The 72,089-nt window shown below is 39.3% G+C and overlaps 2 protein-coding genes across 13 annotated transcripts in view; one reads left to right on the top strand and one right to left on the bottom strand.

Annotated features, from left to right (window-relative positions):
- The first annotated feature begins 4,573 nt into the window (after nt 1–4,573).
- Nucleotides 4,574–57,950, top strand: dcbld1.S (discoidin, CUB and LCCL domain containing 1 S homeolog). 9 transcript variants are annotated; one of them, XM_018264427.2, is made up of 15 exons: nt 4,574–4,915; nt 23,847–24,068; nt 38,543–38,680; nt 39,089–39,140; nt 39,556–39,628; nt 42,198–42,331; nt 44,998–45,038; nt 49,236–49,442; nt 51,583–51,707; nt 52,444–52,591; nt 53,302–53,418; nt 53,757–53,841; nt 54,973–55,022; nt 55,546–55,665; nt 56,928–57,950. In XM_018264427.2, the coding sequence occupies exons 1-15, from the start codon at nt 4,810–4,812 to the stop codon at nt 57,452–57,454; spliced, it is 2,145 nt and encodes a 714-aa protein (XP_018119916.1). In that variant the 5' UTR covers nt 4,574–4,809; the 3' UTR covers nt 57,455–57,950.
- An 11,897-nt stretch (nt 57,951–69,847) lies between these two features.
- The window catches only part of gopc.S (golgi-associated PDZ and coiled-coil motif containing S homeolog), a 16,540-nt gene continuing 14,298 nt past the window's right edge, over nt 69,848–72,089 (bottom strand). For all 4 annotated transcript variants that reach the window (XM_041564607.1, XM_041564606.1, XM_018265374.2 and 1 more), the window contains one exon: nt 69,848–70,682. In XM_041564607.1, the coding sequence (XP_041420541.1) occupies nt 70,561–70,682 (122 nt within the window). In that variant the 3' untranslated portion in view covers nt 69,848–70,560. The remainder of the gene's footprint in view (nt 70,683–72,089) is intronic.

The raw sequence follows: 72,089 nt of genomic DNA on the forward strand, positions 1-72,089 counted from the left end.
TACTTACAATAAATTAATGAAAATGACTAAATTTAAATATTTTCCATAAGAATGCTTATAATTTTCATATAAACAATATATTGCACATAAAGGGTTGTTGTATGCTGTTCTCCTTACATTGCCCCTCCCCCACCCCACCCCTTGCAGTCCCCTGTCTTGGACAACATATTTCCCCATTTTTGCATGAAAACACATTTACTTTTAAATCAACATACACACTTCTTTAGGGTGGAGTGGGCAGATTTTCACACTCACATCATACACATATTCGCAACACCAATGTTGGAAAAAAAACTAATCTGCCATTAACCTAAAAGTACTGTAAATGTAATCCCTACATTACATGGGAGGCATCAAACACACTTCCATGTTCAGCAAGGAATAATGTCTACTGTACAAGGATAACCATTGTGCTCCTAATCACATCTGTTTTGCAGTGACAATCAAGCACACAAGACAAGTTATCAGTATTTCAAGAGTATACAAACATACAAAGAACACAGGTCCTGTGGGTGGGTGTGTCCGAGATGGTAAAATTCATTTGCATACAATACAAGGAGGTCAGTTGTAAACACAGCAATTCATATAGCCTTCCTGCTTTTCTGAAAAAGTACTATTCTCCAGACTAGTCTTTTATTTGTTCAGTGGCTCCTCTCTCAAAGTTATTTCATTTGTAAGATATAAGTGCTCACATTATGAAGTCAGTGTCAACTTGCTCCTTCATGATACACTATAAATCCAAGTATTGTGCATGCTCTGAATACTAATAGGATCAGCAAGATTTACCGAGGGCAGTTTCTACTGAAACTAGGGAGTAGTTGTAATCAGCATTTCAATTATATCCACCAACAGATAGCCTAATTAAATAACAGTTTACTAGGTAATGGTGGAAATGTTTGAAAGGAATGTTTCTACTGTTTTATACACTGATGAATAGGTAAGATTTTGTGAAAGGCATCATCATTTTTTGTTTTCTAAGACACTCGGAGTGCTTAGTTTCCAAAGTCGCCCGAAGTTTCCCCGTGAGGCAACTCGGAAAATGAAGCTCTCTGAGTACCGTCCCGGTGGTGATTTAGATTCTAGCCGGCAGGAAGGCAGTTCGGGGAGATTAGTTGCCCGAAGAATAGGCGATTTGTCGGCGGGCTACTAAATCTCCCAAATTTCCACGTGTGTCTCTGCCCTTAAGGCAATGGCACACCAGGAGATTAATCGGCAGTGATAAATCTTTGCTTCTGTGGCCGACTAATCTCCTGTAAAAGCTTTCCCACAGGCAATAATGTGAATCGCTGGTGGTAAAACCCATGTGTTGCTTCAGTCTTCCAAAAAAAAGTTTTCTTATGCCCTAAGACTAGTGGCACACGGGAAGATTAGTCACCAAGTGATAAATTTTTGCTACTGCGGGCGACTAATCTTGCCAAAATGCCTTCCCACTGGCAAGAATGTGAACCGCCGGTGGAATGGTATTTGCGTCAATTCGTTTTCCAAAGTCACCCAAAGTTTCCCTGCGAGGCAACTTCAGGTGACTTCGGAAAATTAAGCAAATCGAATGCCATCTCACAGAGAAGACAGCAACCCAAAAGGGATAAAATTCGTTCCTGGTTTTACCAAATTCAAACCCTGTGCACTATGTAGTTTTTAAAGTCCTGCTGAGTTAACTCTACTGCACAGCAGGAAGTAATCAGTACAAATAAAATTTTAATCCCACAAAATCATTTCTAATGAGCAGGGCCCTTTTTTCCTCCTGTATTACTCAGTATATGTTTGTAGTTTTTATGTTTTTGTATATTTCTTGCTATTTTCCAGCACTAATATGCGTCTGTTTGATAAATATGCAAGCAGAAGCAGAAACTACTATTTAAAATATATTGTCTTCTGTATACAAACACACTCATACTCTGATTATTATTATTTCAAAATTAGCTTTATTTTTAAATATCCTTTCAGTAGTTTTGTAACTGCTAATACATTTTGTCAAATAAATGTGTGCTGTCTGACCTGCATAAGAGACCCTAACATGCTGACATGCTAAAAAGTGAATTTATGTTGCGATGCATCTGATCACAGATATTGCACCCAGATTTGTTTGGGGGTAATATTTCAGCTATTGCTGAAATCTGAACAAAGCATTTGTGTTTGAAAATAATGCTGGTCAGCTATAAGTATAAATAAGTGAGAAACATGCTAGCATATTTATAGAGCAAACTGTAAATTTCAGATAAAGGTTTTTACAATATATTAATCCCAAACCAATTTGACGATTACAACTAACCAAGTATGTACTAATATAGATTAAGGGGGATATAATTATTCAATACAAAAGTTTAACCTATTTAAACTTAAATAAATGCTTCTACCAATGTTCAAATTACTTGTAAAATCTCACAATTACTGTAAAGATTACTCCTCTGTACCCCTGTGATTGTTAATCTGACTAGTTCCAAATATCTGCGAATATCCATCATTTATATAATTAGTACTTCAATTAAATTGAAACCAAGTAAGAAATGGCTTTTGCAATAGTGATTCTCACAAGAGGCTATTACTACAAGGGCTGCAGTGGAAACTACAGAAAAAAGACCCTCCATGAGATTTCAATTGCCTCAGCATGCTCAAGATCTTCGCAGACCTCACTGTATGATATCAACATTTTATAATAATCTGGCCCCCAAAATATGTGAAATAGTGGCTATTTGGACCATGGAATAGAAATTCTTGTTCAGTCCAGCTTTATGTAAAGGTCAACAGTAGATTAGATTTTACATGGTTATCAAAAATGAACCATTTCCAGAAAAAAAACAATGTTTTCACTCTATGGCACCATGAACAAGTATAACAGTATAACAGACTGAGGGACCGTAGGTAATGTATTTTAATTAATGATTTTCCTGTATTTTACACCAAACTTTTGTTCTGAATTTCCCAAGAATTGCTGTTTGTCCTCTGGGAATATTACAAGTGACATAAAGATATTTAAATACTATCCAGATTAATATTTTGCACTGGATCTGTTTGTAAATAAAAATTCCAATTAGTCTTCCACTCATACAGCAATGCCCAAATCACTTTAGGTTGTGCATGTGACTGTCACAGAGGCCTTGCACATGTCTCCCCCATAGTGTAATATTAATGCTGTAATTAGGGTTGCCACCTTTTCTGGAAAAAAATACTAGCCTTCCTATATATTTATCTTTTTTCCCTATTAATAACATTGGGATCAACCATTTTACCGGCCAGGTGGCAACCCTAGCTGCAATGCTTACCCCTTGTCATTAAAACACGCTGATATCCTTCAATAACTTGAATAAGTTGCTTTTAAAAAATCCCTAATGTTAAATTTAAAAAATACATTTTGTTCCCCTTAAACAATGTAAAGTAAGGTTGTAAAGGTTCTGATACCCTTGTGCCTCTGGGTACTCCTTAGTCTTCACACACAAGCTTGGCTTGTTCCAGAAGATGCCAACCTGCTGTTTACCATGTCAGGTAGATTTTGGTCAGAAAATGGGCATTTGAGAATTTTGAGGTCAAAATCTTTCTGCTACTGTTGATGATAAGCGGTTTACTTTAAAAACCAACCCTCTGCAGTAGAGTTTGATTACTTCCAGGTCCGGACTGAGAATTAAAATAGGCCCTGGCATTTCAGGTACACAGAGGCCCAATCAGCCCACACAGAGGCCCAAACAGCCCCCACCAGCCCAATAAATACTGACTTTCTATGGGACCTTATAGCAGCCCCTCTGGCATTTGCCAGAACCCACAGATTGCCAGTCCGGGCCTGATTACTTCTCTTCCAGGTCATGGTGTGAGCCTTATTCTGAGGAACTGGCAGTAACATAAGGTAACAGCACACAGGGGCAATCTGCAGGCATTATTTATGGGTGTTTATTAAAAAAAAATTGCAAACTGTATTTGGGAATGTGGTTGTTTTTTCACCACAGGCATAGTTCAGTCAACCATGACCACATTTTTGTCATCCCTACTCCTGTTAGGCTAGATTTTACACAAATGTCACAATATTTAAGATTTGAATGCATTCTGTTGCAGAACATATTCGCAAAATACTGTTGATTTTCCGCTTCCCAAACGTTCTACTATATAATACACAAAAGCCATGAATATCCTGTAAATTATATCCTTATAAACGGTGAGTTCTGATGTCATCAGTTATACACGGTGAAATTTGATATAATTTCTGTCACATTACTCACTGAAATTTGTGTATTATAATAAATAATGTACCCCCGGTTGGAAAATATGAGGATATTAGAAGTTACCTCGGAGTTTCATTACCTGTATAAAAACACTCGGCCTTGTGTTTTTATATGGTCATGAAACTCCTCTGTAACTTATAATATCCTTATATTTTACAAGAGGGGGCACTTTATTCACTATATATCTAATAAAAGTATTAAAAGAAGAAAAAAGAATTACATGCAACACCACAGCTGGGCTGAAGATAAGTTTTTGAAGAGCCTACAATATGAGAAGTTTCGCCTAATGGGCACTAGATGTCAGTATGATTCAATAGCCTTCCTCTCCCTCCCACACATCCCTCCCCCAGGTTCAGGGAAAGCGCTGGGTGTCAGGCAGTACAGAGTACAATGTGGAAGAGTTCGGAGAGAGTGCTGCTGGGTGTATGTCGGGAGTTGTGATCTCCTAACATTAGGCGCAACAGAGGGGTCATATTCCAATCTGAGGTTGTGAGAGGCTGACATAAAACCAGTTCAATGCACTTCTGAGGAGGAGACGTACCATTTATTTTATTTAAAAAAGAAACTTTGTGGGAAGTGGAAGGGAAGGTCGTAGCAAGTCATGGCTCTGGGCAGGGGAGTCTGCTGGGTGCAGCCTGTGACTGGAATACTTGCCCTGCTCGGGATCTCCGTGACCATCCCACCCTTACTAGTGGCAGAGACCCCGGGTGAGTACTGTACTTTCTCTTCATATTGCTCAAGCGTGCGTCTAACTGCGAGCATGGGCTACTCATAGGAGCAGGGCTTGCTGTCTATGGTTGTACTAGTGGTGTGGGAGAGCCCTGTGGGACTTATTCGCTTTTGTCACTTTCGGGAACTCAAGCAACTAACCAGGAACTCACTTTAGTAACTACCGCAGGTAATTATAATAAGTGCAAATCTCTAATTGGTTATTATGTGTTACTGCACTGGGCAAATGTACCCCTTGTAGTAAATGAGTCCAGGGTGGCATTGTGACTGGTGTATATAAACTGTGTCCTGGTTACTTACTTGGGGGTTTTATATAGTGTGCGTGTGACAGTACTATAACCTAGTGGGGGATACGGTGTGTGTTATGGTGTGTGCTGTAACCTAGTGGGGGGAAACAGTGTGTGTGACAGTGCTGTAACCTAATGGGGAGTTGCAGTGGTATAACTAGAGATCACAGGGCACTGCAGCAAATTATTTTTCAGTTTCCCTAGATGCAGGGCCATATTCATATTATATAGGCACTTTTTTTGGGCAGCCCTCAGGCCTTTATAGTTGAAAAATGTTTTCAAAATAAAGTTTTAAAAATCTGCCGCAGAGACTCTGCAGCTGGGGAGGGTGATGGGTACCGGGTCCAATTCAGAGCACTGGAAGTGACGTCATGTACACCATGTGTGTGACCTCATTCCTCACATCAGGGGGCTCTATACATCTTTTTCTAGAGGTTGACCTGTTTTACCAATACAGCGTGTGACAGTGCTATAACCTAGTTGGGGGGTACAGTGTGTGTGTGACAGTGCTGTAATCTAGAGGTGGAGACAATGTGTGTGACATTTATAAAGTTCGCGCAGTGCATATTTATTTGCAAATGGTTGTACTGCACATGCTTTTTCCTCATCGCTAATACATTGCACTGTCTTTCCGGGTTTCGCAAATTCACATTGTGAATACATTTTCGCAAATGAGGTGGGTGTTTGCGTGAGTGCGCCCACTGTGCGAGGTTGTTGTGCATGAAAATAGCATTGACAGTAACTTATGTGATTTTGTGATTTTGACATATTTAAAAAAGCTCTTATAGACATTCACATTGCAAAAAAGAATTCACAATTCTGTTTGCACACTCATTCAGCTTTATAAATGTAACCATGTACAGGGCAAATGTATTCACTGCGTGAACCAATGTGCCCTGTGTGAAGTTTATAAATGAGCTCCAGTGTGTGTTAATTGAGAAAATAATTGCTTTAAAAAAAATCACAAACCACAAATGCCTCCTGAGTTGTATGTGCATGCTAGATGTGTTTTAATTTAAGATGGTCTGTATACAGACTGATGCGATTGGTCAGTATGCTCATAGATTGCAGTGAATAAGCCTATGCTAACACTTAGGGGCACATTTACTAAGGGTCGAAGATCGAGGGTTAATTAACCCTCGATATGCGGCTGTCGAAGTAAAATCCTTCGACTTCGAAGTCGAAGGATTTACTGCAATTCGTTCGTTCGTTCGATCGTAGGAAAAATCGTTCGATCGAACTATTAAATCCTTTGAATCGAACGATTCAAAAGATTTTAATCCATCGAACGAACGATTTTCCTTTGATCAGAAATTGCCTTGAAAGCCTATGGGGACCTTTCCCATAGGCTAACATTGATGCTGGGTAGGTTTTAGGTGGCGAAGTAGGTGGTCGAAGTTTTTTTTAAAGAGACAGTACTTCGACTATCAAATGGTCGAATAGTCGAATGATTTGTAGTTCGAATCATTCGATTCAAAGCCGTAGTTGAAGGTCGAAGTAGCCAATTCGATGGTCGAAGTAGCCAAAAAAGACATTCGAAATTCTAAGGTTTTTTCCTTCTAATCCTTCACTCGAGCTAAGTAAATGTGCCCCATAGCATTCTATTCGGAATGCTTCTGATGAAGTGACCTTGTCGTCACGAAACGCGTCAAGCAATCTTCCCCTGCCCTCTATTTTTAAATATTACACAATAAAGATGGATTTATTTTAATATTTTGGTTCGCACGTGGATTTAACTTTATCTGGTGGAGTCCGCGATTATTATTTTGGACTGTAGAATTGAGATGCCAGTTTTGATAAGTCCGGAGTGTATATAACATGTCTTTCAGCCTTCTAGGGGTCATGTCATTATATGTATTTCCATATTGGGTCTTTAAAGCATGTCGGATCTGGATATATCGGAAGAACATCTTGTTTGGCAGATTGTATTTGGCTTTGAGATCGTCAAAGGAAAGTAATGCACCATTATCAGTCATGTATCCCAGGTATTTGATATGATATTGTGCCCATATATTAGTGTTGGATGGTAAATGGGGTAGCTGTGGGTTACACCATAGGGGAGTATATATATAGTCATGATGGTAATTTCTGGGAAATTGTGTAAATGCTGCTTCCAAACTTGTACCATTGCTTTGGTTAGTTGTGATATGCTCTGTTTCCCATTGGTTCCTCGATATAGTACGGATTTTAGTGCTTTGTATGAGCCTACCATTTGTGCTTCTATTGTAGTGGCACAGTTTAGGGATGATGTGGTGGCCCACCAGCAAGCTGTTACCAGTTTCGTAGCTAGGTAGTAATGAAACAGATTAGATGCTGCAAGTCTTATCTGTGGAATATTGTAGGGTTGTGAGAGAAGTACAGGGGGTTGATGAAGCCCAGGATAATGTAGTGAGAGGGGTTGTTGCAGAAAGTCCTTTCAGCTTTAACGGCTTATAGTTATAAAGTGTCTATTTCCCCTTTAGTTATAGCATTCAATTTTTTAATCTGTTGTATATAAATACCTTTAGCATAGGCCTTTTGGGAGTCCCATACCATTTGGGGGGGGGGGAGCTGTCTCTGTGTTGATGTCAATATATGCTTTCAACTTATTCTCTACGGCCTTTGTTATCGAGTCTTGTTGAAGCCAAAATCTATGGAGCCTCCATATTTTTTTTATAGGAGAGGAGTTTGTCTCAATTTGTAACAAAAGAGGGGAGTGATCAGAGATTCCCCCTTGTAATATTTCAATCGAGATTGTTTGAGTCTCTGATTCTACTGTCCCAAGGGCAAGGTCTATACAGGACTTGGTATTATGAGTTGCAGAGTAGCAGGTGTATCTTTTTTAGTCTTGTGTTTCCTTCTCCAGAGGTCATATAGGTTAAAGGTAGAGGCCCATGTCAAAAGAGTATTATTTGGCTTTGCACTGGGGTATAATCTGTCTGTCTTTTCAGATAGGACTGCATTAAAATCCCCCATAAAAATAAGGGGCACATGTGTTAAGGACAGTACCTTATCCATAATGAGGGACAGCAGTGTTTCACTGACAAGGGAGGCATATATACATTCATAATAATATACGGTTTACCATGTAAGTTAAAAGACATAATGATTAAACGACCATCAGCATCAGATATTACCCTATTAAGTTCCTTGTTACCAGTATAGAAACTCCTCTGACATATGAGGAGTAGGAAGAGTGGTAAGAAACACCTATCCCAGGTTTCCTCATGGTGAGGATCTTATCAGATGAGTTTCTTAAAGTAGTATCAGATGGGGTTTGGTTCTGCGTATGGTCTTAAAGACCAGGCCTCTCTTTATTGGGTTGCCTCGACCTCTGACATTCCAGGAGAGAATTTTGATTTCCATCATTTTTGAGTCTGTAATAATAGGGCAGGGTGCTGGATCTCTGTGGAATCAAGGTTTAGATATTGCATCACATCCTCCAAAGAATAGTCTGGGGGGGCGGTTGTTCCTCAAATGTTACTGAAAAAGGTTGGGGGATGAAGAGATGACAGTAGAGCTGTATATTGCATGGGGGCATTTGTGCCATGTGCCCACCTACACTTTCCCAACGTGAGCAGGTTTTGTTCACAAAAACTGAAACATAACTGAATTGTATTGGGGGGGGGGACCTAAGGTATTTGAATAGTTCATTGGTTTAAAGGCTTAATGTAATTTCAAAATTTCCCAGTGTAATAGGTACATTTACCATAACTCATAGCTCATCTAGCTTGTGCTGGACTGGTTCCGGGGGTTGTGCTGGGGTTAATATAGCTTGTTGGGTTACCTCCTGCCTTTGCTCTTTAGTGCAGGGTAATGGATGATTAGGGGGATCTGAGTCCCTAGTGAATTTGCTAAGTGTCTGCATGGTCATCAGGCTTATCCGAGGTCTGTGCGGTTGCTCCGTTGGATTATCAGAATTTTGGGGTCAAAATCTTTCTATTACTGTTGTTTACTTCAAAATTTAACCCTCTGCAGAATTTGGGTACTTCTGTTTCAGATGAGAATATATGGTGTGAACCCTATTCTGGCACTTACCAACATGTGGCTATATGGGTGATGCAAGGTTTTTTTGACAAACCAAACCTGTTGTTATATGTTCTTTGAACGAAAAGTGTAACCAGTGAATGATATATTCTAGGATTTTTATTATGTTTATTACAAAACTCAAGGATAGTAAGAGTAATGTTCAGGTACTGTGCAAACCAAACCTGCACTTTATCCTACTTAAAAAATAAGGATGTGATGCAAAGCACAGTACAATGCTACTCGGCTGAGAAAACAGAGGAACACCAGCATTCCAGAATATACCTAGATATTATAAATATGGTATAGCCATGTTATATCTATAATATTACTGTGTATTTTATATCTATAGTATCTATCAGACACAGGGAGGCACATTTATCAAGGTTTGAATTTCGAATTCATGTGAGTTTTTTAAAACACATGAACTTGAAATCGACTAATCTAAATGTATTAATAAAATCAAATTATTTTCCGCTCGGACGAATTGAGTGGACTCAAAAACTAGAAAAACTCGACTCAAATCTAAAAAAATTAGAATGTCAGGAAAGCTGCAAACATCACCAAATTGATCCCTGGACCTCCCTCATTGACTTATACAGTAATTTGGCAGGTTTTAGTTGGCGAATAGTTAAATTTGAGTTCGTAAAGGGCCAGAGTATGATAAATCTCGAAATTCGAATTAAAACTCAAATTGAGTTTGGATTATTCACAATTCGATATTTGAGATTTTTAATCCAAAAAAAATTTGAATTTTCACTTTGACACTTAATAAATCTGCTCCTTAGTGTATACTCTTTTGCAGTTGGTGAAGAAACGCAAAATCCACCACTGACACTTCGAATTCACTTGAATGGGAAACACATGACAGGACTTGAATTGGGGACATTAAAGAGGTTGTTACCATTAAGTTATCTCTCAGTATGCTATAGAATGGTAAATTCTAAGCAACTTTTCAATCAGTCTTTATTATTTATTTTTTATTTTATAGTTGTTTAATTATTTGATTTAAGATGGCCATAGATGTGCAAATTTTATTCTTTGTGCACCAAACATTTGTTTCAGTGTAACGATCTGCCATTAACCATTCAGATTAAAATAAGTAGGAAAAAAAAATCAGACTATGTTCTGGCCATTAATTGACAGACAGCAATTGTATAAAAGTTATGTCCCACAAAAGTAGTGACAGTCACCCATGGATGTCATCAGATCCAGATGCTAAAGCAAATTCTCTGTGTAAGGCTACAAATGTATTGTTATTGTCACTTTTTATTAACAATATTTCTATTCAAATTCTTGCCAATTCATATTCCAGTCTTATTAAAATAGCAATCAGATCCATCCTCCTACAAAGATGGTGCATTTGTTCCTGTGACTAAGGTTTGTACATTTTTGGATGGATCTGCTTTCTCTATTGTTGCACTTCTGCTGGATGCCAGACATATAGCATATATTTTGAACATCATACATAGTTTTGTATATCAGTAACACGGCTATGCAGGAATCCATATTACACATTGCAATTGTGTTCGTTTTTGCTTTGGTAGCAGTGTAATCTGTTTTTTAGTGCAAGCACTTTTATAAAACAGCATTTCCTGCCTGGCAGAAATGGGCAGGTTGCTAGTGTAAAGAGTGCTACTGCACTAAAAGAGATGAACATCCTGTTGGAAAAACAGGAAGCTCTGTTCTTACTTTCCCTGGAGAGAAATGATTTTAGCCATCCCTGGATACTAACAGCGTGTGGTTCAGCTCAGTGGCATAACTAGATGTTACTGGGCCCCACAGCAAATTAATTTTAGAGCCCCCAACATATCCAGAGATTGTCCTTTTTTATCAATAAATCTTGAAATTGCTCATCAATTAGGGCCTATACCCCCTGGGCCCCCCTGCAATCGCAGGGTCTGCTTCCTCTGTAGTTACGCCCCTGGTTCAGCTCGAAACCTATAAGAACCACCTGTCCCAACCCTCTCAGGTGATTAAGTCCATTGTTATCCCTGCCAACGATTCTCAACCTTGGACTGGGTCAGGCTTGGATTGAGAAGGGGTAGGTTATGGCCAGGAACTAGTAGTAAAATTCCCAAAAAGTGCATCACTAGTGGATTCAGAGCCTGAAGCAGGGGATTTAACTTGTCTCGTGAAAGAAATGTCCTTGTTTATTAATGATATGCTTGGTTAAGTGTGGGGCTGTTTAGCTTGGTCCAGGTTTGCTTATAGTCATTGTAATGTGGTAATTTAATTACTATATCCCATCCCTGTCAATAATTAGGGATGCACTGAATCCAGGATTCAGTTTGGGATTCGGTCAGGATTCGCCCTTTTTCAGCAGGATTCGGATTTGGCCGAATCCTTCTGGCCGGCCGAACCGAATCTGAATCCTAATTTGCATATGCAAATTAGGGATGGGGAGGGAAATTGCGTGACTTTTTGTCACAAAACATGGAAGTAAAATTTACCCCTTCCCACCCCTAATTTGCATATGCAAATTAGGGTCCGGATTCGGTTCAGTATTCTGCCGAATCTTTCACAAAGGATTCGGGGGTTCGGCCGAATCCAAAATAGTGGATTCGGTGCATCCCTATCAATAATACATTCTGATGATGATATATTATTGTTTTCATGATTCCATTTTGGCTGTAAATGGTGGTGCTATAACAGCAGCCGAGATTTTGATTACCCATATTCCATGGCTGAGGGACCCATACTTTAAAAAAAGAGTAAAAGCAACATGGCAAGAGTGACTAATTTTGAGCTTCAGGCATTACTTATGGGTGTTTATTAAAAAATGTACAAATTGTATTCCGGAATGTGGTTGTTTTTTCACCACAGGCATAGTTCAGTCATCCATAACCACATTTTTGTCATCCTTACTCTCGTTTTTCCAGTTAGGCTGGTTTTAACACAAATGTCACAATATAAAAGGTTTGAATGCATTCTGTAGCAGAACTAGTGTAAAATACTTTTGATTTTCTACTATATATCTAATAAAAGTATTAAAAGAAGATAAAAGAATTACATGCAACACCACAGCTGGGCTGAAGGTTAGTTTCTGAAGAACCTACAAAATGAGAAGTTTTGCCTAATGGACACTAGATGTCAGTATGATTCAACAGCCTTCCTCTCCCTCCGACACATCCCTCCCCCAGGTTCAGCGAAAGCGCTGGGTGTCAGGCAGTACAGAGTACAATGTGGAAGAGTTCGGAGAGAGTGCTGCTGGGTGTATGTCGGGAGTTGTGATCTCCTAACATTAGGCGGAATAGAGGGGTCATATTCCAATCTGAGGTTGTGAGAGGCTGACATAAAACTAGTTTAATGCATGTCTGAGGAGGAGACGTACCATTTCTCTTGTTTTAAGCCCATTGCAAACTTTGTGGGAAGTGGAAGGGAAGGTCGTAAGCAAGTCATGGCTCTGGGCAGGGGAGTCTGCTGGGTGCAGCCTGTGACTGGAATACTTGCCCTGCTCGGGATCTCAGTGACCATCCCACCCTTACTAGTGGCAGAGACCCTGGGTGAGTACTGTACTTTCTCTTCATATTGCTCAAGCGTGCTTCTAACTGCGAGCATGGGCCACTCATAGGAGCAGGGCTTGCTGTCTATGGTTGTACTAGTGGTGTGGGAGAGCCCTGTCGGACTTATTCAATTTCGTCACTTTTGGGAACTCGAGCAACTAACCAGGAACTCACTTTAGTAACTACCGCAGGTAATTATAATAAGTGCAAATCTCTAATTGGTTATTATGTGTTACTGCACTGTAAAGGAGCCCAGTGTGGCATTGTGACTGGTATATATACACTGTGTCCTGGTTACTTACTTGGGGGTTTTATATAGTGTGTGACAGTACTATAACCTAGTGGGGGGAGCAGTGGTGTAACTAGAGATCACTGGGCCCGCAGCAAATAATTTTTCAGGCCTACTAGATGCAGGCCCATATTCATATATATACACATTTTTGGGAGCAGCCCTTGAGTGCCTTTATATTTGAAAAAAATTTCAAAATAAAGTTTTTAAAAAATCATCGCAGAGACTTACTACTGAAATCTGGTGGTGCAGCTGGGAAGGGTGATGGGTACAGGGACCAATTCAGAGCAGTGGAAGTGACATCATGTGCACCATGTGCGTGACATCATTCTGAACATCAGGGGGCGTTGAGGTTGGGAGGGTGAGGTTGACCTGTTTTACCAATATTTATTGAAATTGTATATGAATTAAGGCCTCATGTGGCCCTATACCTTCTGCCCCCCTGCAGCTTCAGGGTCTGCTTCCTCTGTAGTTACCCCCCTCCGAGGGGACACAGTGTGTGACAGTGCTATAATCTAGTGGGGGATACAGTGTGTGTGACAGGGCTATAACCTAGGGGGGAGACAATGTATGTGACAGTGCTGTAACCTAGTGGGGGATACAGTGTGTGTAAATTCAGAAAATAATTGCTTTAAAAAGCAATTGAGTTTTATGTGCATGGTAGATGTGTGTTAATGTAAGATGGTTTGTATACTGACTATGTGATATGTGATTGGTCAGTATGCTTATAAATTGCAATGCACGAACATGGAGAGCTCAACCTAATCCCAACACACTAGTTGTAAGTGTAGGGTGCTTATCCGGAAGACCCTTCCCTCGCATAAGGGTCAATGGGTAAATGACAATAGAAATTCAGATGCACACCTGTTAGTTGCAATTGTGTCCAAACAGTGATTTATTTGAAGCCCAAAGTATGCATCAGGTTGCCCCTTTGTGATGTATACTTTGGGCTTCAAATAAATCATCGTTTGGACACAATTGCAACTAACAGGTGTGCATCCGAATTTCTTTTTCTTATAAATTGCAGTGAACAAGCCTATGATAACACTTAGCATTCTATTCTGTATACTTTGTATGAAAAAAAAAGTTCATGGTTACCTAATGGCAGGAACTGTAATTAATCTTTTCTGATTATAATTAAGGAAATAATAGCATACAGTTTTTGTTTGAGTGATTGTTACCTGAAAATGCAGACACACATTTTTTTTTAAATTTAAACATGTGCCATATTCTAAAGAATTCCCCTCAGTTACGTCAGTGATCCCAGGTACCAGGAAAGGAATCCGCCTGTCACAGCTGATAGTGTCCAAAAATGCATCATACCATATCAGCGGTGACAGGTAGTTCCATGATATGCGGCATAGGAGGTTTCATACATTTCTGAACTGGTACAGCAAGGTGTGACATTAGTATTAAAGCATTATTCTCCATATTACAGAAATACTCCTTAACCAGAAAATTCCAGATATATATTTTTAGTTTTTTTAAAACCTTTTGCCCCTTTCCTAAGTCATCATGATAGATTCAGTTCAGTTACATCCTGCTAATTGAGATTCATAGCTGAGCCGGACTGGAATCACCCTTATTTATTTATTTATTTTTTAGTTGGTTGGCCAGCTCTACTCTTTGAGTGCTGTTAGATTGCCATTGTGTCTGGAAAATTACACTTCTATTTACATTCACTAGCTCAAATGGCACTCAAATAAGTGAGCATATGAAGAAGTGGTATTATAGTTTGGTTGCCCTATTTTTGACCTATGGTGGACTTTGCCTCATGTGGATCCCTTACAAGGTGCAGAGAAGAAATCTCCACTTGCTAACGGCAGTCACCAAATTGGAAAAGATTACTTTCTGTTTTCTATTTATGACAGTTTTTCTAATATTGAAGTTTAGTTTAATTTTTCACCTTGCCCACTCTTTAGGGTGGTGGCACACGCTGCTACTTGGGGAGATTATTCGGCCAGCGTCAAATCGTCTCTTCTTCTGGCGACTAATCTCCCCGAAATGCCTTCCTGCCGGCTAGAATGTGAATCGCCGACGGGATGGCACTCGGATCAATTCGGCTTTCCCAAGTGCAACTTTGGTCGACTTAAAAACAAAGCGATCTGAGTGCCATCCTGCCGGCGATTTACATTCTAGCCAATGGAAGGCATTTCGGGGGGGGCAGTCGACCGAAAAAGAGGCAATTTGTCACTGGCCGACTAATCTCCCCAAGTGGCAGAGTGTGCCACCACCCTTAACTGTTTAAATTGATACATTTAGTCAATTCATTTGTTATCTTTGTTCCTGCTGAAAAGAATCCCTGAGCTTCATTAAAGGCAGCTGTTAAAATTGATACTATACAGTAGTTGCTAATATTCTACAGATACTGCTGAGAAATGTATCAACTAATTGCATCAAATAAATGTACCAAACAGTTTAGAATGCTCCTGGATCACTGAGCTGCCAGACTGAAACTCTGAGACAGGAACATTAAACTTTAAACTTGAATTGCGGGAAAGCGATAAAAAATGGAAAGCAGTTGAAAAAAGTCTTTGTTTATGGCGAACAATTTGAAAAAACTTAACTGAAAAGAGTGTTGTTAGGTGTGAACAACCCCTTTAAAGCAACCAAAGTGACCTCATGTGACACTACTTAGAGACTGATAATACTGTGCAGAATTCTTGTGTGAGACTATGCCTTGAATTACAGTATATTCCGGTGAAGTGAATGGGCTGAGACTTACTCTGTCGGCACTATTTCGGTGGCACCAAATATTCACGAGTCACTTTTTTTAATCTTGATACCGTTCTGTGGGCCAAAAGGTTCATGTCCCAAACAGCTGATTTCAGGTTTTGAGCTTTTGTTTGTCCTCCCATTTCTGTATTGTAAAAGCATGGAAATGTCTTCTACTGTTTTGTATACTTTTTGTACTACACATATAAAAGTATGCATTCATGTACTAAATAAATCCATTTACAGTATTTGGTAAACTGGGCTTTAAAATATAAAACTATTATATTTTGACATGAGAAAGTATGCTGAAGGAATGTAGTGTTCTCTTTCTTTAGGTCTGGTGTGTGAATCAAAAGACTTTATACAGCACTGTAGGGACTGGTTTGCTATGGAACTAGTAAATTATTATCCTGTTAACTCTAAAGAATTTGCAACTAACATGTGTAAATGTAATTTCTGTCTTTATCTTGATGGTATAGAATAAACAGGAACTTTGTTTTTAAAGTCCCAGACATGTATTGTCATATTTTCCATGGTGTCTGTGCCTGTTGCTTTATCCTGTTATTAGCACGTGTTAATCAAATTTTTGACTTTCTCTAATGGTATAGAATACACAGGAATTTGAGTCCCCGGACATTGATTTTCATATTTTGCTCTTGTTTCGGTTCCTGTTGCTGTAGCTGCTTTGTATCTGCTGAACCTATTATTGTTTGAGAGATAACATTCCACTGCTCACATCATACCGACTGCTAAATATATCCATAGGATTTCCTGTCTGTTGTCCTACTATATGTTACACTAACAGTATCTTATGCTTCAAATGGCAACAACAATGTACAATGTACTGTTGTTCTTTATGGAAATAATTCTATAGTTTACTATAGTTTTATTTTTCCCCTTACTAAAACAGCATTTTTTCCCCTTTGTCAAGTAAAGTTTTGTTTGATTAAGTGTAATTAAGAATGGAAGCTATATAACCTAACAGAATTATTACTCTGAAAATGCTAGTGCTTTTTGTGAGAACTGAGAACATAGAAAGCTGAGTTACCACTTTGCAAAATGCCTTCCTGTTGCACCTACAACATTGCGTAATGATATTATGAACTCATTTAAATTGGTGTCTTGCTGGAGGGTGGCCAGCTGGCACACACAAAGCTGACTTTAGCATTTTCTGGGTTTTGAATGGCATTTAAGCTTTCTGATCCTCAGAAAACGAAACACAACATGCTCCACTGGTTTTACACTGATCTTGTTTCTTTCTAAATTCTTCCTTACTTGGCTTGACTGATTCCCTTATTGGGAGGCGCTCTTCTGTCACATGTTGGCTCTTAACCACAATGTATATGTGCTGCAGGGTGCCAAAGGCATTTGCACTTGTACTAAGCAGCAATACATGCTTTGACAGTAGCAGCAGGTTTTTTTTTACTGTTGGACTGGTGTTTGACCAGACTAACTGACTTAAAATAATTTTATATTATAGCCAGAGCTATAAAAAACAGACACATACATTATCATGAAACACCACTGCAGGAAAGTTATATGCTTCCCAAAGTATTGTTCTTTTTAAAATTGCCTTTTCTTTAGTGACAATGGCAATAACAACTTTTTATACAGCAGCAAATGTCATCCTTCTGCATATGCATTTTCTGTACATATAATATGACAGCCATGATTATTACTCAAATTTAGGGAAATAATTGTAGCACAAAAAGAAACAAGAAATATTTTATTGTTCAGATTCCTATGAGAAAAAAATATTTATAGTTAGGGGCCGATTCACTAACTTCGAGTGAAGGATTCGAAGTAAAAAAACTTCGAATTTCGAAGTGTTTTTTGGGCTACTTCGACCATCGAATGGGCTACATCGACTACGACTTCGAATCGAAGGATTCGAACTAAAAATCGTTCAACTATTCGACCATTCGATTGTCGAAGTACTGTCTCTTTAAGAAAAAACTTCGACCCCCTAGTTCGCCATCTAAAAGCTACCGAACTCAATGTTAGCCTATGGGGAAGGTCTCCATAGGCTTTCCTAAATTTTTGTGATCGAAGGATATTCCTTCGATCGTTGGATTAAAATCCTTCGAATCGTTCGATTCGAAGGATTTTATTGTTCGATCGAAGGAATTATCCTTCGATCGTTTGATCGCACTATTTGCGCTAAAATCCTTCGACTTCGATATTCGAAGTCGAAGGATTTCAATTCCCAGTCGAATATCGAGGGTTAATTAACCCTCGATATTCGACCCTTTGTGAATCGGCCCCTTTGCTTGCCAACCAACTATTTCCTCTGAGACAGAGCAGGTTTCATTATACTGTAATCATCATGCTTATAATCAAATAGTCTGGGATAGACAGCACTGACTCACCTGTTATTAGTCAGCGGGCAGCTGTAGGCCATTGTGCTTTATTCTTATTTTAGACTTAGAATTAGTAGAGCAGACAATCTTCCCACTATATGCATAAAGTTACATAGTATACTAGCCTAAAGTAGATTTAGTAAAGGGCGAAGTGACTAACGTTAGCGAAAATTCGCCAGCGTGACACCATTTTGTTATTTTGCTGATGTACTAATGGTCGCTGGCATAACTTCGCTAGCGAAGGAGATAGACTCTAGCGCTAATTCGCTCCCTTATGCCTGGTGAAGTTGCGCTTTGGTGAATGGACGTAACTACGCAAATTCACTAAGATGTGGATTTTACTGAACGTTACCTCTTGTGCCAGACTTGCCTTCGCCACCTCAGACCAGGCGAAGTGCAATAGAGTAGATAGGAGTTGAAAATTTTTCTAAGTCCCAAAAAACGCTGGCGACTTTTCATTTTTCAGGGTGATAGGCTTCAAAAGATCATAATTTTTTTTCTGGGGTAACCGGCTTTCCCCCTACATTTCCTAACATATGGCACATAAACTATACACTGAGCTCATATGTAGGACAATATACCAACTCTATTTTATTTCATTAAGATTTCCTGGGCTTGTGTAGTGTAGTGTAATGTATTGGCTGCAACATATATGTCCATTCAACTGTAACTTCCCGCCGTATGCAAATTATGCAACGCTAGCGCAACTTCGGATTTTAGTGAATTAGCATTGTCCTGGCGAATCTACGCCTGGCGAAGTGTTGCAACTGAGGTTAGTGAATTTGCCCCTTAGTGTCCCAAACACCTACTCATTCAAACATTTCAGTGGGAGCATCCACACTAGGTCAATTATTAGGCCAAGCCTTTTAGATCAGAGATTAAACATCAATGAAAAACCCCTGTTGATAGCACCCAGATATTTCAGACTGTTAACACACAAAACAATTTCACTCCTAGGGAAGAGCAAGGTGAGGGGAGGGGCTGTGATATAGTGCCTCATGAAAAGCTACACTGGGTAGTGAAACCGCTTTTGAGAAGTGAAAACCCCTGTGGAAGAGGGGCCCCTCTGTGATCCTGTGCACAGAAGTCTCCCAGGAATTGTCTCTCCCCAGGTGCATAATGAGGGAATCTGAGAGATATGCTGCTCGTTGGATGTAATTAGACGGAGGTCTTAATGGAAGTTACATTGGTGTATGGAACAGTTGACATTTAAAATCAAGTTGATCTCTATCACATCTGCGATGGCAGATAAGTATTGGCACTACATAACATGATCTTATTTAATATGCTGTGAAGCACTGAACTCATACGGATACGAGCAACACACTGATCTTATACTGAAGTATTTCGGATATCAATATAAGTGCCATAATGGGAGTTATTTTAAAAATAAAAGACCAATTTTGGTATGCAAGACATTATTTGTGACTTATACTAACACTCACTCTTGAGGAAGCAATTTCAATTGCAATGGTGCATACATAATTAGTCTGCAGCTAATGCATCTCTCCTTGAAATCTTTTCATTATATCAAGCATACAAGTGTGTTTTAATAACTATGTGTTGGCATGGTTAACTAATAAAATTGTTATTTTAATTATATTCAATATTAGCAATCATCAAGTATCTTATTATCTGGCTTTTGGCTGTTGTGTTTTTTTGTTTTACAAAACAATTTTACTCCATAGAAAAGAGCGAGATGGGGGGCTGTGATATAGTGCATTGATTACTATAAACTCTAGATTCACTGTGGTGATCCAAAATAGACTAAGGAACAAATTACGTGCTACAAAATTAAGATAGGGTACTAGATACTGTATATGATACAGAAGTATGTCAAGTATTACAATATTATTCTGCAAATCTCGCTGCCGCTACCATTAACTGGGCTAGTGGTATAAAGTAGTGCATATATTGGACACACATTTACTATATTATTGCATGTAAAGGTTTAATGCATGTATGTTTTGTTATTTATTTTGCATATAAAAAGTTTTATTTTGTTTTGGCCTGCTATTTAAATCACAAGTGTAAATACTGTATAGTTTGGGCTGGGTGAAATATTAACATGTGCATGCTGTTGGTTCACCTTAAAATTAGCTTGTAGTATGAGTGACCCCAGATAGCATTTTCGGTCCCTTGCCAGAAAGTAGAAAAGTAGAAAAGCTATTTATTTGGAAAAAAACACATTTTCTTAAAATAAGTCCATTTATAACATCCTAAATGTATTTAAAGGTGAACTTCTCCTTGGGTATATTAGTGTGTGCTACAGCACTGAAGCAGTTTAGCTTGGAGTGCCTGAACAACTGTGACTCACCTTGGTCACATTCAGACCACCGGCAGTCATTCCATCAGTGCTGATGGTGGGTTGTTTGATAACTTCAGAAGTGGAGGCAATTTGGCTGCTGTCAGACCATGGGGGAAAGTATAAAAAGGCTTTGTGTGTCTGAGGTGATGCTGTGTAAACTACAAGGGGGGGTAGTCTTGGGATGATCAGCTTCTTTCCTTTTTATAACGTAATCTGAAAAGGATTTCCTGAGGTTTTGTTTTTGCTCTAAGAATCAGCCACAGGAATTTGTTCACAGTTGGCTATTTAATTCATGTTGAGTAAAGAAGGTGAGCAGTATAAAAGGATTTATGAGGCCTTTTAATGACCCAATCAACATATTTTGTCTGAAATAAATTTGTGTAACTAAGTTATACAAGATTATGAAGAAACTTAAATTTGCCTTTTGGTTGAAATTTTGTAGTGGCAGGATATCTAGGACTTTTAAAGAGATAGTCATATTAACAAGCAGCATTTATACTTGTTTAGAATCTACTAATCTTGCCCAAATATCAACATTTCCTGGTGTGCTTTTTTCTGGAGGACACTGATTTAATTGTTTGAGAAAGCCATGTCACAGTACACTTCCATGTACTGTATTTCTTATGACTTGTGCCCCCCCCCGACCAAGTTAGGTTTTTAAACCCCGTAAGACATACTGTACTTGACTGATGAAAAGCTTCATGCTTTGTGGCTGCATCCTTATTAATACCTCTGTCTGAAATATACCAGCTCTGTTATTTTCTGTTATCTTTCCTTTGCCTGCCACTGTTTCTTTTTCCCTGATTACTTATAGTCTTTCCGTCATTTTCTTTCATCACACCCATTTACATTTTCACAAACACACTTACACATACAGACCACCTCCTTGGGCAGAGTGCTATGGTACATTTAGAGAGGAGTCAGTAACTATGGAGTGGGCAGATTTGTTTGTATGGGCTCATCCTGTGTATCCATGTGTATTGTGTTAAATAAGGGATCTATATCCCCTTTTGTTCAAGAGCCAAAAACCCTGGTCCTATTGCAGCAACTAGTTGGATATCTGTTTTTGTCCTATTGATTTCCCCTCTACCAAATTGCCTTCCTCTTCTATCCTTGGTTCCCACTTTTTTTTTTTACTCCCCCCATCTCTTTATTGTTTTCTTTTATAATTCTCAATCCAATCACTTCCTTCTCACATCTAATGCTTTTTATCTCATCTCCATCTTTTTGTCTGACTTTCTGCCATTGGATTACCACTTTTGAGCTCCTTGTTTCTCTCCTTGTTTAAACCGTATAAAAGTTTGTAAAATGAAAGTAAACGCCTGAGAAACTCTTCAAAATGCATGAATTATTTTTTTTTTGTAGTAAATACAGTATACTATTGAAAGCTGTTACTGTCTGCACTTTTTCTATTCTTTGCACCCCTGCCTTTTAACTACATGTACAAAACCTGTGAAGGAGACATTTGAGAATAACAGAAGCATGCAAGGCATGGGCTATAGAAGTACTGATTAGTGATATTTGGTTTTGATAGTAGTCCGAACCAGCAGTGCAAGGAATAGCAAAGGACAGTAAGTAGATTTGCAAATAACTCTAAAGTAATTGAACATTATGCAAACTTTTATATGGTTTGAACAAGAAGAAAAATGAGGAGGTGTACTTTCATTGTATTTGGAAAATTCACTAGTCTCCTTTAGGGAGAGGCACCCCAAACTATTACTGATTACTTTATTAATGTTATGGTTGCCATGTGTGTATTGGACCATTGACCGTTATTTCATGCTGAATTGTGTCAGTTTAAAAAAATTATTTTAGTGTAATGGCACACATGGGGCTTCAAGCCAGAGTTTTTAGGCAGCACAGAAGTTGGCTTACATTGTATTTTCCTGTAAACTCCAGAGTTTCCAGGTAACTATTGCCTGAAAGCAACGGAAAAATCTGTTTTTGAGCTGCTTAAATACAGGTTAATGCGTACAGTACCTGAAAACACGCCATGTGCCTTTGCCTGAAAGGGGTCGAGAACTTTTAATATGATGTAGAGAAATTAGCAATATCGATACATTTATAGCCTTATTTTGCTTTTTAGAAGGGGTCAGTGACAACCATTTGAAAGTTACAAAGAATCAGAAGAAAAAGGCAAACAACTATAAAACTATAAATAATAAATAATGAAAACCGATTGAAAAGTTGCTTAAAATCGGCCATTCTAAATCATGCTAAAAGTTACCACCCTTTCAATAGTGAACCACCCTTTCAATAGGGATTACAAGGTCGGTGGGGTAAATCCACAAAAATATTTGATGCATTGGAAAACCAGATTATGATTTCTTTGATAAAGAACATCTCATAGGGTTGGATTACAATGCAATGGCCTGTGCTCTTCTGGGTGTGTAATGCTAGGTGATTTCTCACTTCGGGTTTCTGCATCCACAATATGACTTTACCCTGTACACGGGTGTTCTTAATATGTTAATATTTATTGTCAACAGTGTTCCTATCCTAGAGGAGGAAAGATGTTAATAGTAAATATTTTTTTTTATCTGCAAAACCAGTGCACTCCGATATCCTTTTACTTTGAATTGACTTGTTGGGTTATTCATGTTTACACATACAAATACTCTGGCAAAACATTAATTTCCCTGACACAGTCCTTCAGTCAGTTCCTGTTTACCTTCTTATCTCTGAAGGGTTAGGTTGACAGTGGCGTTGTTTTTCCTGGAATTATCTTAGGTGAAATTAGATTTTTTTAATGGTCAATATATTTTAGTTCAGCTTCCCCTGTATTTTCTTGTGCCGCACAGGTCACATTGTTACATCTAATAAAATATGCTTCTGCCACTCCTGTATTTGTTCATGCAAGGTATGGTTGCCAATGGGGATCATGTCATGACAAGACTAGCTCCGTCTTCTTTATTGATTGTTAAATTAATAAGAAAATAACTCCTCAAATGTAATGTATTTATAATAATATTAAAGCATAGGAAAAAAGTTATCAAATATCTGGGGAATCTTGAAGGATATATATATATATATATATATATATATATATATATATATATATATATATATATATATATACTGTATATATATACATATCTATATCTATCTATATCTATCTTTCTATCCATGACAGTCAGAAAACATTTTCACTAATTGATGCATTTATGATGATTTTATGATGATCAGTGGAGTGGTATTTCTCAGCTCTGCTTAGCGGCAGCACCAAGCACTATCACCCTTCCAAAATCACAAAATTGCATCCTTATTTTTATTGTTTAAATATATTAGGTGTATGTTCTTGTTGGACCAACTGATACATTTTTAACATCTGGTTCCTGTAGAGTCGGATTGCTGAGTGTTTAGTGTTACTCAACATTGAACACTACCTGTGATTCTTTGCTTATTTTAATGTTTTTAACCTGTTAATACATGTTGTCAGCAGGGGATGGATGTGGACATGTAATGCTGTATGAAGAGAGTGGGACTCTAGCATCCAAGAATTACCCTGGAACATACCCCAACCAAACACTTTGTGAAATAACCCTTAAAGTTAAAACTGGCAAAAACCTCTATATTATGCTGGCAGATGTTGACATAGAATCAAGGGACTGTGAATCTGCGTATCTGAAAATCTTTAAAGGAACCTCATCTGAGGAGATAGGTAAGTTGAAACATTATGATGTGAGCAGAATAGAACTTTGTACCCAGATATATAAAGTGCAACTGTGAGTGACCAAGTAATTTCTTTCTTTATTATTGACTCCTTTCTTGCCAAATCTGACTGATCAGAACAATATGGAGCAAGCAAGTGTGTAAAAACTGGCCAAAACTACGCCTGAGCAGCATGCAAAGCTGGTGAAAATACCTGAAGTTGCACTTACAGTACTGCAAAAGTTGTTTTGGAAGACATTAAAACGTAGGGATTGAATGCTTGTGAAACCAGGACTATGTTTTTTTAAGCATTTCTGTAATGTCACAGTAAAAAAAAGCTAATTCTGAGTTTCTGAGGCTTATGCTAGTGAGCTGAAGGATATAAGTTTAATATTTTCTGCTAATTTGTGTAACGGACCCGAAGGCACAGTAATAGTGTAGACCAAAGAGGAGACCAGACCAGGTTCGAGGTACAAAAGGGTTTATCCAAAGAATCGTCAAAATACAGGCAAAAGGTCAGACCAGGCAGAAGACAAGCAAAATCGAAGAACAGGCAGGAATCGGTACACAAGAATCAAAATAGATAATAACACCCAGGAACACTGTAGCAGGAACCTATAGTTGGGCAAGGACTGGAAGGGGAAGTGAGTTTAAGTAGTCCCTGGGTTGGCGCCAAATTTTGACGCGCTTGCGTCAGACGCAGACGCCAGCGTCCCCACGCTGACGTCTTGACGCCGGCGCCCGATTTTGACGCCGGCGTCCATTCCGTCGCCGACGACCAATCCTGGACTGGGAAGGAGATGAGGTCATAGACCTGTGCCCGGCAGGAGCCATGTGGTGAGGCAGGCGGTCGCCATCTTGGACGCCATCTTGAAGACTTGGAGTAGATTCCATTACAGTACCCCCTCCTTAGGGGGGCCTCAGGACCACCGAGTCTAGGGGAGAGAGGGAATAATTTATGGAATCTACGAACCAAGATGGGCGCATGGACATCTGAGCTCCTGACCCAGGAGCACTCTTCGGGACCGAACCCCTTCCACTCGATGAGATATTGAAGAGTGCCCCTGGAAAGACGAGAGTCCAAAATCCTCTTCACTTCGAATTCCTGGTGATTGTCAACCAGGACTGGAGCTGGGGGAGAAGAAGAAGAAGAAAGAGACACAGCAGGCTTAAGGAGAGAGACATGGAAGACATTCGGGATCCGCATCTCTGGGGGAGTTGAAGACGAACCGCCACCGGATTGATGATTTCAATGACAGGATAGGGACCGATGAATCTGGGACCAAGCTTTGGGGTAGGAATCTTCAGGCGGATGTTACGGGTGGAAAGCCAGACCTTATCACCAGGAGCATAGGGCGGAGCAGGAATCCTCTTCTTGTCGGCAAACCTCTTTTGGATCAGAGAGCTCTTCTGTAGATTAGAGGCAACAGCAGCCCAAATCGCCATCATGTGGGCAGCCTGGTCGTTGGCGGCAGGAACATTGGTGAGGAGAAGATCCTGGGGAAACGCTAATGGATTCTGACCGTAGACACAGAAGAAAGGGGACTGATGTGATGAAGAATGCAAGGCGTTGTTATGGGCGAACTCAGCCCAGGGAAGGAGATCCGACCAATCGTCTTGGCACAGGGAAACATGGCAGCGAAGAAATTGTTCCAACGCCTGGTTCACTCTCTCAGCAGCTCCATTGGATTGCGGGTGATAGGCAGAAGAAAATTGTAAAGAAATGTTGAGAGCTTTGCATAAGGATCTCCAAAACCTAGAGACGAATTGTGAGCCACGGTCAGAGACGATCTCGGCAGGAAACCCATGGAGACGAAAAATATGATGGATGAAAAGCTTGGAAAGTTCAGGAGCAGAGGGAAGTTTGTGGAGGGGAATGAAATGAGCCATCTTGCTAAACCTGTCAACGACAACCCAGATGACAGTGTGACCGGAGGAGACAGGCAGTTCCACAATAAAATCCATGGCAAGATGAGTCCAAGGACGAGATGGAATAGGTAATGGAAGAAGGAGTCCTTTAGGGGGAGAATGTCCAGACTTGGAAATGGCACAGATGGTACAAGAAGAAACAAAGTCTTTGACGTCTTTCTTCATGGATGGCCACCACACCAGGCGAGAAAGGAGTTCGGTAGTCTTCTCTACTCCGGGATGACCAGCCTGTTTAGAACTGTGAGCCTGGGATAGAATAGACTGGCGACAATCAGGAGGAACAAAGGCAACCACTAGAGGAATATTGTCCGGAGCAGAAGCTTGAGCGGAAAGGATTTGCGAGGCCAAGGAGGGAAATAGGGCAGCTATGATCTTGGAGGAAGGCACAATGGTTCAGGATCTTCGGAACAGGGAACTTCAGGATAAAACTTCTAGACAAAGCATCAGCCTTTCTATTTCTAGAGCCAGGACGAAAGGTGATGACGAAGTTAAAACGGGAGAAGAATAGTGACCATCTGGCTTGTCGAGGATTCAAACGTTTGAGGGACTGGATAAATTCGAGGTTCTTATGGTCTGTAAAGATGGTCACGGGAATGGAGGATCCTTCCAGTAAATGTCTCCACTCCTCCAGGGCGAGTTTCACTGCCAATAACTCACGATTCCCCACATCGTAGTTCTGCTCGGAGGAGGAAAACTTCTTAGAGAAGAATGCACAGGGATGCAATTTCCCATCCAAGGAAGATCTCTGTGACAAGACAGCTCCAGCTCCCACATCTGAGGCGTCGACTTCGAGGAAGAAGGGAAGAAGAAGATCAGGGTGTCTGAGAATAGGTGCAGAAGAAAAGGCAGTTTTCAGGGATTCAAAGGCTTCCAGGGCTGGAGGAAGCCAGTGTTGTGGCTTACCCCCTTTGCGGATGAGGGCCAGGATAGGAGAGATTTTGGAAGAGAAACCTTTAATAAACTGTCTATAATAGTTGGCAAAGCCAATAAATCTCTGGATAGCCTTGACACTTGTGGGGAGGGGCCAATCAAGAATTGCTGAAACCTTGGCTGGATCCATCTTGAAACCCTGCTGGGAGATGATGTACCCAAGAAAAGGGATGGAGGACACTTCAAACGAACACTTTTCCAATTTAGCGAAGAGATTATTCTTTCTTAGACGAAGAAGAACTTCCTTCACTTGGGAGCGATGCTCGTGGAGATTTTTGGAAAAGACAAGAATGTCATCCAGATAGACAACAACACTTTGCCCCAACAGGTCTCTGAATATATCATTCACGAACTCTTGGAAGACCGCGGGGGCGTTACATAGTCCAAATGGCATGACTAGATATTCATAATTAGAGATGTCGCGAACTGTTCGCCGGCGAACTTGTTCGCGCGAACATCGGGTGTTCGCGCTCGCCGGAAGTTCGCGAACGTCGCGCGACGTTCGCCATTTTGGGTTCGCCATTGTTGGCGCTTTTTTTTGCCCTCTCGCCCCAGACCAGCAGGTACATGGCAGCCAATCAGGAAGCTCTCCCCTGGACCACTCCCCTTCCCTATAAAAACCGAAGCCCTGCAGCGTTTTTTCACTCTGCCTGTGTGTGCTGAAGAGATAGTGTAGGGAGAGAGCTGCTGCCTGTTAGTGATTTCAGGGACAGTTGAAAGTTTGCTGGCTAGTAATCGTTTTGATACTGCTCTGTTATTGGAGGGACAGAAGTCTGCAGGGGTTTGAGGGACATTTAAGCTTAGGTAGCTTTGCTGGCTAGTAATCTACCTTCTACTGCAGTGCTCTGTATGTAGCTGCAGTGGGCAGCTGTCCTGCTTCTGATCTCATCTGCTGACTGCTGCAATAACAGTAGTCCTTGTAAGGACTGCTTTTATTTATTTTTTTGTTGTTTTACTACTACTACTACTACTACTACTATAAGAGCCCAGTGCTATTAGTCTAGCAGTGTTGGGGAGTGGGACTGGTGTGCTAATCTGCTGCTCCTAGTAGTTCAGCAGCACCAACTTTAATTTTTTTTTTTTAATATTCATTTTTTTTTTATTTTACTTTTTTTTATTTTACTACCGCTGTAGTAGTGTATAAGTTGACCTTTTAGGCATTATTTGCCCTGTAGGCATTATTTGCACAGTGTTTTCTTCAACCCGCCATCTAGCTGTGTGACCTTGTTCACATTCTGTCTAAATATCCATAATATTACCGTCTCCAGAAAAAACACCGGAGTGACTTTTTTCAAGCAGCCATAATATATTTTACGTAATCCGTATCCACCGCTGTAGTAGTGTATACGTTGACCTTGTAGGCATTATTTGCACAGTGTTTTTGGCCGCAGCCACTGAAGCACAGAGGCCAGAAAAAATATGCCATATAAATGCTGAAAATAGTCATTTTTTGCCATACGTTGACTCAACGTATATGGCAAAAAATGACTATTTTCAGCATTTATATGGCATATTTTTTCTGGCAACTGTGCTTCAGTGGCTGCGACCAAAAAAATGCATATTTTCTGCATTTATATGGCATAATTTTTCTGGCCTCTGTGCTTCAGTGGCTGCAACCAAAAAAATTTATATTTTCAGCATTTATATGGCATAATTTTTCTGTCAACTGTGCTTCAGTGGCTGCGACCAAAAAATGCATGTTTTCTGCATTTATATGGCATAATTTTTCTGGCCTCTGTGCTTCAGTGGCTGCAACCAAAAAAGTTTATATTTTCAGCATTTATATGGCATAATTTTTCTGTCAACTGTGCTTCAGTGGCTGCGACCAAAAAAATGCATATTTTCTGCATTTATATGGCATAATTTTTCTGGCCTCTGTGCTTCAGTGGCTGCAACCAAAAAAATTTATATTTTCAGCATTTATATGGCATAATTTTTCTGGCAACTGTGCTTCAGTGGCTGCGTCCAAAAAAACTGGGCAAACAATGTCTACAAGGTCAACGTATGGCGAAAAATGACTATTTTCAGCATTTATATGGCATATTTTTTCTGGCAACTGTGCTTCAGTGGCTGCGTCCAAAAAAACTGGGCAAACAATGCCTACAAGGTCAACGTATGGCAGTTGTTTAAAGAGAACAGCAGATTACTAGCCAGCAAAGCTACCTAAGCTAAAATGTCCCTCAAATCCCTGCAGACTTCTGTCCCTCCAATACAGAGCAGTATCAAGCAGATTACTAGCCAGCAAACTTACTATCATCTGTCCCTGAAATCACTAACAGCTCTCCCCCTACACTATCTCTTCCAAGCACACACAGGCAGATTTTTCAGATACATTTTTGCCCTTGATCCCCCTCTGGCATGCCACTGTCCAGGTCGTTTCACCCTTTAAACAACTTTAAAATCATTTTTCTGGCCAGAAATGTCTTTTCTAGATGTTAAAGTTCGCCTTCCCATTGAAGTCTATGGGGTTCGCGAACCGTTCGCGAACCGCTCGCGTTTTTGCGCAAGTTCGCGAATATGTTCGCGAACTTTTTTTCCGACGTTCGCTACATCCCTATTCATAATGCCCATCTCGGGTATTGAAGGCGGTCTTCCATTCGTCCCCTTCACGAACTCTAATGAGGTTATAGGCACCCCGAAGATCCAGCTTGGTGAAGATCTTGGCCCCTCTTAACTGATCGAAGAGTTCGGAGATTAGGGGGAGAGGGTAACGGTTTTTAATGGTGATTTTGTTTAACCCCCTATAGTCGATGCATGGTCGCAGACCTCCGTCCTTCTTTTCGACAAAGAAAAATCCAGCACCAGCAGGGGAGGAAGAAGGCGGATGAAGCCTCTTTGGAGATTTTCCTGAATGTAGGTCTTCATGGCAGCCGTCTCAGAGGGGGAAAGAGGATAGGTGCGACCCCGGGGAGGCATGGAACCAGGAAGAAGTTCGACTGGACAGTCATAGGGTCGATGAGGAGGAAGAATCTCTGCAGAGCCCTTATTGAAGACGTCAGCAAAATCTTGATAGATGGACGGAAGGGTCAACTTGGGAGAAATAGAAGAAACCTTGATAAGGGGCACAGCAGGCAAACAGTTCTGTTGGCAATAGGGGCTCCAGCGGGAGACTTGAGCAGAGGTCCAGTCAATGACTGGATTATGGTACACAACCAGGGGAGCCCAAAACAAGTGGAGTTGAAGGGCAGTCGATGATTAGAAAGGCCAATCTCTCCAGATGCATGGTGCCCACTCTAAGAGAAAGTTTGACGGTGGTTTGAGAAATAATGGCCGAAGACAGAGGGCGGTCATCAATAGCCAAGACTCGCAGAGGAGAAGCCAAAGGTTGTAGAGGAACCGCATAGCGAGCAGCAAAAACTCTGTCCAAGAAATTTCCAGCAGCACCAGAGTCCAGGAAAGCTTGCACTGGGATCTTCTGGGAACCGAATTGGATCTGTGCCGGAAGAAGGAAGCGTTGAATAGAGGGTTGGGGAGAATGACAAACACCACCCAGATAGGTCTCCCCAAACCTACCTAGGTGCTGGCGTTTCCCGGCTTCACAGGACACTCATGGGCGAAGTGTGATTTGCCCCCACAATACAGGCATAGGCCGGCAGCCCTTCTCCGTAGCTTCTCCTGTTCGGAAAGACGAGCCCGTCCGATCTGCATGGGTTCCTCAGTAGATGGAGCAGAGGAAGCAGAAGCCGCAGGAGTAGGAGAGGGGAAAGCAGAAGCCGGATTGAAGAGTAGGGGTCTCTGAAAGCGAGGAGCCAGGGTGGATTGGAACCGGGGATACTTCTTCGAACGCTCTCTGTCGAGCTCGAGTTGAAATTCCCTCTGTCGGGTGTCAACCTTTATGGCCAACGCCACCAGATCCTCCCACCGAGAAGGAATTTCCCGGGAGACCAAATCGTTTTTGATCCGCATGGCTAGGCCGTTGTAAAAGGCGGCATGGTACCCATCATTGTTCCAGGTGGTCTCTGCACTAGGGTGCGGAACTCAATGGCGTACTCCGGAACAGAGCGAGTGCCTTGCTGGATCTGGAACAGGCGAGCAGAGGATGCCGTAGCTCGGCCAGGGGCATCAAAGACAACCCGAAGTTCACGGATGAAGGCACTGCATCGTCAATCAAAGGATCCCTCTTTTCCCACAAAGGTGATGCCCACTCCAAAGCCTTCCCCTGTAGGCGAGTAATCATGTACCCCACTTTAGCTTGTTCAGATACAAACTGACCTGGCAGCAGGGCGAACTGGATCTCGCACTGGTTGATGAAACCTCTGCATGCAACAGGATCGCCGCTGTAGAGGGGAGGCGCAGGAATGCGAGGTTCCGAAGGCTGAAGTGGGCTTGCAGGAATGGCCACAGGGACCGGGGCCACAGGTGACAACGCCGACAACTTGTCCAGGATAGCTTCAAGAGCCTGACCGAAGTGTGTCTGCTGGGCTTCGTATGACTGCATGCGGGAAGCCAAACCGCGGATAGCACCACCGACATCAGGTGGAGCTGGAGTCTCCTCCGAAGGGTCCATGGCCCAACTATACTGTAACGGACCCGAAGGCACAGTAATAGTGTAGACCAAAGAGGAGACCAGACCAGGTTCGAGGTACAAAAGGGTTTATCCAAAGAATCGTCAAAATACAGGCAAAAGGTCAGACCAGGCAGAAGACAAGCAAAAATCGAAGAACAGGCAGGAATCGGTACACAAGAATCAAAAATAGATAATAACACCCAGGAACACTGTAGCAGGAACCTATAGTTGGGCAAGGACTGGAAGGGGAAGTGAGTTTAAGTAGTCCCTGGGTTGGCGCCAAATTTTGATGCGCTTGCGTCAGACGCAGACGCCAGCGTCCCCACGCTGACGTCTTGACGCCGGCGCCCGATTTTGACGCCGGCGTCCATTCCGTCGCCGACGACCAATCCTGGACTGGGAAGGAGATGAGGTCATAGACCTGTGCCCGGCAGGAGCCATGTGGTGAGGCAGGCGGTCGCCATCTTGGACGCCATCTTGAAGACTTGGAGTAGATTCCATTACAATTTGTAACTAGTCACACAACTCATTAGTGCTGGAGTCTTTACATCTGTGTGTCAGAAATTATTCATCCCTTGCCTTTATCTCACTCATGGAGTCAAAAGCCAATGTAATCCTGATGCTCAAATTTTAAATGGGTTCTGTCATGATTTTTATGGTGTCGTTTTTATTTCTTAATTACACTGCTTACACTGCAAATAATTCACTCTACCATGTAAACTTTCATTCCTAACCCAACAAATGTATTTTTGGCAAGTTTATATTGGCTTGTAGCAGCCATCTCTGGTAATTTTGACTGGTCATGTGCTTTCAGAAAGAGCCAGCATTTCAGGATGGAACTAGTTTAAGGGAGGCTATTGTTTCTTCTCCTCAATAAAACCAAAGGTGTTGCAATGGGACATGGATTTTTACTATTGAGTGCTGTTCTTAGGTCTACCAGGGAGCCTTCCCATTGTTCTACTGATTGGTTGCTGGGGGGAAAAGAGAGGGGTGATATCACTCCAACATGCAGTGCAACAGTAAAGAGTGACTGAAGTTTAGCAGAGCACAAGTCACATGACTGGGTGCACCTTGGAAACTGACAATATGTCAAGCCCCATGTCAGATTTTAAAATTACGGATTTCAATGCAGAAAAAAAACATGTTTTCCCATGACAGTAAACAGGTACTGGACATGGTAAAACAGGGTAGGCTAGGATCTTTTCGTAATTTGGATATTTATACCTTAAGTCTAATAAAAAATAATTTAAACATTAAATTAATCCAACAGGATTGTTTTGCCCCCAGTACTGATTAATTATACCTTACTTTTGTAGAAGGTACAAGTACAAGGTTCTGCTTTATTATATAGAAGTAAAATGCCTTTTCATAATTTGGAGCTTTCTTGATAATGGATTCCATATTAATATAAGTTCCTGTAAACATACTATTTATTTAGGTTCAAAAGCAAGATATTGTTCAAAGTCACTTTCTTTTCTGAGCTATGACTACAAATACTACAAAAGGTTGCCTTTTCATGTATGGATTCCAGTCATAAATCCAAGATGCCATGTTTTCATTTCCATTTAATCATGTCGCTTCTTTTATGTCCTGGCCAAATTAGATCAGAAGTTCCTGCACTGAAATAGATGAACAATTTACACCTTTGTGTTAGCTATGTCTAGTCTAGTTTAGAGTCCATATGGTGCCACAGTGGGACGTATCTGAAAGCAATAGCTAGAGAGTCCTGTGCACACCTCTTCAGATGTAATACACCAGTGTGTGGAGTGTTTTGGAGTTTCTTCTCAAGTAAACATGTTAACCTGTTAAAAGGGTCTGTTGCAAATGAGGGGAAGGAGGTTATTTTCTACCATGTAACCATTTGTAGCAGTAGAGTGTAAATAGCAGGTGGTATTTTGAATGAAGAATCTAATTCCGTTTTTTCACATTTTCAAGTACCTGAAATATGACATATTGTTATGATAGTGGTGTGTAATAAAATTACCTTGCCAAACAAAGAAGTGTATACAAATCCGACTCTATCTTCAATACCCTTGTCAGAAAATTGCCTGCAAACTATCGTACCTTCTTTTTAGGAGTAATAGCAATCTAAAAAATTCTGTCCTACCCAGAAAAATCCTCTGTGTTTCCATTCTAATAATCAAAGCTTTGCTCAGTCATTGTGAACTTAAAATGTTCATGCAAAACTTCTTGCAGCTAGGGGAGTTTTTTTCCACCAGTGCTTTTAAAGTGATACTGACACAAAAAATGTTCTTTTTAAAATATTAATCTACATTAAAAGTTACCTATAAGTCATCTTGATCATTATTCGCTGATAGTTCTGCTTTTGTAAGTAATTGTCACATGAAGTTCCTAAACCTGACTGTTTTGCGAACCTGACTGTCCTTTTTAACCTGTCAGTTAGAGTTTCTAATGCTAACTGACTTCTGCTGCACAAATATGGCAGTTTCCTCATAGAGGAACAGGGCAGTAAGAAATTTAATGTAAAAGCATCAGGCAAATACTTTTATTGTAAAATTATAAATAGCATTCAAAGACAATGTTATGAAAGATAATAAAAAAAAGTTATTTTCTATTTCTTTAAGCTGTCAAGTGCTTAGCTGCAATTTGGATGCGACCAGGGCTGACAAGTGGGACATTTGGGTAGCTGTGTGCACGTTTCCCACAATGCCAAAAAAATATGGAAACACCATGAAAAGTGTTTGGACACTTGGACTCAGTGTGATATTTATGTATATGGTTTAGACTTTAGAGTGAGGGCAGGAAGCTCACCAGCCTAGGTGTGAAAGAGATGGTATCTGTTGTTCACAAAAGCTCAAGGTTTGTTAAGTAATTCCCCATCTTTCCGTAAAGGTACTCTAAATATACATAATTTGTAGACAGAGGTTATATCCTTATGTTTTAACTCCTCATCAGTCACACACACACACACACACCTGTCTACAGTGTGCATATTTAGATAGACCTACTTATGTGCATGCACACATGGTAAAAAATGCTGACAGTGTTTAGGACCCTTCATATGTTGCAGTCTCAGAAACATTGGGCCAAATTCACTAAGATGCGAAGTTGCGCCAGGCGCAACTTTGCCGCACTTCGCCAGGCGTAGTGTCGCCAGGGCTCCGCAAATTCACTAAAATCCGAAGTTGCGCACAGGGGTAGCGTAAGGTTGCGGAGTTGCGCTAGCGTTGATTCGCTATATAAAGCGAAGTTACGCTAGCAAAGGCTAATTTGCATACGGCGCGAAATTCAAATTTCAATGGAGGAACACGTATCTGCACTACAAATGCCTAGAAAACCTTCAAATCAGCAAATAAAAATTTTATTTTGCCCTACACATGTGCCCACTGTCTAGGTAAGTTGCCATGAGTCAGGAAATGTAGGGGGGCGGAAGGGGAGCCCCAAAAAATTTTCGATTTTTTTCAGCCTATCAGCCATCATGTAGAAAACACACCAGCGTTTTTTGGGACTTAGAAAAAAAATTGACTTTTTTTTTAAACAATACCTATCTACTCTATTGCGCTTCGCCAGGTCTGAGGTGGCGAAGGAAGTCTAGCGTAGAAGGTAGCGTTCAGTACACTGCGCAAGTTAGTGAATTTGCGTAGTTTCGTCGCTAGCGAAAATTCGCCTGGTGTAAGTTTGCGAAGTAACACTAGCGAAACTACGCCAGCGTTCGTTAGTGAATTTGCGCAGTAGCGAAAATGCCAAACGCTAGCGAATTAACACTAGCGTTCGGCGCTTCGCGGCTTAGTGAATTTGCCCCATTGTGTCTAACAAATAAAAGGGAAAATGCCTGTTAGGGCTACATGGATTTATACATTTTGTCTTCTGTATATGTAGCACTAGTTTGGGCTATATTCGACAAGTGGGGTTAATGTCCAGCTATGTCTATAGTGCATGGGCCTTCGCTAAGTGGAAGAGATGAAGGTGTGGTATAGTGCAACTAGAGCTCCCACAGGCTACTATGCATAAAAAGTAAAAAGAAAGGATGCCAGGAGGTTCTTGCAGTAAAACAGAATATAAACAGTTTATTTGTCAGAGACAAATGATCCACAGGGTTACTTACAGTCCACAGAGGCAAAGATATATATTCAATAGAGGATCAGGAACTCCAGCAGAGACAACACAATGGGATTCCTTAAGGACATAGTCAAGTAGTAAAGTATAACCCTCTAGGCAGAAATATCTCAAAAGTGGTCCAGATCCCACTCAGTGGAGTAATCAGGGAAAACAATCTAAACCTGACACCCTATTCACTGCAGTCCCTTCACTGTAGGCAATCTTATAGCCCAGGGAAGCTACGCCCTGCTACAGCTCCTTGTTGGAGCACTGGCTGCACATACTGTTTAACCTATCTTACTCTCCTAGAGAGTACTATTACGGGTAGTATCTCTAACTGGACTCATTCACGGGGTCCCTGCTCCCAGACTTTTCTCTAGAAGTACTGGTCTCTCTAGGGCAGAAAGACTTTATATGGGCCTTGGTGTACCCAGGCTCAGTGGGAACATGCAGGTAGGTCAGCAACCAGAAAGGAAGATCCACCCCTTACCAAGCACTATGTTAAAGTATGGCAGCAAGTGATCATAAAGCCTCTTGGCCAATAACTGGAATATGTAAATTAACTAGATACATGGGCATCTGCCCAGTAACTAGCGAGATAAGGCAATATAGGGATCTAAAGCCATAGGGGCATTAGTAAATCTATGGGTCCCTACATATATAAATTGGATTACTTGCTACCATACATTCAGCCTTATTGCCACAGACATATATATGAATATCTGTATGATTAGCTGCATAAAGATTTAGACATATTGATAGATTCCTCGTGCATCAATAAATAACATGTGTGCGGCTGCTCATTTGCTGCTGTACACACCTCAGTTTATAAGTGACTATGCTCTGTTGAAAGGTGCAAGTCTATGAGGAGTTATATTGAAGCACATTCTTATGCAAATATTTGCACGTGACTGACAAAGAACAAAGCTCTATCCTATGTTCTGTCAAGGCGCCTAAACTTGACTGTTTTCAGTGTCAACACAAAGCAGACTTCTGCTCAAGGCCAATGGGTCCTGTGAAATAGACTGTTGCATTTTTATTCCTGAGATTGATAGGTACATTACTCATCTGAAACCCCAATTGCTAAGTAAATTATGAATAATTGCCTGCCGAGCAAATAGAAAGATAAGGGCAGCATTACCCTTCATGGTTGAATAAATTGTATTCATAATAGAAAATGATCTGTTCCTCTTGTCAGGTTTGGCAGTAATCTGCCTCAGGCATTGCTTCATTCAAGCCCCCATTTTTTGTCATGTGTCCCCTGCTTAGATTGCAGATGACACATCTATCACATCTGTGACACAGAGTGTAACTGGCAGTAGTGAATTATGTGGTAGCTTCATATGGCTATCTCGCTAAATCTAAAACCTGAAAATGAACATTGTGTGGGGCTATTTACATGACAATGCCTTTAGCTGTCTGATAAAGTATTACCATCTGCTTCAATTAATATTTACATCTATTCGTTCATTACATTTAAAGTAAGGACTGGTTTACAATGGTGACTTTGCAGCTACAAATAAAATCAGTAGTACAGATATGGGATCCGTTATCTGGAAACCCATTATCCAGAAAGATCCAAATTACAGAAAGACTGTCTCCCATAGATTTTATCCAGATAATCCAAATTTTTAAAATGTTTTCCTTTTTCTCTGTAAGAATAGAACAGTACACTGTACTTGATCTTAACTAAGGGACCTGGGGGTTTCTGGATAACAGATCTTTCCGTAGTTTGGATCTTCATACCTTAAAGGAGAATTCAACCCATTTGTAAAAAACCGAGTACCCCCACCCCAGGTAGACCTCCCTCCCTCCTCCCCCCAGGCTATATGCCTCCCTGGGGAAATGCCCCATACGCCATACTTACCCCATGCGCAGATTCTGCCAGCGGAGTTCGACGCATCCATCTTCCAGGTCCTCTGTAAGCTGACTGGGAGATCAGAAATTTCCGTGTAATTCCGTGCATGCGCAGTTGTCGCAAACTGGCAAACTGCTCCAACTGCGCATATGCAGAAATACCGATCTCCCAGTCATCTTACAGAGGACCCTGAAGATGGATGCGTTATGTGTTAGATTTAGCACACTTTTAAAAAAGTCTTTTTTGTTCTTACCATAAGGCTGACAGTGATACCATAAATCATTCCAAAAATATACTCTACAGGCATCATACATGGCTAAATGTTCAACCTCTCTTATACAGACATTTAGAAATGGCTACGTGTTTTGCGTGGGTGAAGGAGTGTAAAGAGGATGTGAGTGGACTGCGCGTTAGTCTGAGATTATTGTCAGACAGTATGCTCAGTCTAATGAGATTTTTTCATTAAAGAAATGAGCAAAGCACTGCATATCTTGTCAGCGCTATATTAATAAATGATGATGGTGATGATGATCTAAAATTCACCCAACATGACCCTACCATTCATCTACTGTATATGTAAAACGTTGGGTATCTAAAAATATGCTGCAAATTATCTTTGTCAGCTTTCTATGGAAATAGATATAACTTGGCTATTCAGTTCCTGTTGTGTGTAAGGATTCATTTATACTACATTCATGAGTTCATTCATTCATTGTTCAGAGCAGATTCTTAGTGAATCTAAGCAATGCTATACCCCTGGAATCAAGATATGGGTTGCTCTGCTCTAATCTGATCTGTATATATATATAAAAAAAAAATATATATATATATATATATATATATATATATATATATATATATATATATATAAAAATATATATATATATATATATATATATATGTATATGTAGCTAGCTATCTTTTAACTCCTTAGATCAGTTATTTATAAAGGATCCAGCAGTCAGCAAATATGATGCAGACTGGCACTTGGTAGACTGTGACTGAAATCCCAACTTGATTTCTATCAGAAAACTAGCAAGTAGTAAAATACTATTGTGCAGTGCTGCAGAGTATATTGGAGTATATATTTATCTTTGGTAGTGCCATATTGCAGTTCTCAATTTGTTGAACAAATACACGGCATCAGTTATCCGCTTCACTGGATTATCTTGAGTCTAATGCTTGGAAATCTACTCTGCAGCTAGTTACTGTGGGGATCAAAGCACAATACCTAAGGAAATCTTTTTGAACACCAATAAAGCCACCATCCGTTTTGAGAGTGGAATACATGTGTCTGGACGTGGATTTTTGCTCAACTACGCAAGCAGTGATCATCCAGGTAAGGTAGATCTGTAGGAATGGATGGGTAGAACAATAAACCCCCTCCCCACCTCAGCTCCACAACTGGATATAGATGTACGTGTCTGGTGACATGTCTTAGGCAGATTTAATTTTTCTATATAAGCACTTGAGGGCTGCCCCATTGAAGTTGGCACTTGGGTGCCTGAATAGCTGGAAACTGATAATGTTTTCCCCTTTTTTTCCTTACTATTGAACTCACTGCAGCATTTTTATAAAGCAGCATAGAAAAAAAAGAAGAGCGCATACTTGGCAGTTAAATACCTATACAGAGACTTTTATTGTAAATTACACAAGTATGAAATATGTTATATTTCCTTTTCATGGGAATAAAGTATGTAGTATAGTGAGAAGAGTTAAATGATTATATGCTTTCTTTCAACTTTAGATCTGATTACATGCCTGGCAAGATCTAATCATTATAAAGACAAAGACTACAGGTAGATATGAATATTATGTTTCTGCAGAATTCAGTCTTAGTTGATGTTCATTGTGCTTGTGCCATTTAAGTCAGTAAAGCAGAGGGAACGTTGCTGTGTTTTTACAAACGATATTTTCATAGTCAATTTGAATACTGTATCAACATTTAAAGAAAGTAAATCATGCTCAGCAAGTTTATTAGTTGTTATTACCATGTAATTATCATTACCTTGTAAAAAGGATGGAGAGCACCATGTATTATTTTTATGTTGGGGCTAAGATATTGCTATGTGTTTTGACTACACCTCTTATTTTACAAATTGTGGTATAGAAGGCCTAGTAGTCATTTACATGCATCATTTACAAGTTTAAAGTGTTTCTTTGGAAAACATCTGTGTTTTACGTACCTAACATCAAATCTTTGTGTCATTGCAGCAGGTACTGTCCAGCTGGTTGCAAAGATGTAGCTGGGGACATCTCGGGAGATGTGGTGGAAGGATACAGGGATGTAAGTATTTCCAGATTGTCTACCTTATTTTTTGCATCCTGTAGATTTGGTCTTGGATCACAGAAAAACAGTTGCAGTTGTATTGGCACTTCACAGATTGACCCTGTACTATACTTCACAGATTGAGGCATTCTTTGCATGTCTTATTGGAATCCATTCAGTTTAAAGCTTACACAGGAACCACAAAATGCCCAACAATTAACTTTCTGGTCCATATTCAAATGAGCCCCATGTAGAAAATCCTGTCAACCAAGACTGCATTGGGCCTTGTATTTGTTCTGCTGCCAACTGCTGTGCACTGGTGCCTGTGTGGTGCAATGCTTGACTCCAATGATAAACATTGTAAACATATGGTGGTCATATTAGGCAAAGAACAACTTGGTGAGAGAAACCAGGAGGAAATATCACAACAGCAAATTCAATATTATACTGATTGCATGCAATGGACACTGTGTAAGACCCTGTCTGGATGAATGCAACTCTGTAAAATCCCTTGAAAGTATTGCAGCTACCACAATGTGTCTGAAATTAACGACAACACAAAAACTTTTTTTATATGTCACAAAGCAGTCAATGTTTGCAGTAGAATTCTGCAGTCTTGAGTACAGTTACAAACACAAAATGATGTGGGAATTCATATTATATTAGTCACTTTATGGTGGAGAAAATGATCTAAACATTATCTTTGCTTGACTACATTGTGTTGACACTTCTGGAATGTGCAAAGCCTTGTCATGGAAAGAAAAGCTTTAACTCAGTGGGAAGAGATAATGTGTTGGGGTCACTTAGTGACATTGGCTGTGGTGAAGTAGCACCCTTTCTTTGTGCTTCACTGGCACTAATCTGTTTTCTTCACAATAACAGTGCTTTGAATCTGAAAGATTTTATGTTGAATGGTCAAGCCTTTCTAAGCATGTTTTTGAAGATCTCTAGCCAGTTGAAAAAAAAAACCAGGATATGATAACTTACACTTCTTTAAAGGGAAAATTTATGCAAAATTAAATGTTTGTATAAATTCTATATAGCATATTATTAATCATATTTCTAAGATTTTTTGATTTAAACATTTGCATCAGAGGTGGGGATTCCCAACCATCTTCACAAGGTGGGATGTTACAGTGTGTCTCAGGGCATCTATTGTTTTGAGAACAATTTGCTTCAAGTGAGAATAGTGGTTATAATTGAGAGAACATGTATTTTTATTTAGAAATACTTTCTGTAGTGATTAAAAGGAATGTATGAAAACAAGTATATGAAAAGTAAAAATGTGGTCAGCTAACAGTGATCATAATTTTTCCATTTCACACAAAAAGAGGAATGCAATAATCTTTGTTGGCGTCAAACAAAAGTAGAGGAAGCTGATCCTTGTATCTTTTTCTTTTTGCCCTAGATTTTTAAATTGCAACACAAATAATAGAACCTAGCAGTGCTGTAAAACGGCTTAATTTTTACACATTGCTTGCTTAGTTCAGTAACATGTTCCTTTCCATATTATTTATCCTTACTCATGGTGCATTGTTACTATTCCAGTACTCAGACTACTCCATCTGTATGTGCCTTTATTTGATACATTGGCCTTGTGTTTGTGCATCAGTGGACACATGACAGGCATAGTGCTAAAGAAAACCTTGTTCTTATTCAGCACAGACAGATGTGGTTTGACAGTTGCTTCTGATGTGATACAGGTCAGCCTTCTGTGCTTCACAAAAGAATCCTATCAAAAGGAAAACAGCCATGACTCAGCCTCCTGTGCCTGATAATTGTTAGACATTCCTCTCAGGGCAGTGGCACTCAGGGAGTTTGTCGTCCTAATTATTTACGCGCGAGGGCGGCCAACAAATCTCCTGAAAATGATTCTCCATAGGAAGTAATTGAAGTCGCTGGTGGGATGACCAACATATCTGCTAAGTCGCCCAAAATAGCCTCTGGAGAAAACTTTGAGCGACTTAGAGATATGTTGGTCATAAGCGATTTTTTTTATTGGGAGACATTATTCACAGGCGACAAATCACCCTTTGTGCCACTGCCCTTAGACCCCTTTGGATATGTTTGTAAATTTCTCCCTGTACCTAATTGTTAAAAGTAACACTTGCAGTTGTTGGTGTCAGCAACAATAATACTGTAGGAAAATCATTATTATTATTATTATTATGGTATCATTATTCATTTTTGACGATTACTTTAAAAATACAAATATTTATTGCTAATGGCACATACCTAGCTAAGTGCTACTGTTACACAATATGGGGTATATTTATCAAAGAGTGAAGTTAATAGTGAAGTTCCGCCAGTAGAGTGAAATTCCGCCACTCTCTATTCATTTCTATGGGATTTTTATAGGCGTATTTATCAAAGGATGAACTTTCACTTCACCCATTGATAAATACGCCTTTCAAAATCCCATAGAAATGAATTGAGAGCTGCGGAATTTCACTCTAGTGGCGGAACTTCACTCTTTGATAAATTTACCCCTATATGTTTCTGTAAGTATTGCTGTGTTTACCTTTCATTTTCTTTGATACACAATAGTATTACTGTTTCAGTTATTTTGGTTACTCCTCTCTTGCAGACCTCCTTGCTCTGCAAAGCTGCAATTCACGCTGGAATTATTGCAGATGAACTTGGAGGACAGATTCAGGTGAACCAGCACAAAGGAATTAGTCGATATAGAGGCTTTTTAGCCAACGGGATCTTGTCAAAAGAGTAAGTTTACTCTGTTTCTGTTAAATAAGTAGGCTTATTGTAAGTGATTGTAAGTAATTATACATGAAGTTCAGTAGCCTTTGAAGATGACTGTATTTTGATTTTTTTTTTTTTATTTGAGCTGCTTTAGGCTTTCCTGTATTAGCCAGGTAGTTGTTTGAATTCCAGAAGTAAATCATCAAAAATAAAAATAACTATAAATCTAGCTTTAAAATCTGCAACATTTAGGGAGGAACATATATCAAAGGTCGAATTTCAATTGCATTTTTTTTAACTCTAATAAATTCAAATATACTTGAAATTCGATGGGAGGGTAAAACTCGAACTAATATTACTGAACCAAAAACTCAAATCGAATTAGACTAAACTCGAATTGAGTTTTTTCTCCGAAAAAAGACTTGAATATCAGGAAGGCTAATATCATCTTCAAATTGGTCATTGGACCTCTCCCATTGACTTATATGGAACTTGGCAGGTTTAAGGTGGTGAATTGTAAAATTTGTATCTAGTTTGGATAATTCACAATTCGAATTTGAGAGTTTTGACCAAAAAAAAAAATTCGAAAATTCGAAATCGAATTTATTATTCAACCCTTAATAAAGCTGCCCCTTAAATACATGTTGGGGGAGAGGAAAAAAGAAAGATAAATAATTAAAAAAGTAAAACTGAATGTACAGGTATAGAATCTGTTATCCAGAATGCTTGGGACCTTTGGCTTTCCAGATAACAGATCTTTTCTGTAATTAGGATCTGCATACCTTGTCTACTAGAAAATCATGTAAACATTAAATAAACCCAAGAGACAGAATCTACTTCCATTAAGGATTAATTATATTTTAGTTTGAATAATGTACAAGGTACTGTTTTATTATTACAGAAAAAAAGGAAATATATTTGGAGTCCATGGGAGATGGCCTTTCTGTATTTGGGGATAATGGGTTTCTGGATAACGGATCCCATACTTGTACTTTCATTTGATGTCAGTCATTTATACTATAAACTGGATTCAACACAGTACACAGTACATTTGTATTTCTGACATCTAAAGCTCCCCATAGACGCGACGATTCTTCTTGCTGAACGAAAAAAAAATCTTTGTCTGTCCCAGTGCATTCTATCTATGTTTGCAGGGCCAAGCAGTCAGCTACCCTTTGTTTTCCTGGCAAATTGGTATCTTTAGTTGATGGTAAATTTGTATGATCGTACGATAGTTCCAAGATAATCGTGGTCTCACGATGAGGATCTGATCTTTTAAAAATCTCAACATCTATGGCCAGCTTTACATTGCAATGCTGTCGTGAGTGGTATTGTCTAGTGATTAGCATGTTGCCACATAACTATTCTTCTTAGTGCAGAGACGAAAAACAGTGTTGTCAGGGAATGTTTGGCCATTCAATGTTTCTAATTTACACTGGAATTAAGACAGGCTATTGAGCAGGCAGCCTATAAATGTAGTTTACTGATAAGCGTGCAACTATGAATGGCTCCTTTGACTGTGCAACCCTGACCTTGTTACTTTGACACCATTCCAGCAAATTTGTCTTGCTGCACGTGGGCGCACAATTAAGTCTTCTTTCATTGAGATGGATCAAAATGTTCTCAATGACTGAAATGAATAGTGACAAATGCAAATTAAATGTGCAATACACATATAGGTCAATTTAAAACAACTGGATTTGCTGAGTAATGAAGACGTTTCACTACTCATCCGAGCAGCTTCTTCAGTTCAACTGACTGGTGTGGGAAGTTCTCGCCATATAAACTCTTCCACTAATCCAATCACAATGGCACATTGTAACTCTTCAAAGAGGTGACATCTGAAGAAATTCACAGAGGTGTTGATTCTGTGTAGTTACTGTGATAGGATTATCCAATGTGTCATGCAACTCCTAGATACAGGTGTTACTTGTGAGAGTTGCATGAATGGACGTGTGAAGTGTTCTGAAACTGCCGGGGTAAGGATGTTAGAACAGCATTGTATGTAGCAGACAGGTGGTGTCAAGGCCCCTGCCTCTGTTCAGGGATGGTTTCTTCACCTTGACATGAATCGCCATATTTACTGTTACTGTTTCTTAAAGGGGAACTCAACAAAAACATAACTTAAGCTTTTTGAAAAGTAAACATAATTTCAAGCAACTTTGCAAATACATCAATTAAAAAATATGCACTTTTCATGATTTTTAATGGTTTCTGCCAGTTTCCTAAGCCTAACCTCCTGCTGTTCTGCCGATCTCTGACTACTTTGCTGAGCTGGCTGACTACTGTTACTTTGTATCAACAGCCAGCTGTCCTCAGCCTGCATCCTCCAAACCCCATAATTTCCTGCACATGTGATTTTAACATGTGATTTTAATAAGGAAAGGGAAAAACACAGTGCAATGCATTTTGGGTTTTGTAGTTCATGCATGCTGTCTATAAGCTGTGGAGAAGTTGTTACAATTTGAAACATTAGATTCAAATGATGCAGAAAGAAGAACTGTTTAACAGCTGGATTTCAGCATAGAAAATGGCATTTATTCATACTTTTTGAAGAAACAGGTTATTGTGATGGTTATATAAGGGGTTTCTCTGTTATGTGGGTTTCTGTGTTATGTGGGCCTCTATCAAATTTTGTTTTGGAAGCCATTTGCTTATTCCTAGATTTTAATCACCATTTTCAATTACAGTGGGTCTCTTTCAGACCGTCGGATTGTGTTTAGCAGTCCTGGTAAGTAATGTTAAATGAATTCTGCTGTTTGTTACATAATTTTTTTTTATTGTTCTCCTATTAAATAGCTGCTACCTTTTTTTCTGTTAATGCTTACAATAAAGCTTTTTGCTGCTTTCAGGCTCATGCAGAAATACAAAAATACAGAAGAGTGTTGTAAGATGCTTTTCCCTGAGGGGGGAGGAGGGGTTGGTGGGTTCTGTAGTCCTTGTCACTTTAAGGCAGTGGCACACGGGAAGATTCGTCGGCCAAAATTTTTTAGACGCGGTTGCGGGCCACGAATCTCCCCAAAATGCCTCTCCATTGCCGGTAATAGGTATCACTGGCAGTATGTCCAACTGATCACTAAATTACCCGAAGTTTCCTCTGGAGGCATTTTCTGCCCATTTAGCAATCAGTTGGGCATACCACCAGCGGTTTCAAGTATTGGAAATGAAGAGCCATTTTCGGGAGATTTGTCACCCGCAGATAACTGTTCCGTGTGCCACTGCCCTTAACAAATAAAATGTTTGCTTTTAAAAGCAGACTTTTTTTTAAAGTGACTTATTCCACAGCACTTAAAATCATAAAGGATTCAAGTCTCAGACTAGAGAAGGAGACCTGGGAGAGATAGCAAAAATGGTACTCCTTAAGAAAGTTCCTGGCATGGTGCATTTCTTTCCCACATAGGTCCAACAAGACTTATTATATTTGCATTGATTCCAAGGCATTTAGAAGCTATACGTGGCCACTCATATTTCAGAGAAAAGTAAGGGTAACAATACATGCATTGAGTAAAACCTTCACTGATATAAAAGTATGCAATATGTCTGCATATGTGAAATGATTTTTCCTAAAAAACAGGATCTCTACAATTTTGGCATTGTCAGTTTATATTTTTAGGGACAAAAAAAGTGTACTGGGTGACATGGTACAGTCAATACCAAAACACTAGTGTAGATGGGAGTTTAAGTTTTCCCTATATGAATTAGACCTAAAACAAAATATTTAAGAGAGTCCAAGCTGCAAATTTTGACTAATAGTTAAAATTCTAAGCCTTCCTAATCATAGTCTATTTTCTTTACATTTCATAAGTATTGTGAATAAGATTAAATTATAAATAGAGATAATTAATACAAAAAAGTGCTGTATATTGGTGCAATCATTAACATTACCTGGCATGGTATTGTTCTAAGAGCAAATTGAAGTAGTGCCAAAACAATTCATCAAGAGATTGAATGAATATGCAGCTGTTCTGTAAATATGTAGCTTGTCAAGGCAAAGAGCAGAGGTTACATACATTCCAAGTTATGAGTCTGCCTGCAGGGCACCTTTAGTCGAATCTTGTTAGCTTAAGCTATAACTAAAGTTGCTTTTAAAAGGGCTCTAAATCATCCATACAAGATTATCCAATATGAAAAGTGACCTTTCCGTTTTCTGTTTAATGGAATCCCTAGTAAAACTGTATACTTCAGAGATCTTAAAGTAAATACAAAATAACAGATTTTACAGGTAAAATAATACACATGAATTATTTCTGCAAATTATAATCCATAACCATTGATATTTTTATATAAAGGTTATAAAACAATAAGCACCATCTCCAAGTTTGACATAATAGTAATAAAAAAGATTATAACAAATATATCTAACCCTTTCTTAAGATTACATTTCTTCTGCAGAAATGGCACTAATTTACCATTCTGACTAAGAAAAAAAATTCTATGCCTGAAGATGGAACATATTTGTGTGCTTGTTGTAGAGTTTTTGGCCAAATCAATGACACTCTTACTCTGTTCACGTCAGGTCTGGATATTATCTAACATATGTTGGGTTTTCACTGGCTGGCCAATGATTTGCCATTTAACAGATTTCCCTTTAATTTAGCTTTATTCAATGCCTTGTTATTTAAGTCTGCTTACAAAATTATTTATAAAGAGGAAGAGTATAATCTCTGAATAGAAGTCTTTTCCATTTTTTACAGAGGGTAACATTTTGTTGATACAAAATACTTTTGCTTGCTGTTTAGTGAGCAAAATCTTTGCAGACTTCCCTGGCAGGTCTGTTGTGAATTGTTATACTATAAACTGGCCTATGATTAAGGACTAGTGTAGTCTGAAACTCGTCAGGCAATGATGCAGTCTTTGATCTTATGTTTCCAATAGTCAAACAATAAAGGATACGTTTTTAATGGAGGTGTGGTCTACATTTTTCTAAATTTGATTCATGCAACTTTATCTATGATCAGCACTCAGATATGGAAGCACCAAACAACAAAAAGGGGACTGAAATACAGCACGGTTGGAGCGGTCTTATTTTTGGTTTGTCTAAACTGGCCATACACATACCAATAAAATTGTTTTATTACTTATATGCTGCCCAAATGATTCCAAACAATATCTGTATTATGTCACATTAAAAAAAAAAAAAAATTTTAAAGGGTTTACAAACTTTCAAGCACTACTGTATACTGATGTATATTGATTGACTGTGGCTAATCTTTATTTCCTCATTCAACACACTGACATAATACAGATATATTGTTTGGAATCAACTGGGCAGCATATGTAATAAAACAATTTTATTGGTATGTGTATGGCCAGCTTAAGTATAGCAATTTACATTTGTTTAACAATCAGGTGATGTTTTAGGTCACATTCTTAGGTCACAACTTTTAAGCACCACAATATTTGCAGACCAGTTGGTAGGATACCATACAGGTTCGGCCTGTGTATAGTGCCATAAATTTATCAATTATCAGAAATATCGATGACCACTTCTAAATATGAATGTACCAATTAAAGTGGCTTGAGTAGACATTCCTATATCGTTTTCAGGCTCATAGCATACAGTACATATTCTCTTCCAGCATTTTTCTCATCAGATCCCGGATAGATTACTTTAACCTCCTACTAACTGGCCTCCTTAAATCCCATCTCTACCCTCTAGAGTCTGTATTAAATACTGCTGCCAGAATTTTCCTCCTCTCATCCAAAAGGGTACATACCCTCCAAGAATAACTTACAAACTCCTCCTCATAACTTTAAAGCCCTTCATTCCTCGGCACCTAACTACATCTCATCTCTTTTGCATATTAAATTTCTCCTCTACGTATGTTTTAGACATGGGTCTTGCTTTTATAACATTTGTCCAGGCCACACTGAAACTTGTTTGACTTTGCATTACAGATGCTACAGTGGCACTGGCATTCCTACTAGTTAGACATTTTATACAAAATGCAGTTGGTGGAAATAAGATTCCATAAATTGTTCTGCTTTGATCTTTTGTTGAAATTCCTGCTTGTTTCACATGGAAAACAATAAAAACATTTTCAATCTAAGATTCCATAAAATACATCTTTGTAGAACAGATCGGTATGGGTTTCTGTGCTGCAAACAAGCTAGTGATAGGGTAACAGCTATTTAAATAAAGTGCTGTATAACTATCATTAAATATGAACACCACTTAGAACAAGGCAGCTAGTTTCTTCGGACAACTCCACCTCAATACCATTTTCTAATCTCTAACTTTTATTCATGAATTGCTGACACTTCATTTTTAATTGTTTGATACCTTGAACTCACTCTAAAATTATAACTACAGCACTAGCACGTAATTTAATTCATATAAGAACCATGAACTTTTAGATTATTCATCAATTGTGTGTAGATAGATTATATTGCGGGTCACTTCACCTGATTTGTAGCACTTGAGCACCTTACTCTTTTTAATTATTTATATATAACCCAATCGATTGAAATACCATTAATTGTATGTTGGTGCTAAATTGATTGAGAACTAAGCATATGTTTATAATAGCACTAAGCACTTATATAATTAAATCTCAATTAATTTTAGTATGGTAGTGTGGGGTTTTACTGCTTTTTCTTGTTTTTAGTATCCCTATTCTGGTTTATATACCTCTACACAGCCTGAAATTGGGTAATACAAGTGAATGAACATTAATTACAAGTGAACTATATTTTTGTTTGTTATCATTAAATATGTATCCATTGGCAAGCAACCATTTTGGAATGAGTTTGGGGAATACATTTTTAGTTCGTTATAACACGTTCAAAAGCTTCCAGTTTTGATGCTTGCAGAAACATAAACCTGTCTGACTTGTCGGGTTATGAGTTATACCATGGAAGAACATATAGTAGTGCATAAATATTTCTTTTTAATCAGCATTGTGTTTTTTGCACCTTTTTCACTTAGATTGCAGCCTATCCTTGACACCGGGGTTTGGAAAAGATAGGTTTTCAGCCACCTCATCTTATCATTGGAACACTGAAACAGGGGAAATTATGTCTTGGTTACCTGAAAGAGCACAGCTTAACACACCAGGCATATCATGGGCTTCTGATAACCAATCCAGTCGGGAGTGGTTAGAAATTGACCTAGGAGATAAAAGAAGAATTACTGGTAAGTCAACACATTGTATATGCCCTGTCAAACATCTTACCAGAAGAAGCTTACCAGGCTTGACCTGCTGCTACTACAATCTACAGCTGCTAATGAAAGTACAACACAAGCTCAGTCCTCACCAGAGGGAAGACTGCTGCTACTGCAGTGTTAAATTGGGCTACAAAGATCACTCATATTCCATTACCCTAATACACAACTAGTTATGGCTTTTATTGTCCCTTAATACTTTGTTACACCCTGAGCACATGTCTTTGATTATTTTAGAAGGAATTATATCAAGTTATAAGGATTTAACACACAAATAGGATTCTGCTAACTGGGTCTGTGCTGCTACATTCTATGGTTTTTATAAAGAATGTAGCAGCACAGATCCTGCAGTGGTGTATCTGTTCCCTTATCCCCTTTTCCAGTTATATATATATATATATATATATATATATATATATATATATATATATATATACACCGAAGAACTCCGCACCAGTGCTGTGTATAGATTGCCAAATCCAGAACTCCAATAGGTACACGCACACCGTTATTTTTCCGTCAAGATTTATTCAGAAAAGGTAATAACTGGTTGTTGCCATACTGATTTCCCTACCAAATGCATCCCTAGTTTGCAGGGCCTGGCCAAGGTATTTTGGCACCCTAGGCAAGGGCTTCAATCAGTGCCCCCTACCCGGTCCTGCATTACCATTTTTTGCCAGCACCTATTATATGCCCCCATTTGTACCTGTGCCAGTGGCAGTCAATTTCTCAGATTGCCCCCAAGACCCCAATCTGTACCCGTGCCAGCATAAGACAAAACATCCATCATATTGTTACCCCCAATCTGTACCTATGCAAGTGGCAGCTAAAAAAATCCATCATATTGCCTCTAATTTGTACCTGTGCCAGCAGGAGCCAAAAATCCATCATATCGCCCCAAATATCTGTGAACCTGTGCCCCATGTACCTGAGCCAGCAGCAACCAATCCCTCATATTACCCCCAATCTGTACCTGTGCCAGCAGCAGTCAAAAATCCACAATATTGCATATACTTGTGCCAGCAGGAGCCAAAAATCCATCATGTTGCCCCAAATATGTACCTGTGCCAGCAGCAGCCAAGTGGGAGGTGGGGAGTGCTTATGCCTGCAGTAGGAATCACAGGCAAGAGGGGGTTGGAAAAAGAGGTTTATAAAATTGAAAAATTATGAAAGGCCAAGCAAACCAAGGTTTAAAAAAAAAGTGCCCCCCCCACATGATTGCGCCCTAGGCGGGCGCCCACTTTGCCTACATTTAGTTCCGGCCCTGCTAGTTTGTGTTAAATAATAGTGCCATTAATTTCTGCAATGAAAAGGCTACATTGCTGTGTTTTAAGACATGTAGAGAGTAACTGTCACATATTCCCAGTAGATGAGCCATCTCTCCCTTTATTCATTATAGGCAAAGTGAGCAGGAAATGAGACATATAAATGGGAATTATACCAGAATTTGTTTAACTTGGTTGTAGATGGATTGTAGCTTTTATTTATTCTTGTTTTCTTCCATTCCTTCTCAGAACCATCAGGGTTTGTGCAAGGAGAAACGATAAGCTGTTCCACAGTATGACCTTGTCTGCATAGCTGGAACAGGCAGAATTCAGATTAAAACCACTAATTTAAGATAGTGAGTTAATTATAGAGAAACCATCGTTACAAAAAGTTATAGGTTATACAATATACAGAAAGTTCCAAAATGCATCATTACCATTTCCCAGTGTCCCTATTTAGGGTAGGGGCACACTGGGCGATTCGGGGAGATTTAGTCAACTGGCGACTAATCGCCTCGTCTTTGCGGCGACCAATCTCCCTGAACGCCTTCCCTCACTCTTGCGCTGGCTAAAATGAAAAATCGCCGGCGCTAAAGCACAGGCGACTAAATCTCCCCGAATCGCCCAGTGTGCCCCTACTCTTAAACAATCTTAAATTTCTTAAAGATTTGCTCTTTTTTTCTAAAATAATTAGACAGTACCTTGTCGTTAATTGATAACTAAGAAAAATATCTCCATAACGATGGCAAACTCAATCCTGCTGTTTTTTAATATCTAAATGTTTAAGACAACTGCTTTGTTTAAAATGCAGTCTCCTGATATTTTTCACTGTTCTATTGTTTTAGGTATTGTGACCACAGGATCCACATTACCAAACTTTAACTATTATGTGAAATCTTATATCATCAGCTTTAGAAGGGATGGATCTAAATGGAAGCTTTATAAGGGAGCTGTCAGCAATGAGGAAAAGGTAATCTTGCAATATCTAAGAGCTGATTTTAGGACAACTATAAAAAAAAACCATGTAAACAGGATGTTGTATCCATAATGAACAGCACTATATGTACAAGCAGAGCTAGAAATACAAATATCCATACATTTTTACTATAGATTAAAAAATAGTTGGGCAACCTGTCTGGGTCCAACTACCTGTAAAATCATTTTTGATTGTATTGTGTGATTGGCTACTTTTGATCCTTTGTGAATGCCTTTGTCAACTTATATGTGGGTGTGTTGTAAGGTACTGTATATTGTTAGTATGACTGATTGTGTATGTTCTGTATCAAAATGTGATTAAAGGAGCAGTAATATAAAAAAAGTATTCATTAGAATTGAGATCTCATTAAACAATTACTACACATGGAAAATTGTTTTCTTTAAAGCAGAAATTTTTCCCAATGATTGTCATCAGCTCTGTAACAGCACTGGACAAATCTGTAAGAACAATATAAATGACCAATAATAATGAAAAATAGTAACACTGTTAACAAATCTTTAACAATTTTATAGAAATGAAAATTTTCTGGTGGGTCTATCTGTCCCAACATTAAAGCCCAACTGATTTTAACTGAACTCAGTGGAACGCAGGGTGTACAAGCAATATATATATTTTTAGATGTTTAGCATACGTTTAGAAATGTGTGTAAGAGCCCAAAATTGAGGATTCTGTATTTAAAATTAAAATGTTCTTGTCCTTTTCTTTTCAGAGATTGGATGGTAACTTAAATTATCTGGAGAGAGCACGCAACAATTTTATTCCTCCTATAGTGGCTCGGTATCTGAGAATCACACCCCAAACCTGGAACGAAAGAATTGCTTTGAAGGTGGAGCTTGTAGGATGCCATTTAGCACCGAGTATGTAAACCAGTAAATCTTTTTTGCGGCCATTAAATGCAATGGTATTTCTAACACAGAGACAATAATTATAAAACTATATCTGGGATTTCCTTATACCATTGCTATTTTTTTACTTTTTAAGCTTTCAATATATAGTGAATAAAGTACCCCCTCTTGTAAAATATAAGGATATTATAAGTTACAGAGGAGTTTCATGACCATATAAAAACACGAGGCCGAGGTAACTTCTAATATCCTCATATTTTGCAACAGGGGGTACTTTATTTATTATAATACACAAGTTTCAGTGAGTCATGTGACAGAAATGACATCATTACTCACTGTTTATAACTGATGACATCAGAACTCACAGTTTATAAGGAAATAATTTACAAGATATTCATGGCTTTTGTGTATTATCTATATTGCAGTGCAAATAATGGGAAAGACAATATTTAGGACTTCAGGAAAAGAGAAAATAAAAATATTAAAATGCAATATATTTTTATATTTTATGTACACACTGTATATATATTTCATCTTCTACACTCTACTCAATTCTACATGGTGATTTAGCATACTGCTATAGTTGCCTGTCTGGCTTAGCCTATGTTTAAGCTTGGACAGACAGATAACTATATCATGGCACATGAGGAAGTAATTTAGATATAGGTGACATCACAAGCAAAAAGGATGGCTTCTCATCTATTGCCAATTTTCATTCACAGCACATAATTCATCCACTCATCCTATGTGGAAGAAGACAAGTGACCTTAGCAAGAAACCACCAGTGACTGAAGAAAAGGCCATCACTGAGCTTGTTCCTGCTGAAGAATCAAACCTGGGTAAGTATTCATGGCATTTATGTTCATGGCACACATGTATAGGCAAGCAGCATTAAAATACATTTTTAGACAAAGAATATGCATTTGCCAGTTAAGAAAAGTTCCATATAAATTAGTGCATACACAAAAACAAAGTATTCTTTATGAAAGAGCATTTGTCTTACTAAGATTAGCTTGATATTACAACTAGTTTAGTTTAGTTTAGACTCTGTTGTGAAAAAGCACTGTACTAAAGAAAATGTTGATTGAGGTAAAGTTTTTTTTTTCATTTATTGTACAAAAGACTTAAAATGTGTTGTACAATATCTTTTAAAATCATGTTTTTTTTGTCATTTTAGGATGGAAAATCTTTGCTATTATTGTCCCTATTGCACTAGCAGCATGCGTGCTTATTGCTGGAGTCTGTTTTTGTGCAACAAGAAGGTAATATTTTTGTACGAATCTAACCGTTCTAGTAATACTTATGGTCAGTTGCAGGGAGCTAATTACAGTATTGATTTTCTTTCTATTGGTTTAATTTGTGTGAATGAGTAGCCACACTTTCTTAATTATAATACAATTACAAATAGTGTTCTCTGCACAAAATAATCATAGTACTCTTTGGTCACTTTGAAACTGGAATTCATTCTTTGCAAATCTCACTAAGGCCATTATAGTAGGTGATTTTCTTTTTTCACTAATTACCTAGTCTACTATCTGCCAGTTTTACACAATAAGCAAAGTAAAAACAATCATTTCAAATGCCCTTTCCTTGATGGACAGAATACCTCTTATTACCCAAAGATTTGAAAACCTTGGAATTATGTTTTTGTTTATGTTTTTGATTGGTTGGATTCAGTTTACTTAGAATGTAAACAATGTGCAGAAGTTTATGATGTTTATGATTTGTTCTCTGTAGTAATTGTATTTCTACATATGGCAGGGAGCAGCCATAGTGCTTGCCTTGTCAGTTTTTAAACATACTGTCTTTAAAAAGATACCCAATTTCTTTATATGAGAATACCTCAGCATAGGGTAAGCAATATGGTGGCTCTAGTGTATATGTATTAACGTGCAATAAGTTGGTTTCATACTTTTATGCAAAAGAAAACCTACTGAGATTGGTTTGTTTCTTCTTAATATTTCTTATCCTAATCTGTCATTTGTATGGGTGGGCAGATTTTTCTAAAATCCACAGCTATCAGCCCTTTTCAGGTTGAACAAGATAATAAATTTGTGGAGCAGTAATATGCTTTGTCTGCCTTAATTAATTATATCAGAACTGCCTGCTGCCATCTGTAGCAGTTCAAGCCATGGCAGTTAATCTCCATAATCTTCATTGTGTCAATGTATATTAGTACCACTCTATATTTTCATTCTGTAGTCGGCGGCTAGCTAAGGTCATTGTAGTTCAACATTAGATGCAGGGCTGCAGGTTTTCATGTCTGCTTAAATACTGTCTTGATTGAGCACGTTTATAACTCAAAGGGAAACTGACAGTGTGATGTGAGTGTGGGGAAGGGGTTGACTTAACATAGATTGATATATCTTATAATAATCATGTATTCTCTGTAGCAGAAAGTTAAAGACTGAAGCCTACAAGTCCCCTGAGGAAAAGAATGGGGGTGAGTATGGACTCATTATTGATTATGTGGTTTTAAATATAGATGTGTTTCATATATTACTGTAATCTAGAATGGAGTATGGGTATGGTTATGGAGGGCAAACAGAATCTGACACCCAGAACCTGGCCAAGTATTATTTGCACCCAGGAAAATACTACTTGGCCCAATGCCCTGCCTGTCCACACCCCACCTGTTTGCCCATCTTCACCTCAGCTGTTTAGACCCCAAGGCTCAAAAAAGATATCTTAGAGTAAAAGCAAGTAATTTATTAATAATCACATTTAAAAAGTTTTCGGTACATACTAACCCCACATAGCCCACCTTACGCGTTTCGCACCCTCCGGTGCTTAGTCATAGGTGAGACACAATTCGAAGTCGTAGTATCCTATTCAATGGTTGAAGTATTCAAAAAATTACTCTGAATTTCGAATTTTTTTACTTCGAAAATTCCCTCGAATTCACTTTGACCCTTGATAAATCTGCCCCTAAATGCGCAGTGTAAATAATGTTCTGTTTTCATCAGGTTGCTGGAAACCTCTCGACCAACCGATTGTACGACAGCAGTCCACAGAATTTATCATTAGTTACAATAATGACCAGGACCCACCACAGAAGTTTGATCTAGTGAAATGCGACATGGAAGGTAATATATTAAATAGAAAATTATTGTTTGATTATTTCGTCTGCTACTAGCATTCTGTCTTCATGCAGCAGTTGGGTGTCAGATGAATGATCCAATATATCTTATAGGGGGGCTCCCTTTACCTAGAAAATGTATTAGAACTCATTCCAGAAATCCTGTCTCTCTACATGCAGAATTTGTGCAAAATGAAGCTATTTTGTTAGATTTTGTTTGTACTGGAATCAGTTATTTGAGTGAGCTCTGATACAGCTGCTAGGAAAGGGAGCCCCCCCCCTATAAGATATATTGGATCATTCATCTGACACCCAACTGCTGCATGAAGACTGAATGAAAAGAAACAGATGCTGAGAGAGGAATAGTAAATATAAACGTGATTATTTTAGAAACAATGCAGATTTTTTGATTGATCGTATTAAGAAGTTTTCTTACTTCACTATGAGGTAGCTTATATTACATTTTCATTTTCGTGATAGTAGTTCCCCTTTAAGGTACGTCTGACTTGGCCTGTCAGTTACTGCTCAGAAGATCTGACTTTTAAATAATGAGTGGGTGGTCTGTCGGATCCCATATAAAAGGAAAAAAAGCTACAAGGGAGGAAATTTCAACTTATTATTATGCAGCACAATATACTTTGCATATCAATATATAAAAGTAGTAATAATGCAGATGTTTGCTCCAAAAATAAGGACCTCCACAAAATAGCCAGTGCAATAATACTAGCTATGCCCCCAATAAGGAGGTTGTGCCTTAAATTGTCCTGCCATCTACTGGTGATACACCAGAATGCAGCTAATCATAAACAGATTGCTTATTCATTATTGTGTAGGTTTGAGATACATTTTCATTGATTACAAAGTATATTCCTTTGTCTATCTAAATTCTAAGTATCTTCTTACACAAGAGTAAGTTTAATTCAGAGTGTGGCATATGCCTTATGGGGTGCAGCAACCCAAAAAGTGCTCTGATATATGCCATATGACACTCGTGCTTCTGCCTACTGTGCTGCATGTTTGAACTTAATCACATAATCAAACATGATTTTAAAAGCTTATGTTGCATTTTTAGTGACAACCAGGCTCCCTTCACTAAAACCACACAAATAGCATCCTAATAGTACGATACAGCTTTTATGTCAATAGAGAGGTTAATAGCAATAGATTTTAAAGCATTTTTTCTGATATTATACAGTTCTGTAATAAATATTGATTTATATCCATATGCTTTTTTTGCACATCTAATAAATGTTGCTTGTGTGCTTTTAGACTATCAGCAGCCTGCCATGATCGGTACTGGCTTGGTCACACGAAAAGGTTCCACATTCAAACCAATGGACACAGACACCAACGAAACCTCAGGAACTCAGGAAATTGAAAACCACTATGATTGCCCACATAGGAACAGACATCAGTATGCCCTTCCCCTCACCATTTCCAAGCCAGAATATGCCACCCCCATTATAGAACGTCACTTGATTAGGGGAAACACTTTTACTTCTGAGTCTGGATATAATGTACCGGTAATATCGTTAGACCGCCAGAACTCCTTCTCTGCTGTTAGTTTTTCAATCTCGACTAGTCCAGAGAACAGCGGTAGGGACTACCAGACAGCTCACTGCATCAACACAGAAGAATGTGATTATGATCGGCCCAAGGTGTATAGCGGATGGACTGCAATAGGGAATGATGAGTACCAAAAGCCACAGATCTGCTCCATGGTGGCAGATGGTTACTCTTCTCCACGGGACTGTCTTAAGCCAATAAACCAGACTGCAATAACTTCGCTCTTATAACTGTAACAAAGGGAAAAACACCAAGGCACATTCCTAACCTATGTTACTGCACAGCTGCTGGAAGATGTTGTTTACACTGATGACTATTTTTTTATATATTTTATGTTAATGCCTGGAAATCATTCAAGGGGAATGTGATTTTATCTCAAGGGCACAGGTTACCTTATATTATGTGCAATGTGTACAGAAAATATTTAAAAAGAACATGTATTGTTGTACAGATATAACTTTTTTTTGTTAGTGTTTTGTTCTTTATTGTTACTTGAGAAATAATGGTGCACACACTGCTTGGAATCTAAAAAATAGCTTAATGTTTTGTATGCCAATTGTGTAGAACATTAAGCTCATTAACACTGTGAATGTGTATAAAGCTTGGTTACCTGTAAAACAGGATCATATGGAAATATATTTGTCATAATATATGCTGGTTGGCAGGGTTTCAACAATGCTATGTTTATTAGAAACAATTCATAATAAATGTGTTGTTCTCTCATGATTTCTTACTGTTTAAACTCTCATGTTTCTTGAATTTTTTTTTTATGCCAATATGTACTCTTCAATAGAAGAGCCATTATGGATACAACAAATGTTACTGATCTTCTGGGAAAGCTCATTTGCACTTCAAGGAAAATAGATTTAATGTATAATCTATTTAACATAGTTAAGTTGGGTTGAAAAAAGACCAAAGTCCATCAAGTTCAACCCTTCCAAATGAAACCCAACATCCATACATACACACGCATATAAACTATATATACTCATACACTAACTATAGAGTTTAGTATCACAATAGCCTTTGATATTATGTCTGTCCAAGAAATCATCCAAGCCATTCTTAAAAGCATTCACAGAATCAGCCATTACAACATCACCCGGCAGTGCATTCCACAACCTCACTGTCCTGACTGTAAAGAACCACCTACGTTGCTTCGAATTAAAGTTCTTTTCTTCTATTTCGCCTCTGGTACGGTGATCCACTTTATGGGTAAAAAGGTCCCCTGATATTTGTCTATAATGTCCTCTAATGTACTTGTAAAGTGTAATCATGTCCCCTAGCAAACACCTTTTTTTCAGAGAAAACAACCCCAACCTTGACAGTCTACCCTCATAATTTAAGTCTTCCATCCCTCTAACCAATTTAGTTGCATGTCTCTGCACTCTCTCCAGCTCTCTCCAGCTCATTTATATCCCTCTTAAGGACTGGAGTCCAAAACTGCACTGCATACTCCAGATGAGGCCTCACCAGGGACCTATAAAGAGGCATAATTATGTTTTCATCCCTTGAGTTAATGCCCTTTTTTATGCAAGACAGAACTTTATTTGCTTAAGTGGCCACAGAATGACACTGCCTGGAATTAAAAGTAACCATGAAGTAGTACCCGAAGAGCACGCAGTATTTTTATACATTGTGTATTTATTGCAGAAAAGTCGTGCACTACATGTTTGGCTCATCATCCTTCATCAGGTGCTCAAAAACATTCTACAGGTTTGAGACCTGTTATCCAGAATGCTAGAAACCTGGGGTTTTCTGGATAATGGATCTTTCTGTTATTTGGATCTCCCAGGAATTGTCTCTGCCCAGGTGCATAATGAGGGAATCTGAGAGATATGCTGCTCGTTGGATGTAATTAGACGGAGGTCTTAACTGAAGTTACATTGGTGTATGGAACATTTGGGGTTTAATATCAAGTTTCTTCAGGTCCCCGGCAGCACCACAAGAGAGAGATGGCCCCTCCTCCTAGGACAGTAAACAAGAACAAAACACCCCCCCCTCCTGCTATCCCCTGTGTTCTTGTTTCCTGTCCTCCGAGGACTAGGTGAGTATTAGGGGTCCAGCAGGATTCCTAGGGGGGCTAAGCAACCGTGTTTTTACTACTCACCCCTAGCTGTGGGTTCCTGGTGCGTTCCCGTCCCTCCGTTTATCCTCCTGCCAGCGTGTGGGAGAGGAGTCAGTCCTTTGGCTGTTGGAGGGGTTCGTGCGGCAGAAGGGAGGTCTGTGTCGCCTGTATCTCCTCCTTCTGAGCCGCAGGTTGCTTCCCTCCCTCCGTCGGGTTTTTCGGCAAGTGCTGGTGTATGCGGCGGGGGTATTAGTTATTGTGCGCGTCCTTGCGATGTGTGCGCTTCCGGGTTGCGGTAGTCACGTGACCATCCGGCTGCAAATTTTCTCTTTCTCTCTTCTTGCTGGAGTGGCCTCCCTGCATTGCAGCTACTGTGTTTAGGTGCTGTGTTCTGGTAAGGAGCTTTACTTCTGGTGTTCTGTGTGTTGCTTAGGGGTTATTATATAGTGTTTTGTTTTTCCTTGTAGCCATGTCCTCCCGCTCTGAAGGCAGAGACCAAGAAAGGGAAAGATCCAAGAGATGTGCTTTATGCAAATTAAGACTTCCTCCGGATTTTCCAAAGTGGATTTGTCAAGATTGTTTGAAGGAGAATTTTCAGCAAGATGTGCCCGAGGCTATGTCAGAGTTCGTGTCATGGTTTAAGGTTAATATGCAGCAGACCCTTGAGACTTTTAAGGTTAATGCTCAAGCTCAGCCTCAAGCAAGTACTTCGGGGGCCAGCCAGGTGGAGGCGGCAGATGTACATGAAGTATTTGTGGATTCGTCTGATGAGGACATCAGAGAGGATGCTTATGTGTTTTCAGTGGAGAATATTGATCATCTCGTAAAAGCTGTAAGATCCTCGATGGATTTGAAAGATGAAGATAAACCACGCTCTAAACAGGATATGATGTTTCTAGGCCGTAAAAAGTCGCCCAGAGTTTTTCCAGTGCATGAGGTGATTTCAAGTATAATTTCTAAGGAGTGGTCGAAGCCTGAAAAGAAATTAGTACTGCCTAGGAAATTGAAAGCTTTATTTCCATTTGACGAGAAGGTAGCGGCAGCTTGGGATCTTCCGCCTAAGGTCGATGTAGAAGTCGCTAGATTGGCAAAAAAGACGACTATTCCTGTGGAGGATGGAGCCAGTTTTAGGGACCCGATGGATTGGAAGGTGGATGCTGCTCTCAAGAAACTCTTTGAATCCTCTGCAGCAGCGTTTAGACCTGGGGTAGCTACAGCTTGTGTCATTAGGTCTATTAGACTTTGGCTTAGTCAGCTAAATCAAGATATGGAGGATAGAGTCTCCCGAGAGGATATGAAGTCTTCGTTGGAGATTATCAAGTTTGCTGCAGATTATTTGTGCGATGCTTCGGTGGAGACCATCAGAATGGCAGCTAGGTCTTCTGCTCTGGCTGTAGCAGGCAGGCGTGCACTATGGCTAAAACATTGGGCAGCAGACCTGGCATCAAAGAATAAGCTTTGCGCCATGCCCTTTGAGGGTCCATTTCTTTTTGGTAAGGAGTTGGAGGCTCTGGTCTCTAAATTAGGTGAGACGAAGAAGTTGTTACCTCAGGACAAACGTTTTTTTCCACAGAAATTTTTTTTTCATCCATCAGACCAATTTAAAGGATCTAGAAGTAAGAAGAAGCCTTTTTTTCGTCCCACCGGTGGCAGATCAGGTAAACCTCACTCAAAGGGAAACAGGTCAGAAGAATCTCGCAAGACGGATCAGTTCTGACGCCAACTTGTCCAGACCAGTAGGGGGAAGGCTTCGTTATTTTTTTCACGGGTGGACCAGGATCACCAGCGATCCTTGGGTTCTAAGTATTATCCGGGAAGGGTACAGGCTTGAGCTAGCCTCTCGCCCAGGACCTCGTTTTCTTTGTACAAGAGTTCCCAGAGAGTTTGTGAAAAGAACATATCTTCTCAAGGAAATTCAGGAATTTCTGCAATCCCGTGTTTTGGTTCCTGTTCCTCGAGACGAAGAGAGGAAAGGAGTTTATTCTTCAGTTTTTTTGGTCCCCAAACGGTCAGGCAAGTTTCGAATGATAATCAATTTAGTTTATCTAAATACCTTCATGAAGAAAATTCATTTCAGGATGGAAGGTGTCAGGTCAGCAGTCTCAATTCTGAAAAAGGGGGATTTCATGGCGACGATCGACCTTCAAGACGCCTACCTCCACATCCCGATTTGGGAGGGACATCAACAATTCCTGAGAATTGCTATCAAAGATCAGCACAAGTTAAGTCATTATCTGTTTGCAGCCCTGCCATTCGGCCTGTCTTCATCCCCTCGCATTTTCACCAAGGTTTTGGTGGTGGTGGTAGCTTTTCTGAGAACCCAGAACATTCCTATTGTGCCTTATCTAGACGACTGGCTATTGAAGGCGCCTTCCAGAGATCTACTTCTCAGCCATCTGCAAAGAACAATTTCTTGCCTAGAGACCTTGGGTTGGAAGATCAATTACCCGAAATCGGATCTCATTCCTTCTCAGAGGAAACAGTTCTTGGGAGTCCTGTTGGATTCAGAACAGTGTTGTACCTACCTTCCTCAGCAGAGGAGGGTCAGTCTGTGCAGTTCCTTGACGAGTCTCTCTCAGCGAAGAGTAGTCTCGATCAGGCAGGCCATGTCAGCTTTGGGAGCAATGACGGCGACTATAGAAGCAGTGCCGTGGGCCAGACTGCACATGAGGCTTCTTCAGAGAACAATTTTGAGACGTTGAGATGGCACAGAGAGCACTCTGGACAATCCTATAAAGCTACCTCCTCATGTGAGACACTCGCTCAGTTCGTGGAAAGGTCTGAACTTGTCCAAAGGAGTTCCTTGGGTCATTCAGCAGTGGCTCATTCTCACCACCGATGCCAGCAGGCAAGGGTGGGGAGCGACTCTAGAGCGAAATGTCTGGCAAGGCATTTGGTCTCTGCAGGAGGCGTCTCTCTCTTCCAATCAACTGAAGCTCCTGGCTGTTTGGAGAGCATTCAAAGTGTCGGCACATCTGACCAGAGGTCAGGCGATAAAAGTCAGAACAGACAACACCACAGTAGTGGCTTATCTGAACAGACAAGGTGGGACCCGCAGCCAAAGTCTTCTGGAATTGACTCTGAAAATTCTTTGTTGGGCAGAAGTTCATCTGCAGACCCTGCAGGCGATTTATATAAAGGGTTCAGACAACATCAGAGCGGATTTCCTAAACCGCAGGCAAGTTGTGCCGGGGGAGTGGTCTCTCAGTCCATCAGTGTTTCAACGTCTTGTTCACCGGTGGGGTCTTCCAACCATAGACCTTATGGCTACAAGGGAAAATGCCAAGCTGGACAAATTTTATTTCCAATTTTTTCAGGACAGACCGACAGCGATAGATGCCATGCTCCAGTGCTGGAAAGGCGGTCTGAATTACATCTTTCCTCCGCTTCCGATGATAACCAGGGTTCTGAGGAAGATCAGGCTAGACAGAGCCAGAGTCATTTTGGTGGTTCCATATTGGCCCAGGAGAGCGTGGTTCTCTCTCCTGTTGGAAATGGCGGAGGAAGATCCACTAATTTTGGGTTCCAGCAGAACTCTGCTTCACCAGGGGCCAGTGTACCATCCGGACCCCAGCAGACTAGCTCTATCAGCGTGGATCCTGAATGGCAGTCGTTAATCCAACAAGGGTTATCCTCAGAAGTTATTGCAGTTATGGTTCACAGCAGGAAAGCAGAAACTAATAAAATTTATTCTAGAGTTTGGAAGAAGTTTTCTTTCTGGTGCGGAGATCATTCTATTGATCCACATGAGGCTTTGGTTCCCCAGATTCTACAGTTCCTTTCAGATGGTTTTCGGTTAGGGCTAAAACCAGCTACTCTCAGAGTTCAAGTGGCGGCCTTGGGGGCAGTGAAAGGTGTTTCACTAGGTGAAAATCACTTCGTTAAGCAGTTTATTAAAGCAACAAGCAGATTGAAGCCAACCGTCAGAGATATCTGTCCGCCATGGGATCTGAACCTTCTATTGTCGGTTCTGTCTGAGGATCCTTTTGAACCATTATCGTCAATTCACATTAAGTTTCTGACCTTAAAGACTGTAATCTTAGTAGCCCTTACTTCGGCCAGAAGAGTGGGCGAAATACAGAGTCTTTCCATTGAAGAACCTTATCTTCAGATTTTTCCGGATAGAGTTGTAATGAGGCTTCCACCCACCTTTGTTCCTAAAGTGGCTTCGACTTTTCATTCGTCTCAGGAGATTGTTCTTCCTTCATTTTATCCACATCCAGTGGGAAGTAAAGAATGCAAACTTCATAAACTAGATGTCAGACGCTGTTTGGTGTTCTTTTTGTCTAGATCGGCACAATACAGAAGATCTAATAACCTTTTCATTAATTTTGCAGGCCCTTCAAAGGGGCTAACTGCTTCGAAACCAACGATTTCAAGATGGCTTAAGCAGGTTATTATTATGGCTTATGAGTTAAGAAGTCTGTCTCCTCCTGCCAGAATTAAACCACATTCTACAAGGGCAGTAGCTACAACGTGGGCGCAGAGAGCGGAGGCATCGGCAGAACAAATTTGTAAAGCTGCGACGTGGACCTCGATGCATACATTCTCTAAGCATTACAAGCTGGACATTTTTTCCTCAAGGGAGGCTGCTTTTGGCCAGAAAGTATTACAAGCGGCTTCTGTTCCCTCCCCAAAATCTCTTGTGGTGCTGGCGGGGACCTGAAGAAAGATTGAATTTCTTAACTGTAAATTGTCTTTTCTTCAGGTCCCCTCAGGCAGCACCATTTATCCCTCCCCTTAATTAAAATTTCTGTTAAGCAGCCTGGTGTCTCTTGTTCTTGTAAACTAACACAGGGGATAGCAGGAGGGGGGGGGTGTTTTGTTCTTGTTTCCTGTCCTAGGAGGAGGGGCCATCTCTCTCTTGTGGTGCTGCCTGAGGGGACCTGAAGAAAAGACAATTTACAGGTAAGAAATTCAATCTTTAACTATATCACATCTACGATGGCGGATAAGTATTGGCACTACATAACATGATCTTATTTAATATGCTGTTAAGCACTGAACTATAACTCACACGCTAGCAAATCCTTGCACCTAAGTATACGAGCAACACACTGATCTTATACTGAAGTATTTTGGATATTAATATAAGCACCACAATGGCAGTTGTTTTTACAAATAAAAGACCAATTTTGGTATGCAAGACATTATTTGTGACTTATACTAACACTCACTCTTGAGGAAGCAAGTTCAATTACAATGGTGCTTACATAATTAGTCTGCAGCTTATGCATCTCTCCTTGAAATCTTTTCAATATACGTATATCAATCTTACAAGTAAGAGTGACAGTAGTTATTTACAGTATTGTGACAACATTATTACTTTACATTATAATTGTTTGTGTCACAGGAGGGAGACGCCCCTCCTCTTACAGGAGTCTTAGGGTTCTAATTTGTTTTTAACACATATGTGTTGGCATGGTTGACTAATAAACATCACATTTTAATTATATTCAATATTACCAATTAAGTATTTTATTATCTGGCTTTTGGGGATGAAGTTGTATTGTGTTTTTTTGTCATATTATGGTAATTTAAGTAGTGACACCCTCTAATATAGCCAATTATCTTTGCTCTGTAATTTTTGTTATTTTAGCAGATAATATATACTTTATTATATACTATATCTAGCTAAGAATCACTATTGTTGTTCTGTTTAGTCTGTATTTTTAGGCTTTAGGGCAAGTCCACACGAGGAGATTCGGGGAGATTTTGTCGCCTGGGGCAACTTCAGGCGACTATAGAAAACACTTCGCCGCATGTGCATTAGCGCAGGCGACTTTTCATTGCAGCCTATGGGGAAAAACGCAGAGGCAGTTCGGGGAGATAGTCACTCAAAAGACTAGGCGATTAGTCGCCAGGCGACAAAATCTCCCCGAATCTCCTCGTGTGGCCTTACCCATAGAGTAGACTGCTTCTATACAACTTGTGTGGTTTTTTTTTTCCATTCCATGTTAGCTCAATATAATATTTTTCTGAGTAGTTTAAAAATCTAAATATTTTACCGGTGGGATAACATGACCGGGCCTGATAAAAAAAAAAAAACGTTGGCAGGTCCGATGCATTCAGCTAACTCTACCCACTCTAAATCCCCCCACATGGTATGCTGCATGGTAGCTACACCATTGTATTTCAATGCAGTGAATTTCGATGTATAGCAATGTTAACATATAATTCATTAAAGTCAAGCATGTAGATATGAAGTAGTCGAACACTCAAACATTTCACGAGATAGGACCAAGTATTAGAATATTTTTTTTCATTCTTGCCCATACACATTGCTAAAATATTTGTAAGGTCGCTTATATAAATATGAAAAGGCATTTACCATCCCATATTCCCACAATATAATACTATAGGAATTTGTATTGAGCTGGGGTTTGCAACTGTACTTACAACCTTACTAGATGAACCTGATTATCTAGATCAGAGGTCCCCAACCTTTTTTTTTTTTTTTTTAACCAATGAGCCACATTCAAATGCAAAAAGAGTTGGGGAGCAACACAAGCATGAAAAATGTCCATGGGCATGCTAAATTAGGGATTTGACTATTTTGTAGCCCCTATGAAGACTTTCAGCGTAAAGGAGTCTCTACTTGGCAGTACACCTGGTTTTTATGCAATTAAACCTTCCTTCCAAGCCAAGAATTCAAAAATAAGCACCTGCTTGGAGGCCACCGTGAGCAACATCCAATGGGTTGGTGAGCAACATGTAGCTCACGAGCCACTGGTTGGGGATCACTGATCTAGATGATACTACTGAAATCAGCACAGGTGTGGTATTACAGATTCTATCAAAGCAATAATGTTAATATTATAATTTTTTTAGTAGCCCAGGCTAGGTCCCACCACAAACAAAAAATTGTATTTCACAATTCAATAGATTGCATTTCATAACTATAAAAATACTGAAAACAGTGAAACTGTGGAAAATGAGTATAAGAAATTCCTTCCTATTTACAGTGAATAGTTCTTCATTGAATTAAGCAGAGTATACTGAGCAATACACAAATGTGAGGAAGTGGTGTAAGTGCTCTTACGGACGAGCGGTTGAAGCTGCGCTCCCCTGTGTTCCGTTTTTCTGCGTTCAGCCGCAGGGGAGCGCAGGAATAGATGCATTTAGCTTTTTTCAATGGGGCTGTACTCACACAGGCACATGTAGGAGCCGAACGCAGGAAAAATGCAGCATGTTGCGTCTCAACCTGCGTTCGGCGCCTACACAAGCCTGTGTGAGTACAGCACCATTGAAAAAAGCTAAATGTGTCTATTCCTGATCTCCCCTGCGGCTGAACGCAGAAAAACGGAACGCAGGGGAGCGCAGCCTCAACCGCTCGTCAGTAAGAGCCCTAACTTGGGTCTGGGCAATTGACAGAATTAATGACTAATTGAACTCCACACTGCTATTATTTTAAACAAGCCTCGATTAATGATTAATTTATACAGAATCATCAGCATGCATGTCATGACTGTTGGTTTCTATTACTCTACTACACCTACTAATAAATTATTTGACATGTAGAAATATCATTTCTACTTAAAACATTGATTGATCAAGATAGTGATGTCAGACTATTATTTTGAACACAACTGTAGGTGCTTAGCCTGTAAATGTAAATGTCTCCACATTAGGGACTACACTCTAACAATCTATTAACCTATGCTAAAATATTGTATATATTTCTCTGCAGTCAGTACAATTATACGTATATTGGTCCTATATAGAATGCCTATTTAGAATAAACATGACTGACTGGGTGATAATAATACAAAATATCGCATTTCCTATAAACGGATTGCAACTCCCCCTACTTAATTATAAAAAATTATAAAAACATATTTTTGATGAGATTGCAGGGTAAATAACTAGTAGAGACTTTGGTGTCCAGAAGTATATTTATTTACAATTGTACAAAATATGCCAATTTGACTGGATATGGAGATAAGCAAAATGTAGAGAGAGGATACACAATAAATAATGCCTCTGAATAGTTGTACATTACACTGGCAAATACAGTTATTAGAATGGCAGGACCCTTTCAATATCTGACTTCTTACCACATGACTTTCTGGTCACATTCTGTTAAGACCAAAACAAACTTTCTTTTTTCAAATGAAGTCACTTTTGTAGTTTTAGATACATAAAACAATGACATTTATTCACATACAACTCTGCCTTATGACCAATAAAAAAAAAAAAAAGAAGATATGTCCTATTTCACCTCCAACTCTCCACATTACTCCAATTTAGAGTAACAAAAATATCAACTAGGTCATTACAGCAAAGGAAGAAATGTTTCTTTACCCTTGATGGCAAATGAGTTACACTAAAAGGAAATTCACAGGGAGGGGGTGCCAATATGTTAGGCAACCTCTGAATACAATAACTTACTTCCTTTGAGGGCAATGCCATCATCTTTAAAAGGCTATGGCCAGGGGTAAAAAGAAAGTGATTACATTTTTCAAGATCAGATGGCTAACAAATGAACACCCCTCAGTGAATTTCACTTTTGCAACAGGAGAGGCCTCTCTATGAGTTTTTTTGATATTCACAAAACATGATGTAACTGGTGCCCAATCAGCACAGAATTCTGTATTCAATAAAAATGCTGCAGTTTGTACATCCAGCCTGGCAGGAGGTGGTGGAAAATGGAGGCTTTGGTTCTAGGAAGGCCACAGATTTTTCTCTCCTATATTAATACATATGGCTGAAGCATAAAACAGTGTAACAAAAAAACGCAATTATGATCAGTGGTCACCCATCACTGGATGCCAAAAGGTACAACATACAAGGAGAATTATCTTAAAGCAATTAGACTTTACCATGTCAATAATGTAGAATCTATGTCAAGGTAACAGCCTGGCTGATAATGTAGAATCTACATCTCCACCAATGCACATGTAATACACATTAACAAAACACAATTACTCATAGTTGGCGAATCAGTATAAGAGTTATACAAGTGTGGCATGAGAGAATAAAATAAATTCAAAATGACTCCTGTTTACTACAAGGGAAAGTCAAAGGCAACCCAGCCCTGGTGGTTGTACTTGAAAATAATGGTTTATTTTGTATCCTTTCCACAAAAATATATCAGCCAACAGAATGCCGTGCATAGGTATATTCATAGTGAAGGTTATGGATATGTGGATTTGCAAATAGGCATACAATGTGAAATGAGTCTAGACACTATAAAACAGGAAGAAAACAGTCTGACACCAAAAATAAAATAACTAAAGTGTATAAATAGTAATTTAGCAAGTACAGTATGTACATATACAAATATATATATATATAGTGCAGTAGGAAGGACCACAGACCTGTTTCACATCACATTGCATATAACGGCTGCAACATTACTATAACAGACAGGCTCACTTTATCTACATTTTCAAAACAGTCATTTTCCATCAATTTTTTTCTCAAAACAAGCCCTTTCTCATCTGGTAAACAGGCCTGACATGGTAGCAGGAGAAACAGTAGCACTGTTTTACAGTTATGTTAACAAAAGTAAAAGATACAGATGTGCACTGCAAACTTTGGGCTGTATTTATGAAAATATATTGCACAAGGGGACAACAACTGCTCTGCTTTTATTTCTGCTGAATATTCTTAAAGGAACAGTTCAGTGTGAAAATAAAAACTGTGTAAGTACATAGGCTGTGCTAAGTAAAAAAAAATTCTAATACAGTTAGTTAGCCAAAAATGTAATGTATAAAGACTAGAGTGACTGGATGTCTAACATAATAGCCAAAACACTACTTCCTGCTTTTCAGCTCTATAACTCTGAGCTAGTCAGCGACTTGAAGGGGGGCCACATGGTGCATAACTGTTCAGTGAGTTTGCAATTGATCCTCAGAATTCAGCTCAGATTCAGAAGCAACAGATATGACCCATGTGGCCCCCCTCAAGTCTCTGATTGGTTACTGCCTGGTAACTAGGGTAACCAGTCAGTGTAAACCAAGAGAGCTGCAAAGTAAAGTAGTAGACTGAAGTAGTGTTCTTGCTATTATGTTAAACATCCAGTCACTCCAGCCTTTATACATTACATTTGTGGCTAGCTATCTATATTAGAAACATGTTTTATTTTGCACAGCCTATTTACCCAGTTTTTATTTTTACACTGAACAATTCCTTTAAAGTAAATACAGAGTAATGATATTGGTGCAGAGATGTTCCAGTTTTGGTTTGAGAACTTTAGCTGTTAAAGGAATTTTTCAGTATAAAAATAAAAATTGGTTAAATAGATAGGCTGAGCAAAATACAAAAAATATTCTAATATAGTTAGTTAGCCACAAATGTAATGTATAAAGGTTGGAGTGACTGGATGTCTTACATAATAGCCAGAACACTGCTTCCAGTTTTGCAGCTCTCTTGGCTTCCACTGATTGGTTACGAGGCACTAACCAATCAGAGACTTGAGGGAGGGCCACATGGGCCATAACTGTTACTTTTGAATCTGACATGCATGCTGAGGATCAATTGCAAACTCATTGAACAGTTGTGTCCCGTATGGCCCCCTTTAAAGTCGCTGACTAACTCAAGAGAGTTAGAGAGCTAAAAAGCAGGAAGTAGTGTTCTGTTATGTTAGACTATCTGCATTTTTCTGTGCTATTCAATTAACATTTTTAGGTTCTGTTCCCCTTTAGTTTCAGTTAGTATTTTAGATACTTAGCCAATCTGCTCATATGTAAATATAGTAAAAGGGAAAGCATATTATTTTAAAAAGAGTGTCTTCCATTATTTAGCCCTTAACTAGAAAGTATAATTGCCAGCACCTATAGTGCATGAATCTGAACACAATCAAATGACTGGACAGGGCCAAACTGGCACTTTTCTTAGATATAAATGCAAATAGCATTACTTAAATAGTTAAACAAAAAATGTCCCATTATATGGCAATCTGCTGCTACTGAAAGAGATGTTTTTTTCCCTGGTTATTAAGCTTGATATTCTTAGCCAATCAAGTCACTCTTTACAGAAAAAAGCCTGGTGGGTTAAAATGTTGCATTTAGAAAGTCACATGCTTTTGTGCTTAAAAACATTGTAAAAAAAAAAAAAAACATGCAATATGTAAATGTTATGGCTCATAGTGATAAATGGAAAAGACATTTTTGCATGCTAAAATTGCTCCGTGAAACCCTGAGGAAACCATGTTAGGCAACAGTAACCAGCCTCCCAAATTCTGGGTAAAGTAGTCCTCACGTCAGCCTTATTCCACTAGAGGGAATATGCTTGTCTTCAGCCAAAAGACTCCCAAAGCAAACTTTATGACAAGGACTCAGTTGAATATGCTTGGTTGGAAGCAGTGTCCCCTCCTGAAAGTGATTCGCTGGTTGTTTCTAGGTCTCCGTTTTCATTTCCATCAATATGCAGCTTCTGTTCAAACGCTAGAAAGCAAATGAAGTAAGAAAGTTTAAACATACAGCAATTTTGCCGAAACAGTCAGTGTACACATGACTATGAAGATTTTCATTCATCCAGGTCATGGTATATCTAGTATAGGTCCATGACACATTGGATAATCCTATCACAACTACACAGAATCAACACCTCTGTGAATTTCTTCAGATGTCACCTCTTTGAAGAGTTACAATGTGCCATTGTAAATGGATTGGTGGAAGAGTTTATATGCCGAAAACTTCCCACATCAGTCAGTTGAACTGAAGATGCTGCTCGGATGAGTAGTGAAACGTCTTCATTGATTACTCAGTTGTTTTTATATTGACCTATACTAGATAGTCAGTGTAAACACTTCTTTTCAACATTAGTAAATTAAATAGGGCTTGTGTTAAACATATATTTTGCCTATTCTTTTAAAATACTGTATATAGTATTTATTTCTTGCATTAAACAAGAAAATTACAACTTTCCGATTTTGTCAGTTTCTGGGTTCCTTAAGTTAATAAAACACAATTCCACATCCTCTGTATAATAATCTCAATTTCTGTATAATTATTTCAAATCCTATGGTTGCATTTTAGGCAAGGGAGGATTTTGTTTTTACTAGGAATGCACCGAATCCACTATTTGGGATTTGGCCGAATACCGAACTGAATCCTAATTTGCATATGCAAATTAGGGCCAGGAAAGGAAAAAGTGGGAAAAATTATTTTCGTGACGAAAAGTCACGTGATTTCCCTACCTGCCCCTAATTTACATGTGCAAATTAGCATTTGGTTTGGCCAGGCAGAAGGATCCTGCTGAAAAAGGCTGATTCCAGGCCGAATCCTGAACTGAATCCTGGATTCGGTGCATCCCTAGTTTTTACAGAACTAATTATCATCTCCCTTTGAACAAGTTACCATGTTTGGGGGGGTCAATTAAAAACAAAACAAAAACATTTCCAATATTCCTTTTTTTTTTTTTAAATAAAATTAAAAGAAGAGACGGAACAATAATACATGCTCAACAGAGGTCCTTTCTGTGTGACACTCCTAGTGCTTTTATCCAGGTAGACAATCACAGGCTTGGGTGAATTTCATTGTTGTCAAAGAGAAGCAACTGATCATGTTCCCTGGCACTTATAAACCGGTTTAGTAACTCTCATTGTACTTATTAGGATCACAACACAGGTTCACAACAAAACAGGCAGTTTGACATATTGGTATTTCAAGGCAGAGATTTTTAATCCAAGCCTCACCCATTTGAATCTGTGCTGAAATTACAATTTGAATTTCATTGCCTTCACAGATTACACAATTGCATCCCTGCCCCCGTGGAGCCGTTACCCACCTTGTGTAGCCCCCACACGAAAGTCTGCCTGCTGTGATCCTTACCTTGTGGAAGCTTTAAAA

Source organism: Xenopus laevis, chromosome 5S (assembly GCF_017654675.1).
Source record: "Xenopus laevis strain J_2021 chromosome 5S, Xenopus_laevis_v10.1, whole genome shotgun sequence".
NCBI lineage: Eukaryota > Metazoa > Chordata > Amphibia > Anura > Pipidae > Xenopus > Xenopus laevis.

Excerpts from the sequence above, each read along its gene's own strand:
- dcbld1.S (XM_018264425.2), top strand. The coding sequence starts at position 12,543 with ATGTCTGAGGAGGAGACGTACCATTTCTCTTGTTTTAAGCCCATTGCA. Across the intron at positions 42,332-44,997 it reads AACGGGATCTTGTCAAAAGA|TGGGTCTCTTTCAGACCGTC; the intron begins GTAAGTTTACTC and ends TTTCAATTACAG. Across the intron at positions 53,419-53,756 it reads TGCTGAAGAATCAAACCTGG|GATGGAAAATCTTTGCTATT; the intron begins GTAAGTATTCAT and ends TTGTCATTTTAG.